Raw genomic sequence first — 72,089 nt, forward strand, 5'->3', positions numbered from 1 at the left:
TATACTTCTAAATCTTTAATTTTTACTTTTATTTATTAAAACTTCTTAATGTATATCCTTTATTTTTAGCATTTTCATTTATTCCTTTTACTTTAATTTTTTCTTTACTATCTCTGGTTCTTATTGTTAGAATGAAAGCAAAAATCTTGTTCAAAACTTTTAATAATTTTGTAAATTTGAATTTTTCTAAATGTTATTATTTAGACTTATTTTTGTTTCTAAATGTAACTTTTTTATTAAGTGTCAGTGAGTGTCAGCGTTTGTGTTTCGTTCAAAAGGCAGTAATCGATAAAGTGAAAGAGCGCCATCTAGCGGGCACTTTACGAAACGCCTCTCCGCTGTGTTTGAGAAAAAGCACTTGACGGCACCCGTAGCCGCATCAGATTCAGCGCCGCTGTCACAATAACAGAAGGAGGATAAGAAGTTATTAGTCCGCTGACTGAACAATAATCGACTCCGAGCCGCTAACAGTTTATTTCAAGTAAGAATACTGTTTTTCTTTATTAATCAATAGGGTTTCCAGCGTTAGACTGCATTATTGTGTTTTTAATTGCGATGGTTCACGAGAGGCCGTCGGACGTGTCATTTATATTATTATAACATATGAAATTAATTTAAAATAACACACAAAATGAATTCCTCATGCGTTGTGTTCTTAAACCATCAATTTAAATTGTTTAGAGAAAAAAAGAAACATAAATTAACAGCTGATGCAACTAGACAACTGAAGATTTAAACATTTAAACAGTTTTGAGCGCGCGCAGTTAAAACAGTCTAATTAAATGTCATTAATGAGTCATTATGATTACAAACTGATGGTTTTATGTCAGTTTGCGAGTTTTCACCGGGTTTCTTCACTATGCAGCCATATTGACTGACCATCCGGGACTTTTACAGGAGTGTCCTGTGTGTGTGTGTGTGTGTGTGTGTGTGTGTGTGTGTGTGTGTGTGTGTGTGTGTATGTGTGTGTCATTGAACAAACTCTTCTCAGTCTACATGGGCATGGAGCTGTCTTTTAGTAAGCATCAATAATAAATAAGTTTATATTATGTAAGATTATTATGCATAAAGTTTTCTTGAAAATAACTTTTTTTTTCAAGTGTACTAAAGGGATGTGTCCCATTCAGAATTGAACTTAAAGTGGCACAGATGTGCACAGAACACAGTTATAATTCAAATTTGAGTTTAAGCTAGTAGAATTAAAATGCAATTGGATTAAAGAAATTAATATAACTATTGCAAGTAATAATGTTTCATGTTTCAAAATGAATTACCTATAAACATTTTACAAACGAGCATTTCCAGAAACAGTAGACCCAATCCTAATGTATGTGAGAGGGGATACTCAAAATGATGTGAAAGCTGCAAATCCACGGACAACTGAGAAATTGACATCTGACATTAATTTTTTATTGAATTTGTTTTTGAACCTTTATTAAACCTCTTCAAACAAACAGGCATTATCATTGTTCAACAATATAGATAGAGATGGCTAGACGGCTCGATAGATAGATAATATCAATTCAAATCTTGTGGTTTGTGTCTATGCTCATGAATCAACAGGAGCCAGTCCTCAAATTCTGCCTTTTGTCAAACACTGAAACAATAAAGTATGCAAAAAGAATCCTCTTCATCAGAAAGCAGAGTTTAAGCTGCTATAGCAGTGCTGAATGAGCTCATGGGTGTGGTGTGGACCAGAATGACCTCAGCACCATTCTCTGAATGACCACTAGAGACTGCTCATGTAATATAAAACTGCATATGAAACATGAGGATAATACCTTATAATCAGGGTTATGTGAAACTAAAATTAAAACCATTAAACATTGTTACTTGAAATCCAGTTGTCTAATTAACCTTCCATTGTGTTGTGAATATTGTTGGCTCTCTTACAAATTGCTTTGTTCAAAATAAAATAAAATTTAGTTTATTTTAGAAATATTGGCACGGTAATATTTCAAATTTTTGTTTAGTTGAGCTTGAAGCAATAATATAACAAAAATTAATAAACTAAAATGTATAAAAAAAAATTGTCATAAAAAAAGCGGATAAAAAAAAGAAATCAACAAATTTGTAATACATTTCATACTAAAATATCACTGCTTATAATTATTTATAATTTTAATAATTTGTGTTATAAGATTGAATCATAGCTCATAACATTATCAAAACCACAGAAATATAAGCAGCGGCAAGAAAATACAATTTCTTATGATTTGTGTTTTAAAGTGCTTCATTTTTGTCGCTACATTTTAAATTTTTGTGCCTAAGGATTTATTGACAAACATCTAAAAAGCATCCAAAGGCTTTTTCTGCAAATACACCCTCGAGACTTGATTTGATTTAAATCTGTCTGCAGAATGTCTGACAAAAGTGAGCTAAAAGCAGAGTTAGAGAGAAAGAAACAGCGACTGGCTCAGATCAGAGAGGAGAAGAAGAGGAAAGAGGAAGAGCGCAAGAAGAAAGAGGTGAGCTGGGGTCTAAACTGCAGTGATTTGATCTCTTTGTGTTTGTTATACAGAAATAACCCCTCTCTCTCTCTCTCTCTCTCTCTCTCTCTCTCTCTCGCTCTCTCTCTCTCTCTCTCTCTCTCTCCTGCTGCTGTAGCTGGATGGACAGAAGGAGGGAGCGTCTCCTCCGCTGGATGACTCTGATCTGGAGAGGAAGAGGAGGGAGGCAGAGGCTCTGCTGCAGAGCATGGGGATAGTGGACGCCTCCATGGGTACGAAACAACAAAGCAGCATGGGAAATTAGGCTTTTGTCACTAGTGTTAGCAACAAGCATGCTTTTTTTCTTACTGACAAAAAGGGGTCATATCGGAAGAATGATTTTTTTTTCTTTAGTAAAAGCTTTAAACACTTTGAAAACATTGTCACTTTCAGATCTAAAACCCTCCTTTCCAGTGAGAAAAGACTATTTATCGAAACTAAACTGCAAAAATGGCCCCTTTTCACACACTGATGCATTTCCACCGTTCTTAACCTCGTAAATCTAGTAGTAACGTTTATGTTTCATTTAAAAAAAAAAAATCAATGTACATTTATGACACTATACTTTGTGTTATTTATTACATTGGCATTACATTACAGGAAACTAGTTAACGCTGCTGCGTGATTTTTGAGTGTTCATATTTTTTCCTCTTTTGGAAAGTCATAGAAATGCAGTTTGGGGAAATTGGAAATAAATTGGAAATGCTATTGGAAATGTGAAAATGGTCCATGACCTGTTCTGAACTTCTTCAACATTTTTCTGTCCATCAGACAGATTAACGTATGTTACATGTTTACATGTTAAAAGGACATTTCACCCCAAAAATGAAAATTCAGACATCATTTACTCACTATCCACTTGTTTCATACCTGTATGAGTGTCTTTTTTCTGCTGAACACTAAAGAAGATTTTTTTTTAAAGAATGTTGGTTAATAAACAGCTGACGGTAGCCATTGACTTCCATTGTATTTTTTCCCATAATATGGAAGTCAATGGCTACCGTCAACAGTTTGGTTACCAACATTCAGTAAATGATGATGGAATTTTTATTTTTGGGTGAACTATCCCTTTAATCATGTTTGAACAACAACAACAAAAAAACTAAATTAGTCGCTATGAGATAATAAGAAGAACACTGGATACCGGTTATAATTTCTTTAGAGGTGCCTTAGAATGCATTTATACAATATTTTTATTGTTCTCTGATATCTACATAGAAGGTATGTGGCTTAAGTTATATCGTCGGGTATTATACTGTATATAAAATGTGGGCATCAGGGAGCCACTATTAATATGCGGGGCACTGAAACTGCTTTCAAATGCACGATCGCTTTTTACGTTCACTTTCGCTTTCGAGATAAGCCATCGCATGTACTCTGTTTACACTATGGAGCGGCAGCACTTACCACACATTTCACAAGATCAGATGCTTGTCAGTGGTGCTCAGGATCTGTAAATCATTCCCCATCATCCTCATCTCTCCTTACTCTGTTTATGTGGAAAGTGAAATCTTATGTACTGTAATGTAACAGGCTACAGCTGGCAAGGAGCTAACCATGTCCCTTTAGTGGCTCGAGTTATTTTATTAGAACGCGTTATTTGTTTTCCGTGCCTCTCTGAATACAGACACCAACCCATCCCTGCACTTCACACCCCCTGCAAAGCCTGGAATATAACATTTATTTCCATGATCTGCCATTTTCGCTGTTGTCCTCGCTTGTTTCTTCACAATACCTGCAGAACTTCTGATGGTTTATATGTTGGGGGGGCGTAACTATTAGTGATCCCGACTGTTACGTAACAGTCCGTGTTTTGTTCTGATTCGCCTATTTTTCAGTCTTTTTTATTCACGAGATTTACATGAGGAGGAGGAAACAATGGTGTTCGAGGCTCACTGTATGTCATTTCTTATTATTCAACTATGCCAAAGTAAAGACAGTTTTCCATTCTATGGCACCTTTAAAAATATATGATAGGATCTGTTTAAACCTGCCTAAGCTGGTTTAGCTGCTCACCTAGCTTGACCAGCTGATAAAAAATAAAGCTAATTTGTTTAGTAATGTTATCCATTTCCTCATTATTTCTTCTTTCTTCATGAAATAATTTGGCTTGGTTTGGAATGAGCACTGATGTCTTTTTAATGCATGTGGATCCTGCATGAATATTAACCACTGTCCTTTTTGTCTTCTGTTTTTTTTGGCTCAATCCTGTGGTTTTACTGCTTCATCGTGATTATTACACCACCCTGCTCACGCTTCATGTTGCTTACCTACTTTTTATATGTAAATATATGTTTTTTTATTTTCAAACGCCCCCTTCGCTTCGCATGCGCTTGTGGATGTGTGTGTATGTAGTGCAACCTCTGCGTGTGGTAACAGAGGATACGTGTCTGTTTCACCATTTAGTCCCCCCTCCCATGTCCCCCTCTGCCAAATCAGTGGGCACACCCAGCGAAACGGGCAGCCAGGACTCAGGAGACGGCGGCACGGGGCCGAGGTGAGACGCACGTGTGCACTGACATCAGAGATCTCATATCACAGTATAAGTACTTTTATATCAGCCTAGCAGTACCATTCAATAATTTGGGGTCAGTAAGAAACTTTTATTCAACAAAGATGCATTAAATGCACCATACCACAGACGCAGCACACATGTTTTCAGCTAATAATAATCAGAAATGTTTCTTGAGCAGAAAATCAACATATTATAATGATTTCTGAAGATCATGTGACACTGAAGACTGGAGGAATGATGCTGAAAATACAGCTTTGCTCACAGGAATAAATTCACATACAAAACAGTTCTTTTAAATTGTAATAATTTTTCACGATATTACAGTTTCTACTGTATTCTTGATCAAATAAATGCAGGTTTGGTGATTATAAGAGACTTCTTTCAAAAACATTAGAAAATCTTAATGACCCCAAATGCATGAACGGTGATGTAGTTCATTTTTCTTGAAATTTAATTAAAATATTGATTATACTTTAAAATACCATGTGATAATGCCTGTTTTTGGATAATTAAGTGACTTACTAATTAATAATTACAAATGAAAGATTCTGCATCCTAGTGATAAATGCTAAAAACAGCTTCACAATGTAAAACATAGCTCATTATTTTAACATGTTGCCTGGCAAGCAAGCATAAGCAACTAAAATTTGCTTCACGGTCTGTATTTCACATTCCTTCATGTTTTCATCATTGTGCTTTAACATCTTTTCATCTTTTTTCTCCATTCTTATAATTTGTCACAACATTTTCTGTCATTTTTATGAAATGTTTCGAGTTTTTCTTCATCGGTAATTTCTTTCGAAGTGTTGGAAAAAGTGCAATAAACTTGTCACTGCAGGTTGGCACTGTTCTCACCATTTTGATTTTACTAAAAAATGTGAGACAACAATTAAACGGATGTTTCAGTTTTAGTGAGTTTAATAAAAATTATTCACATTTTCCAAATTTTGAATGACTAAATTATAAATTATAATTATATTGCAATGGTGAGTTTCTCTGTTTCGCATTGTGTAGTATGTGAAGCTCATCTGAAGTGTGTGTGTGCATGCACATGTATATTAGTGTATAACAGCGACTCTTATAACTGCTCTCCTGTGTAACTGTCTGCATGCGTGTCTGCCTGTGCCTCTGTGTGTGTGTGTGTGTGTGTGTGTGTGTGCGCGCGTGCGTGCGTGTGTGTGTGTGTGTGTGTGTGTGCCTAACAGGACTCTTCATTGGGACTCTGACCCCTCTACTCTACTGCTCCATTCAGACTCTCAGCTCGGGTACTGCTGTCTCTCTCTCTCTCTCTCATTAACCATCACTCCTGCTGCACTTCACCTGCATTCTCTCCTTCATTTATCCTTCTGTCTCACATTTGTCCCCTCATGCTTGTTGTCTTTTTTTCTTGGATAGTCATGATGAACCAAACAGTGCATCGTGTGAATACGATGTGAATTATATTTCCTTCAACACCCCTAGCATACTAGCTAAATGCTCTCTCTAACTATATTAAAGATAAGCTCCTCCGAATTTAAAAATAGTTTTCAAACATGTTCAAATAGTAGAGCATGGCGCTAGCAACGCCAAGGTCATGGGTTCGATTCCCAGGGAAAGCAAGAGCTGACAAAATGTAAAAACTGTAACATGAATGCAACGTAAGTCGCTTTGGATAAAAGCATCTGCTAAATGCATAAATGTAAATGTAATGTTTCTACCACTTGTCATTAAGCAGAGAGTCCAGGTAGAGTGACCCATGATTTGTAAATGTACTGTACAATCATATTTCCCGTTGGAAAGGATTTAGACATCCTGCTGTTGCTATATTTACCTTTTCTGACCAACATCAATTGTTCCTTATGTAGACCTGGTTTCACAGACAGGGCTTAGATTAAGCCAGGATTAGGCCACATAGTTCAATTAGGACATTTAAATAATTTTTTATAAATGTGCTTTAGGAAAAAAACCATTGCTGGTGTGGATCTTGTGGTAAAACAATGGCACGGATATATTTTAAGATCAGTAAGTGCCAGTTTCCTTTAGTTGAAACGGCTCAGATTTACATTTTAGTCTGGGATTAGTCTTAACCCTTGTCTGTGAGACTGGGGAATAGAATTAAACTGTATTTAGTTTATCGTTTCCTTCATAAGACTCCCTAAACCTTTTGTTTGGACATCCTTGCACAGGCTCAAGCCGCCCATAAACCTGTTATTCACAGAATGACTTTGTGGACATAATATCACCCTTCAGCAGATGAAATTTTATGAATTTCTGGTTTTCCTGTGTGCTGTTTGTTTATTTATTTATTTGTTTTAAATGTAGTTATTTATTATATTAAAGGTAATTATTTATTTTTTATTTTAACTCATTTTTATTAAATAACGAATGAATGTTAATTGATGTACATTTTATTTATTTATTCATTTATTTGTAATTTATGTATCTTTTAATCATTTTAAATGATTTATTTAGTTATTGTCTTACTATTTTTCATTTTTGTAATTTATTGTTTATCATTTATTTAAATTAATGAATTATCTTTTTTTTTTTTTGATTTATTTAACTATTTATCATCTATCATTTAATTATGCTATTTTTATTTAATTTTATTATTCATTGCTCATCTGTATTTTCTGCAGACGTGGCCCGTTGAAACTGGGCATGTCAAAGGTCACGCAGGTGGACTTCCCGCCCAAAGAGCTGGTGTCGTACTCAAAAGAGACACAGACGCCCACACAGACTCATCACAAAGACGGTAAATCACACACATTGCATTTCTTTAGTGCATCAGTGTGTGTATGTAACTAAACTCCTTCAGTGCTGTGTGTAGATGAGGAGGAGGAGGAGGAGGAAGACGCAGTGATGCAGCCTGCTCTGGAGAATCAAGAGGAGAAAGACTCTCAGAAAGAGGAAGAGGAAGGTAGTGCTCGCAAACATAGTTAAACATGAAATATAGCTGAGCTTTTCAACCGATGAAGGGACGTGTTTCTGTGTGTAGCACCCCCTCATGAGCTGACGGAGGAAGAGAAACAGCAGATTCTTCACTCGGAGGAGTTTGTGACTTTCTTTGACCACAGCTCTCGTATCGTGGAGCGCGCTCTCTCCGAGCAGGTGGACGTGTTTTTCGACTACAGCGGACGGGACCTTCAGGATAAAGAGGGGTGAGTGTGTTTATCTGTTAGCAGATGTGGTTAGTCTCTGGTGTGTGATGTGTCGTTTGTGATTGTTGTGCTGCGTTTGTTTCAGAGAGTCTCAGGCTGGAGCCAAACTCTCCCTGAACAGACAGTTTGCGGACGAGCGCTGGTCCAAACACAGAGTCGTCACCTGTCTCGACTGGTCACCGCAGGTACGCGATCACGCTGGAAGTGTGTAACACTGCTTTTAAGACTCTTTCAGTGAAGTTGTCCTGTTTTCTGTCGTTCCCATCAGTACCCTGAGCTGCTGGTGGCGTCATACAGCAGTAATGAAGAGGCTCCACATGAGCCCGACGGTGTGGCTCTCGTCTGGAACATGAAATATAAGAAAACCACACCGGAATATGTCTTCCACTGCCAGGTGATGAGCTATATGCATATCTCTGTGGAAGATATGTATTAAATAATATATATTTTTGTCTTGTATTATTCTGATCTTGTCCTCAAGATCACAACTTATTTATATTATATTTATGTCATGAAAATTACTTATTTTTTTAATAGAAGTAGAAACATGATGATAATAATAATAATAATAATAAAATAGAGGACAAGTGTTTTAGAGCGTGGGTGGATGGATGATGAATGAATTAAAATAAAATAAATAAATAAATCCATTAAAATTAATAAACAATTAAATACAATATAAATCCATTAAAATGGAGAAGAAGTGGTTTGGTGCATGGATGGATTAATTAATACAAATAAATGAGTAAATAAAGAAAGATCACAAGTGGTTTGGAGAATGGATGGATGACTCATTAAAATTAGTTAAAATAAATGCATGAATAAACAAACAAATTATTAAAGATATTAAAATAAATAAATAAAGGTCAAGTGGTTAGAAGAATGGATGGATGACTCATTAAAATTAGTTAAAATAAATGCATGAATAAACAAACTAACAAACATATTAAAGTTATTAAAATCGATCAATAAATCAGTTAAATAAGATGAGTGGTTTGAAGAATAGATGGAGGACTAATGAAATCTAATGAATCAAAATAAATACATACCAAACTAAATGTCTTAATAGTTTTAATATTAGTGATTTAGTCAGTTTATTTGACAAAATATATATTTATATATTTTTATTTGATGTAATAATATGTAGAGGGTTTTATGGAATATGTGTGCTTGTTCAGTCTGCAGTGATGTCAGCAGCGTTTGCACAGTTTCATCCTAATCTGGTGGTTGGAGGCACGTACTCGGGGCAGATCGTCCTGTGGGACGACCGCAGTAACAAACGCACCCCTGTGCAGAGGACGCCTCTCTCCGCCTCGGCTCACACGGTACACACGGGCAAACACCGACTCGTCTGCTTCATCTGCATCCACACTGTTCTCAGTCATCTGTCTGTGTGTGTCTGCAGCACCCGGTGTATTGTGTGAATATGGTGGGGACGCAGAACGCTCACAATCTCATCAGCATCTCCACTGATGGCAAGATGTGCTCCTGGAGTCTGGACATGCTGTCCACACCGCAGGTACAAACACACAACCACGGGAAGTACATTTCCCTTCGACACCCATAGCACAGCTAGCTATATTAAAGGTCATTTAAGCATTTGAACATGTTTCCATCTCATTCCCCCTGCTTCTTTAAACAAAGTGTTTAATGTATGTCCTGTCAGAAAGCATTCAGAAACTCTACTGTTGCTATTCTCTCCACTCAGCAGATGGATTTTTATGAATTTTTATGTTTACGGTATGTTATTTGTATATTTAAACATTTGTTGTTTTAATTTAATGTATTTTTTACATTTTACTTTATTACTTAATTATTTCAATTTATTTATTTGTTTTTAATTCATTCATTTATTTATAATTAATTGGCTTATTTTTAATTCATTTATTTATAATTTAATAATTTTTACCTATTTATTTTTAATTAATTTCATTAGGTAACACACACACACACACACAAGGCCAATAATACACTACTGTTCAAACGTTTGGGTTTAGTAAGTTCTTCAGTAAGTAAATTTTTTTTAAGAAATTACTTCTACAATGGCGCATTAAACGGATCAAAAGAGACACAAAAAATTAAAATAAATGCTGTTATTTTGCATTTTCTATAACATATGTTCATGGTTTCCACAAAATTTTTTCTTGAGCAGCAAATCAGTATATTAGATATATATATTATATATTAGAATGATTTCTGAAGAATAAATTGACACTGAATTCAGCTTTGATCACAGGAATAAATGGCATTTTACAATATATGCACTCCAATACAATATATAAAAATTCCTAAAAAATGTCAACAAAAAAGTCACTTTGAAACAGAGTGATTGCCTCTCATTCATCAGGTCAAACTCACACATCTGTGTGTGTGTGTGTGTGTAGGACAGTCTGGAGCTCATGTTCAAACAGTCCAAGTCAGTGGCCGTCACCTCCATGTCATTTCCTCTGGGTGACGTCAATAACTTTGTGGTTGGCAGCGAGGATGGGTCCGTCTACACCGCCTGCAGACACGGCAGGTGAGTGTGTGAGCGTCGAGCTGTTTGTGTCTGTTTCACATCTGCTCAACGGTTTCATTGCTGCATGTGTGTGTGTGTGTGTGTGTGTTGTAGTAAAGCGGGCATCAGTGAGATGTTTGAGGGTCATCATGGACCAATCACAGGCCTCGACTGCCACACAGCGGCAGGACCGGTCGACTTCTCTCACCTGTTTGTCACTTCCTCCTTTGACTGGACCGTCAAACTCTGGAGTACCAAGGTGCCAAACACACCACAAATATTATTTATATAATATTATATTAATTATTCATATTTTGAATTTACTTTTATATTTTTAATTTAGTGGTTAGTTAAATTTTTTCTATTTATAATATTATAAAATAATACAAATATATTTTTACATTTTTAATTTAGTTGTTTATTATTAGGTTTATTATTTTTATTTTAGTACTTAAACCTATTTTATTTCAGTTTTTTTTTTTTATCTGTTTGTATTTTGTCAAATTTTGTAACAAAAATAATTTTAAATGGTTTAGTTTTAGTTTAACAATAACAACACTGGTCTGTTTGTTTCTCAGATTTAGTTATTGTTTTGTACTTAGATTTTATTTTACTTTATTGTTATGTTATTGAATGTTTACATTATTTAATTTCAATGAAATTAAATATTTAATAAGTTTTAGTTTGAGTCATTTTAGTCCTTGAACTTGTTTTATTTCAGTTTCTAATTTGTTTTTTTTTTTTATTTCTTTGTCAATTAATGAAAGCTTTTTCTTAGTTTTATTTAACAATAACAACAATGGTCTGTTTTGTATCGCTCCTGAAAGTTTTATTTTTATTTCATTATTTTTGAACTTTAAACTTAAAAACTTAACTTTTTTATGTAATATCTGCTTTATTTCAATGAACGAAAGCAATATTTAATAGGTTTGTTTGGTCAACAATAACAACGCTGGTCTGTCTGTGTCTCTGACAGAACAATAAGCCCTTGTACTCTTTCGAGGATAATTCAGATTACGTGTATGACGTCATGTGGTCTCCCACACACCCCGCTCTGTTCGCCTGTGTGGACGGGGTCGGACACTTGGACCTGTGGAACCTCAACAACGAAACTGAGGTACAAAAATCTCCTAGAATACAATCTGAACAAATCCACAAGTCTTGAATGACTGTTTATCTTCAGGTTCCCACGGCGAGCGTGACGGTGGAGGGAAGCCCTGCGCTGAACCGCGTGCGCTGGGCGCAGTCGGGACGAGAGGTGGCCGTCGGAGACTCTGAGGGCCAGGTGCACATTTACGACGTCGGAGAGGTGAGGATGATGTAACAAATTATGTCATTAATTACTCACCCTCATGTCGTTCCCATAAGACCTTCGTTCATCTTCGGAAAAACAAATTAAGATATTTTTGATGAAATCCGAGAGCTCTCTGACCCTCCATAGACAGCAAGGGTCCTAACACGATCAACACACAGAAACGTAGCAAGGACATCAGTAAAATAGTCCATGTGACATCAGGGGTTCAAGCGTAATTTTACGAAGCTACGAGAATACTTTTTGTGCGCAAAGAAAACGTAATTTCTATAATAAACGTAATTTCTAATAAAACGTCTTATGCCATTTTGGAGAGTACCCCAGAACGTAATCAATGCAATCAGAGCTGTTTGCGTTTGTCTGTTCGCTCGGCGGCCATATTTGCAACACCTCCGGGCAACTCAAACAAAACCAAGTCGGTAACTTGGGGAGAAAATTTTTGAATACATTGTGTTGTTGTTTTCTTTGTGCACAAACGGTATTCTCAATGCTTTGTAAAATTACGTTTGAACCACTGATGTCACATGGACTATTTTACCGATGTCCTTGCTATGTTTCTGTGCGTTGATCGTGGTAATATCCTTGCTGTCTATGGGAGGGTCATAGAGCTCTCGGATTTCATCCTTACGGGTTTGGACCGACACGAGGGTGGGTGAGTAATTAATGACAGAATTTTAATTCTTGGGTGAACTATCCCTTTAAATGAACTTCTGCAGCTGTGGTCTGTCATTAAAACACATTTTGTGTTTTCTCTACAGCAAATCTCAGTGCCGCGGCAGGACGAATGGACGCGCTTTGTGCTCACCCTCGCCGAGATCAACGAGAACCGCGAGGATGTGGAGGAACTGGCCGCTCAGCGATTGGCTGCATGATCACCATAGCAACCCCTGCTGACCAATGACGTTTCCCCTGCATTTGCACATCTCCACCCTCTCTGAAGTTATTTTAGTGACAATCTCGGGCTTTTTGTAATTCTAGAGACAAATGGATTATAGGTTTATTGAAGCACTTAGTGTTGCTAAAATATTTTGGAGTAAAAATCGTAGTGGGATTGGATGGTGAAAGTAGATTATATCAGGTGGGAATTTTAATGTTTTTATCTATTTGTAGGATTAGAGGCTGATTTGGAGGAAAGGGATGATTGATTGCTGTGCATCAACACTAACACTTCCAGTATGCAAACTATTGTACAGCAACTTCAGACACTGACATAACCTACAGTAACAGGAGAAATGTGCTTTTAAAGAGGTGGGATATTTTTAACATTCCCGTCCAGATAAACTTTAACATTATTGGATTATTTATAGCTTTTTAACAAATGCAGTTTTTTTTAGCTCATAAAGACTGAACGTGCGTTTATAATAACCAAATCAGCACACTTTTCAACATGTAACTCAGTTCTTACTTCTGATTGCCTTAAAGCTCATTTTATAACACACACACACACACACACACACACGTATCCACAATCTTCCATCACACAAAGCATTACCCTCTTGGTGCTTGTTTATTCCAGCGCTTGTGACTGAAAAATCTTGTTTTTTTTGCCTTTGCCAAACGTTGGTAGAAATCTCTAGATCATGGTTTGAAAAAATGTCCCATGATTTGTCATTTCAAAAGGGCTTGGAGAAAAACCATGGTCCTTTATAATAACTTCCCTTTGCAACTTTAGACTAGTAGACAGTGTTATTATTTTGCCATTTATTTGACTAATACATTTTTTTTCTTTAACGGTTAACCAAGTAGTTAATAGCCAGCTTGTCCACATCTGCATGCTGTTATATTTATGTATTTTTTACCATTTTAATCTGCAACTTGAATTTAGTGACCTCCCAGACTGTAATTTTTTTTATATTTCAGTTTACTCATTGTCTGTGTATTTTAGTAGTATTTATGTAATTTATGTTTTCTTGACATTGTATACGCAGCATTAATGACAAAATCTCAAGACCTAAAACAGCTTCCCTTTCACATTCATATACAGGTCCTTTTCAAAAAATTAGCATATTGTGATAAAGTTCATTATTTTCTGTAATGTACTGATAAACATTAGACTTTCATATATTTTAGATTCATTACAACACAACTGAAGTAGTTCAAGCCTTTTATTGTTTTAATATTGATGATTTTGGCATACAGCTCATGAAAACCCAAAATTCCTATCTCCCAGCCTGGTTTTATCAGTACATTACAGAAAATAATGAACTTTATCACAATATGCTAATTTTTGGAAAAGGACCTGTACATTTTAGTGTAAAATTCTAACAAATATTGGCATTTAGTAATGTTTTTAATGGAAATTATGTGAATTTAGCCTGAACTTTAAAATATTGCAGCTTCAAATGGTTCAGAACAACTAAAATGAAAATGAAAATGTACTTGATAAAAAAAAACTTAATCAGTCCAGAAAGTCAAACCTGCCTTAATCTAGACAAACATTCTGAACCAAAGCTTGTCTGTTTCTTTTAAATGTTGTTTTTGTGAAATGAAGGTCTGGATACTCACCTCAGTATCTGACGAACACATTCATCAGGGTCCCACAATCATGAAAACACAGATCAGATCAGGGAATTTTGAAATCTTTATACTTCCAGCTCCAGAAAAGTTGCATGAATAAAAGTTTAAATCTTTTAAATTTCTATAGCTTGGGCTGTCATGGTGGTGAGCATTTGGCTGATGATTAATTGTTAAATAATTATGAACAATTTAATAGTAACCGATTAATACCCATACACAGTTAATGTGTTAATTTATTCATAATGAATATGAAACAACATTCATAACTACATGACAATATTAAGAATTTTAAATTCTCATTATTTTAAAATATTTTAAGCCTTTTATATGCACATTGTTTTCATATTTGGTTATAATTCCCTAATTTGGATGGGAATATGATTGGACTTTCAAAAGCACAATGAGCAAAGTAAAAAAAAATCAACAAGCCTGACCATATGCAAAATATCTCCTCCGCTAGAAGCTGTGCTTAGAGCATGCATTTTTTAAAATCCAGTAATTATGACCAATAATCCCATTGGTCAAATGTGTGGGATCCCTGATTTACATGACCAGGACAAGCGTGTTGATCTTACATGTGTGTTTGGTCCTCCAACGACTTCACTAGTTCACTTTATCACTGACTTTTGTAACCTGCAGTAAAAAAACTCAATAAAACCTTCACAAACTAGAAATAAAATGTAACCGTATTGATTTATTTCCATAAAATACAAGAATGAAATGCATTTAAATTATTTTCTACATTTCGAATCAACCATGATTGCTCTGATCAATCGATCAAGTTTTGAAACCTCTGTCCATCAGCCAGTGTGACGCAGAGAGAGAGAGAGAAACACGTCTCTGTGCATGAGATGTACATGTATATACAGTACATGTGCAAGCTACGCAAAGCCTATTGAGCAAATGAAGAGCACTACAGCATGCTTCGGTCACATCAGTACATCATAATCGTGAGAAGAAAACTCAAAAGCAGCGAATGTGCGTCTTGGGGAGCAGAGGAACACAAAACCGACGGTACATATCATGGTTTCTCTTTCAGGAGTGTTTCATGAAAAGCTCTATAGCTTTCTCTTCAGTGGCTCATGAACTTCTCTAAAGCCCTTGTTAGATATTTCACCGTGCGTGTCGCTTTAGGTCTCGATCAGTGTGGCAAACACCTACCCTGTGCTTCAGAAAACACTAACTATGAGCGTTAACCAGTGTTCTTCATCAAAACTGAGGCACTGATATGGGTTAAAGCAACAAGACTCTGAAAACGAGTATAATTTCCCATGTCCCCCACCTAAAAACTCAAACGAAATTAAAGAAAATAAAAAGTGTGAAAAATGTATGCAAATGTACTGCGGGATGGAGGCATGCAGCCATTGGAGGACAAGGCTGTGGTGGGTGGGGCATGACTTTACGAAGTGCCGGCTTGTTCCTTGGGCGTTTCGGAGTGAATGGCCGTGACCCCGGAGGATTTGAACTTGGGCAGGTGCAGTCCGAACTTGTTCTCCACGCCGGCGAAGGTGGCAGCTGCCAGATGGTAACCGCCAACGTGCTCAGAACTGACAGGAGGAAGCTCAGAGATACGGGATTTGGGCGTTGGTTCAGAACCAGCAGGGCGACTGCAAGGGGAAGAGAAGAGGTTTTTCTTACAGCAAACGCTTATCCAAAGTGACTCAACATGCCATATTCTCAGTCGCTTGCTAATTTCCACTGAATTAACTGCTTTACCATGTGCAACACCACCCTTTCTCTAAAACCCCGCCCTCTGAAGTCATGCCAGTCCACCTGAGCGCAAAGTGATTCACCAGCAGATCGGCTAGTTTTTTGCTCCCTGACACATTTACACTGATTCCACAGCGATGCTCGCTCAAAGAGACAGTGATGATTTCTCAGGACCTACTTCATGTGCAAGAAAAACAAAACCATTAACAGAAAACCTCTCTTTTTTTTTTGTTTGGCCAAGTAATAGAGTCCATTAAAAAAAAGATCATTTTATGCATAACATTTCATAAACTCTAAAAATCTGTACAATTGTAAAATGTTTTTGAAAGAAGTCTCTCATGCTCACATTAGACAAGGCTGCATTTATTTGATCAAAAATAGCCCAACAGTAAAAATAGTAATAAAGTGAAATATTATTACAATTTAAAACAACTGTTTTATATGGTAAGATATGTTAAAATATTATTCAGTGTCACATGATCCTTCAGAAATCATTCTAATATGCTGATTTGCTGCTCAAGAAACATTTCTGATTATTATCAATGTTGAAAACGAATATTTTTTACTGGGAATCTTTGATGAACAAACTAAGTTTAAAAGAACTGCATTTATTTGATATTATATTATTTCATATTGGTTTTACTATTTTGCAAGTTGTCCGAGCAGTACAGCCCCTATTTAAAAAAAAGCCTTACAAGGTAACAAAATATAAAATAAAAAAGAATGGTAGATATTTAGGCCAAAGAGGGTGAGATAAAAATCATTGTCATTATTTTTTACATAAGATTCACATTACCCATACACATAATATACAAACAGTGCTTTATTTTTCAGGTACAGTAGGTGTATTTAGCAGTAGCAATCGAGAAATGAATCAACAAATATAAAAAATAAAACATTATATACACTACATACATCAGTTATACATAATTATTATTAAATAATTGATTCTTATTAAAGCAACTTAAGTTCTTCAGTCAAGAGCAGTGAGTGATTTTTCTCTGTTTTGTTAACATTAAAGGGATAGTTCACCCAAAAATTACAATTCTGTCATCATTTACTCACTCTCAAGTTGTTTTAAACCTGAATGAGCTTCTTTCTTCTGTTGAACATACATGCTATTTTGAAGAATGTGGGTAACCAAACAGTTGCTGGTCCCCAGTGACTTCCATAGTATTTTTTTTTCCTGCTATCAAAGTCAATGTAGACCAACTACTGTAGTTTCTTCAAAATATCTTCTTTTGTATTCAGCACAAGAAAGAAATTAATACAGGTTTGGAACAACATGGGAGTAAATAATGACAGAAATTGTATTTTTGGGTGACAAGCGTGCTGCTATGGCAAGTAGCAGCACGTTTAGTACTGTTGCTTTAAGACCTGCATGCATCTAATATACAGGCACACATCCGTCTCAACTGTTTACTTTCACTTTAGACATAACCAACTGTGTTTATAAGTAAACCTTGTGTGTTTTTGACAGTATTAGCGCAATCAGACGCCAAAGATAACTTAGTCTAGTAATCAGGTGCTGTTTGATAGTCTTTTAGTGTGCGCGCGCTTCAGAAAAAGCGCATGTTGGAACAGCAGGAGAATGAAATGTTTAACCGGCAAGGCTTTAAAACACATACAAATCATGTACTTTTGTGATTGTGAATAAGTGCAGTGTCCAAGTCTACTGCTATTTGATATGAATGCATGTGGCGTTGGACACAATATTGACAGGGCTCGCAAAATTTCTAAATCCCTGGTAGCCCTTTGTGCAGGTACTCTTCGTTTTTTTTTTAAATATAGAAAATCTGATAGGAGTAGGGCTGCACGATATATCTCATGCGATATTTAATGCGCATCTTGTCAGTCGGTTCTGTAATCAGCGCTAAATTTCACAAGGAATCACATTTTTATCAAAAGGGATAAATCAAGCATATAAATGATTAAATTAAATTAAAATGAATAAATATTACTGTCTAATTGTTTAGATTTTTAGAAGGCACATTAACTTCTTTCTCATTTACAACTCTGTGTGTTTGCTGTTTAAAAACATGGGTCGATATTTGCATTGATCTGACCATAAACAGCAAGAAAGGCTTATTGGAAATGCAAAATCATTCTCTGCCACAAGGTGGCGCTTTAGGAGCGGCTTAATATAGCGGTTTCCAGTACACAATGCAGCACCGCCCGCTCTCATAAACACTGCTTTATCAGGCATTATAGGTAAGATGAAATGAAAATGCCACCAACACGTTTCTTAAGACAGTCGCTTCCCTTCAGATACGTTCACATAAAGACATCCGTGTCGTGTTTTGATTTGAAACGTGCAGCGCTCATATTTATTCAATGACATCATTGCCTTTTGAAGTTTAATACAGCCGTATCGTCATTCTTGTCTTCCCGTCCCCAACTGTAAGACCTCTTGAAATTATAATTAAGATATTTCTTATAACATTTAAAACTTTTTATGGCCTCATGTTTGATACAACTAAATTAAAGTGTTTTTAACAAAGACTATAGAATAGACAAGACATGTCACTCGTATAGTTTTGAAAGGGGAAAAATGCCACGCTCAATATGGCCGCTCAATCGCAGGAAGCCCCGCCTTCTGAATGAAAGAGCCAATCACTAATCAGTAAAGTCGGCGCGTCACTGCAGCTGCTGTTAGAAGTCCCGGTTGCTATAGAAACAGTCAGCGTTCTGAGACGAGCGCTTAGGACTGCGCATGCGCACTGGCTGATCTAGCCTGAAAAATAAGCTTTTTATAACGCTATTTGAGCAAAAGAAACAATATTTATGATATAGTTATTAGATTTCTTTGGTGATTTCAAATAGGAAATTTAATCGTAAGCTTAGTGAACAGTATTGGAGAATTTGATGTTTCCCCATTCAAAGAGATAGGAGCTGCACTTGGATGCCTGAGAGGCGTTTCAAAGCTGGCCGCCGAGTGACAGGACTTGTCTTAAAGAGACTTTGCTTTTAAGGACCTGCAGGAGCCCTGTATTTTAAGGCAGTGATACATTTTGGGTAGCCCGACTGGAAAACACAATAGCCCCAGGATGTCGGGCTAGCGATTTTGTAGCCCTGATTGAGATGGAGGTGCCAGAACTTCAACTCATAGAATGTGCGCTGTAGCACGATACTACGAGATTTCTTCAGAAAGCAGATCTTGGACACATTTTAATTGTCCACGATCAAAAATCGTCATATCGCACACCCCAACATGTCGCTTAACATTTCCCGCCTTCATATATTAAAAAGTGTGCTTAAAACGAACAATACTTACTGTCCTCCGAAGTCAACGTAGAACCATCGCTGCAGGAGCTCGTAGGTCACCAGGGTCACACCGAACTGAGGAGACGAACGGAACACACGAGCTACGGAGAACACAGACAGAGAGGACTGTGAGTGAGTATGGATGTGACTGAAATGATATCTGTGTGTGTGTGCGTGTGTGTACCTCCAGCTCCCTTCCACAGAGCTCGGAAACCTTCCTCATGCAAGATCTTCTTAAAGCAGTCGATCACTCCAGTGTAAGATGTCTGACCAGCGCGAGCAGCCACCTGCAGTCGTGTTTTGATGACATCAGCAGGGGTGACAAGCGAAGCAGCCGGGACACCTGTAAGATAAAATCATCCAGACATCTATTAATACATGATAGAAAACCTCTGATCTTAAATAGAGAATCTAGTCTTATCACGCATGACACGTTCATATACAGTATGTTATTTTAAGGGAAAATATGATTTTCAGAATTGTCAAATTCTGAAATCATGAACAGTGACATTAGAAATATGACATCATTTAAGTTACACGCACCGTGGATGTGGTTTCATTTTGTTTGGAAAAAAGTAGTGGAAGATCTTTTCTTCCATATTGTAGTGTAAAAAAAAAAAATAAGGTATGAACTTGGTTCTGTGCATCAGTTGTTGATTTGATTGTGAGATGCAGCTGTTGGACTCAACAGTGAAGGCAGATGAATGCAAGTTTGAAGACGGGGTTTAAGAAGACAAAATAACTGAAGTCGTCCTGTATACGTTGTCTTTTTTCAGACCGAGTTCAGACATTTTGATTAAAATTTACAAGGGGAAAAAAGTGAAACATTAGATGTATAGAGATGTAATCATTATAAGATCAGTAATATGCATTTAAAAATATGTAGGGTGCATTTTCATTTCATGAAAGTAAAATAATAAAATGGTTATTTTACCATTCTGGTACTCTTCATTCATTTTACACCTAAAAATCGTTTTGAATTCTTAATTTTTATCTTTGCATTACATTTGTATTTTTGTGTTTAATTTTAAGAGCAGGATGTGACTTTTCTGGCACTTGCTATGTGACCACTAAAAAAATAACTGACATGATTAAAAAAATGCTTAAAAACTAGAAGAAAAAAAAAAAAAGTAACTTGTAACGGTCAAAAATTATTGCCATAGGAAATTAATGGTAAATACAAAAATGCAAAGCATTTTTTGTGGGTACAATCTTCAAATCAGCCATGATGCAGAAAAAAAGCACAGAAAAAAAGACATCCATTCACACACACACAAACACATGTCCTTAACTGAAACCGGATTGGGTCAGCTTCACAAAGTTCAAGCGACAGTCATGTTCTGACCTGCGATGGCACCAGCGGTCAGCAGCTGCAGAGGCCCCAGCCTTCCGTCCTCATCTGCCATACTTGACTTCGTATGGGCATAAACAGGGAAATAGATGGCAGAGAACGGTATATCACGCAGGAAACAAGCCTTCGCACCCTGTGGAGAAAAAAGTAACATTTATGTGTTATAGTTTACACAAAGTCATCAATTGTACTTTAAATGCAATTCAAGAATAGTAAATAGTTTCAATGGAAATTGTGGTTGGATACAACGTTTTAAAAATAGATGCTTCCCCCACCTTGTAGAGGCCAAAAAAGCCAAGATCTCGGACTACGTTGAGAGCGCTCACTCTGGGGCCCGTAGTAATCTCACCGGCGACCTGCAGACGAATCTTAACGATTTCCAGAGGGTTGGTGAAGATAACTTGTGACCCACCAGCCTGGAAAGACCGAAACAGACAATTTTGCCATTTAAGTACAACATAACCCAGTTGAAGAGTTCGGAGCGGTTTACAATTTTAAAGTTTAGGGCCGGAACATTTTTTTGAATGTTTGTGATGGTCTCTCATACTCACACATCCACCAGCGAGAATCTCAGCAGCCAGGGGTATCGTATTATCTTTTGTGGTAAATTTGTCTCTCACAAAGTCATTCATCTGGAAGATGAGGCACAGAGGGACTCGTGTAATTGGCTTTACTGTCATCTGCTCAGAAACAACTTTCTACAGGATGTCAGGATGTTTAATGACACTTACAGTGAGCTTGATGGCTTTTTCTGGAGCCACTCCAATGAGCTGGGGTAGAAGACCTGTAGGGAAAACACACAGAAAGGAGTAGGAAAAAAAAAAAGTGAGATCAAAGTTAAGAAACATGAAAACAAACTTTATTTTATTTCGTTCTTCTGAAGCAGGGATGAAAGCATAAGACAAATCCAACCTCTATAAAAACCGAAGACGCCCTCGTAGCGCAGGACTTTCTTGGCGCAGTCAAAGCTGTTCTTGTACATAAGCTCTCCTACGAAGGAGCCGGTGGAGCGCTGGTTCTGCATACGGGTCTTGACCAGGTCTATGGGGTACACAGCTGTGGCACCAGTGGCTATAAACATACACACACACAGGGTAATTATTTACATTTCACTGAAGTTCAAATACATATACAGTCATCCATTTAAACAAGCATATCTTGTGCATTTGTAAGAGGCCATGGAATACAAGGTTATCCTTTTGAAATAAAAGCAGATATGCACTACTATTCAAAAGTTTGGGGTTGGAAAGTTTTAATGTTTTTGAAAGTCCCTTATGCTCACCCAAGCTGCATTTATATGATATTTAAAAAATGCAACAAAAACAGTCACATTTTGAAATATCACTACAATTTAAAATAACTGCTATTTTAATGTATATTTAAAATGCAATATATTCCTGCGATGCAAAACTGAATTTTCAGCATCATTACTACAGTCTTCAATCATTCTAATATGCTGATTATCATCAATGTTGAAAACAATTGTGCTGCTTCATATTTTTTGTGCAAACTGTCATACAACAGTATTTATTTTAAATGCTTTTTATTACAATCTGTTGTAACATTATAAAAAAGTTGTTACTGTCACTTTTGACCATTTTAATGCATCCTTGCTGAATAAAAGTATCAAATCTTACTGACGCCAAACTTATGAATGATAGCGTACTGTAAAACACACACAAAAAAAGACTCTTTTAAAGAATGAAATTGGACTTCATTGCTTTTCAGTCAATTTCTCTTAGCATTTAAGTCACTCAAAAAAATGACAATTAATTAACTTGAACTTCACATACAGTTTACCACTTCTAGGAAATTGGGAGCAAAAATACCAACAACTCATCTTGTACACTGGTATATCAAAATCTTTCCCGGTAAAATGCTTTCAAGAAAGGTAATGACTCTCCTCCTCATACCAGCAGCAAGTAGCATATCATAGTTTATGGCTACGACATGAACTTAAAGAGGGAATGCCCCCATGGCATGTCCTGCTATCAACTTCCTTTTTCATAAGGAAATAGATAACACCGAATGGAAAACTGCACTCAATTCACTTTGTGGCATCTTTAATTTAATATAAGAAATGAGCAGAATTTGTAAACCAAACCTCCAGCAATGGAGCCCAGAGTAAACCTGTACGCCGACTCTGCAGCCTGCAGCCACACGGACCGAGAAACGTCTGCATGTGAATGCTGCAATGAGAGAAAGACAGCAAGACATAAGTATCAAAAGTAATACACAATGCTTTTGGGCCAATCAGTATTTGAGATATATGACAGCAGCCTGAATATCAAGTTTAAACCTCGATTTTATTCCATTTTCTAACGCAAGTGAGAGTGGTTTCAATTCCCTAGTAGTGAAAGTGTGTTTTGTGCCATAATTAGTGATCTTAGATAAGGCATGCTTACTGATAACATACAATTTTCTCACAGTAATATAAACATTTAAACAACCCCTAGTAATCTCTTATCTGACCGTTCATACAGATAAACTCACCTGTCTCTGCACCTCAGCTACATTATATGGCAGGGCTCCTTCCTCCAGTGGCGCTATCCTCTCGATATCAGCCAGGTTTAATCGTCTACACATCATAATATACACAAACACATGATGAGCTAATAATGCCGCTTATAGTTTATGATGATATATATATTTTTTTTTAAAGCAAAGTACCCTGTTTGGGAGTGCAGTCCTGATAGCTGGAACAGGATGTCAATTTCCATAGGGGTAATCTGACCAAATTTATTTGCAGCATGAACAAACTCCTCTACAGATGAAGAAAATGTTAGATAATACTTAAAAACACAATTCTGATGTGCAGATGAGCAGAAACGGAAAGTTTTACAGACGGTAATAGGGATGTGCACGAGTACTCGATTAATCGATTACTCGAACGCATCAGCGACGATCGAGCATGAAAACGATGATCGATTGGCTCTAAAAATGCATTTAAAATTTTTTTTAACTACTTTCATTCTTTCTGATTGGTTATGCTGGTATTTGGGCGGTAGTCTGATATTTGATTGGTTATGGCTGCGAGAAGTTGCGGTCTAGAGACAAGACCGGCACACAGAGCGAATATGGCTTCTAAAGCGCGCAGCGATGTCTGGCAACACTTTGAAAAACTTGACGAAAAAACAGTCAAGTGTAAGATGTGCAGCGCCACACTCGTCTACAACTCCACAACAAGTTCGATGCGTTACCATCTTGCACATAAACGCAAAAAAGCAGATGATGCCGATGCCACTACCAGCAGTCAGACGAGCATAAGAGATTTCACCATCAGACAGAAATGCGACACAGGCAGGGCAGAGAAGATGACGCAGCTAATAGAAATGACAGCAGAAGACTTGCTGCCTATTAGTTTTGTTGAAGGTGAAGATTTTAAACGTTTAATGAATTAAGTTGAGCCCCACTATACTGTCCCATCACGCAAAACGGTCACTGCAGCGCGGGTGGCTATAACCACGGACTCGTGGACCTCGCTAACCACTGAATCGTATATGACACTAACCTGTCATTACATAAATGAATGGAAAATTCACACAAGGTTTTGAGGAAAGACAACTTCTGTTCCTGCTGAGCGCGTTTTTTCCACCGCCGGTCTAATTGTAAATAGACTCCGCACTCGGCTTTCATCTGAGCACGTAGACCGACTGGTCTTTTTGAATAAAAATATGTAGTCCTTATGTTAAGTTTTATTAGCCATGCATGGTAAAATATTCAGGCTGTTTTTGTTTTAAGTTTAAGCAGCATAGTTAAATTATGCCGGCTTTATTTTATTTCCCTTTACCAACTGATAATTTTGAAAGAAATGTTATGTTACCTAATCTTTAAGTTTTATAGCTGTGGTAAAAATATTCAGGCTATTTTTACTTTAAGTTTACGCAGCCAAATTATGCTGGCTTCTAATTTTCGTTAGGCTATGGGCTACTTAACAGTCATTTGGTGAAGTTGTATTAAACTTTATTTTTGCAAACCTTTTACAAAAAAACTTTTTTGATCCACAGCTGTTGTGATGCTGCTGAAGTAAAATATTGTTTTGTTAAAAATAACAGTTGAATAAAATAACTGAAAAGTATCATGTGTGTTTTATTTGTTTTATAAAACATAGAAAAAGGTAGGTTCTCTTTTTAAACACTGATCCAAAATATTTATACAAATAATAAGACACACACAGGGATGGGGATAATACTGTAAAATAACTTTGTGTTTTTTTTTGCGGTTGCAAAGTTGCTGTTGTTTTAAAGCGCCTGTAACGGGAGAAGCGCATCCACTACTTTCTGGTTGGCACGTAGTTCAAGCTCACATGTATTTTGTGCAGATAAATACAATTTGTAATATAACATTTACATATTGTGTATCTAGGCTATGTGATTAATTTTATATACAATGTGTCATGTAGAAAAAGCGCTTCAGCTTCACCTCACGCTGTTATTTCTTTTAAATGTTTACTGTATTAACCACTATTGATGGTGATTTTTAATAATCTGTGTTAATTTAATTATTTTCTGAATCCTGTCATAGTTTTATCAACAACGTTTTTAACAGGGCTTTAATTAAAATATCAATTTCAATTCAATGTCGCTATGACGCACACGCCCCGCCCCTTGCTTAAGCTCCACCCCCGATTAATCGAGTACTCGTTTCTCAAACCTGTGGATTACTCGAAATGAAATATGACCAGAAATGCCCATCCCTAGACGGTAAGCACCTTTAGTGACGAGCATATCCTTGCGAGACCCAGCGAGAGTGCTGTAGATTTTACGGATCAGTTCCATGTTGTTCAGGAGAGAGTTGAAAGCATTGAAGTAGGAGAAGCTCACCATGTGAGAGGTGCCGCCACCTGCTGCCTAAGAGGACACATACAATTAAACCTTTCACAGTAACTTCACAACAAACATCTCACCAGATGGAAAACAGAGCTGCACACTTACAGACACAAGGTTTTCCTCCACAAAAGGTGTGAGCATGTGGTGTCTGATGGTGGACATGATGTCACTGAAGTCCATGGCAGAAACAGCGCCACTCTTGACCTTGTCTTTCTGTGCGAACGCCTGTCTCGCGTGCTCCAGCTGCAGCTCCTATGAAAACAAGCACAGACAGCAGAAATTAGATTTTTGCTAAAGGATGAACTTACATAGAAATTTTGCCAAAGACCAAAAGGTCAAGATTTGGATCCTGCTGGTAAAAAAATGTAAGTACACCATTCTAGGAGCCAATGATACATTACTGTAGTAAAATATAATTCATACTTTATCATATTACAATTATTAGTGTTACATATAAAATATAAATATTAATTAATTGTATTATTAAAAAATGAAATATTTCATATTAAATTAAAATATAATAATTTGATGTATTAAATCATATTTAATAATGTTATAAAATCCCACAATTTAATACATATAGTAAAATATTAATAGTTTATTGTATTAAAATTTCCCTAAATTAAATGTATTATTAATATAAAGATAATAATAGTATTTTATATCGCAATATATAATTACATTATTATTATAAATGTTGTTTAAAACTTATATTAAGGTGTAAAATATTTTATAACACGACAAATGTAACATGATATTTACATTACTCTGAGTGTGTAGAATTGTTTGGGTGTGGTACCTGCAGGAATTGGGTGAACTCCAGGTAGCTGAGACTTTTTTTTCTGTCATTGCCGAAATGCAAGCGGATGAACTCGCAGTCCCAGTTGAAAGGGATGTGGTGGTGCACGGTGGTCTGGCTGAAGATATCACGCACGTTCTCTGTAAACACACGGATAGGCTCAGATTTACACTCCTGCAGAACATAACGGGCATTGCAACATTACTGATGGTGTTTTAAAGGTCCTCTGAACACGTGAACAATGCGTGAATGAATGTCTCTGTGTTCAACGTTAAGCTGTTTGTTTGTTTAGGATAACTACAATACGATCAACTGACTCTGTAATATGGAATAAAACATTACGGGTCAAAAACACTGCGAGTTTCCTTGCCATCTACATACTGTAGGCAGCATTAAATGAAAAGGTGAATGAACTGGAATGACCTACATAGGAATCTCCATATACCACACAAATTCTAAACTCTTGGACTGATTTCAATAACGTTTGATGTCAGCATGTACAAATACAGAAGTCCATTTGAAATAAGGCTGAACATTTATTTACAGTCAATGCTGTTCTCACCGAAGGATACACATCCAGTGCCCGTCTTGTCAAATAGCTGGAAGGCCACGATGAAGAGGGCATCAGGCACACACAGCACCGACTCAAAGGCCAGAAACTCTTGGAACGAGATCAGTCTGAAAGGAAAAAAAAGAAACAAAGAAACACGCCTATGGTCATTCTGCAATATCTTTTACACACATTGCTCTTGAGCAGCAAATCAGCATATTAGAATAATTTCTGAAGTATCGTGTGACTGGAGCGATGATGCTGAAAATTCAGAAATAAATCGCATTTTACAACATTTTTATTGCAATAATATTTATTTGAACTATTTTAAATTGTACAAATACTTCACAATATTACTGTTTTTACTGTATTTCTGATTAAATAAATACAGCCTCGTTCTTGGACAAAATCTTACCGACCCAAACGTTTGAGCAATAGTGTATGTGCAATACAGAACTTACAATTTTGCCATATGTATCTGGTTGCTACTGCAAAAAATCTAATGAAAGGGGGTGAATTTCTAGATCTGAGCTGAGGTTTATGCTTCATATTAAACCATCAATAATTAGAATACAGAAAAACTACAGAGACAAAAAAGAGGATCTCACCCATCTTTTGTAGTATCTGCCACACCAGCGAGCAGCTGCACAGTTTTAGGGTTGAAATGGAGCTGCGTGTGGAGGCCCAAAAACTTCTGCACGAAATCATTGGGTGTCATGTACCGCTCTCCATCCTCCTTATCCACTACACTGGCATACTGAGGAAAAACAACCCAAACACAGTTACAGCATCTGTGTTTAATGCAAAGCATGATTAAAGAAGCATGTATATTTTCCCCATTTGTAGGGCAATTAGTATGATTTATATGCATAAAGAACAAAGAAGAACCTGAAAATCAATGTCACATATTTGAAGGGTTTTATTATGCATGCAGCCATTTAAGAAACTAAAAAGTAGTCGGCTGTGTAACATAACACCGGCTTTTTCCAAACAACTGTGTTGGCAATATGCATTTATTTACCAAGTACCAATCTCTGCCTAGTTGGACAAATGGGTGACAATCAATATTCATGTGCCACGTGAGTTGTGTATTTTCCCAGTTTTGATCGGCAGCAGCTAAACGGGACACAAAAAACTAAAGCGACATGCCCTCTGACCTTATCGAGACATTCTTCACTCATCCATCTATTGCCTTGACATTCAGGTCTTCCTCCAAACATCCATCTCACAAGCTTGAGTCCTATTAATAGAGCCACATCGCACGCAAGTCACTGAGTTACCAGACACCAACGCAGCCAAAGAAACAACTACTCTCAGCTGACAGATGCACAAGATCTCACCGGCGGAAGTGATCACAAATCACCACACCAATATAAAAGCCCTGGCTGACATTTAACAAGGGAGGAAGATTGGTTTTTCCCTACTCATGCTTGAAAATGAAGAATACACACAATAAACACACACAAGTGTCTAGACTTTCCCCAAGCATGTGAGTTTCTCTTTGAGGAAAAAGGAGATGACAACAGCGTGACAATTAAAAATGCAGCGTCACTAAGGAAATAAAGATTTAATGACAGGCCAAAGTCATGAAACTATCTACGTTTGCTTCTAAAGTTACAGAGCCGGTTTCGCATTGGAATTAACCACAGTGTAAAAGATGAAACAAGACACCAAAATTAGGCTTTTCTGCTGTGGAAACTTACCTTTTGAAAGATGACCTTCAGCTCATTAGGATCGGCCCTTTTGGTTAACTGCACCTGCAAAACAACAACAGCACAGATAACAACAGGGTTTCTTCATTTCTATAGAGGTGAATTGTGGATCTTAAGAGCGATAATCTATTATTATAGCCACAAAACCACCACGATATCTAGCAAAATGAAATGCACTGCAAGTTTTAGAGCTCTATTAAAGGTTTTTCTTTTAAAGGCTGCATCTATTAAAGGTTTTTCACCGGGTCCAAAGATGACTGAGAGACTAGACCTAGTCTAATGTTCAAAACTACATCTGTTTCTAAATGCTCACTTAAATATCAAACGATATTTGCTGTTTCAGAGCGCATTCAACATTATTGGGACTTTCAGCCTTGCACATAATGATTTAACAAAACACAAAATAACAAGTAATTACTCCACACAAACACACATGAAGTCATAAGAGTCCCTGTAGAGTCAAATAAGCACAATTTCGCCCACACAGCAACGACTGCGTAAACAAACGCTAATCTCTACCAACACAAAAGCCCGCTAAAGAGCTGATTAATGCTGTTTATCACACAATTCTAATATTATTTATGGTTTTATGATCCTCACAGACACTATATTCAGTCAAAGTCTCAGCGGGAGTGTAGTGATAAGCTCAGTGATGCTCGCGCCGGGCCGTTAAAGCCGTTAATCACTGTCTCTACTCCAACCATTTACGCATCTATTAGCCTTCCTGCAGCTAAAAACCAGCAAGTGTAATTAAAAGCCGACAGCTAAAAGAATGAAAACACAATTTTTCCGTCAAAAGCCGAGTCGCCGGAGTCACCTTGGCCGCCATGCTGCTGTCTGACGTCACGTGGGGTAGTGGGGTCGCGCACGCGCGTGGCCGAGGAGGAGCGCGCGCACCTGTGACGTCACACCAAACAAGGTCTAGCGGGATACGATCAAAGGTATTTATTCTTTATAAGATGAAGAGATTTTAAAAAGGGGATAGGATGGGAAACTATTTGCAAATATTTGTTTGTGAATGAAAAATTTACCATATAAAATAAAAAAATTGTAGTATGTTCCAGGGGGTTTATTTTTAGTATTATCATAATAAACAAGATTCCTGAAATATTATACAGAGGTATTTAAAGAAAATCCATGTATTTAGATGCTTTTATGTACGATATTTTGCATATCTTTGTAATTTCATTCACACCTGTTTTTTTTTGTTTTTTTTTCTTTTGTAAAATGTTTTATTTTATTATGCGTTTGTGTTTGTCATTTCTTTAATTTATAACTATTGGTAATTATTTTATGGATTTGTATGCGATCCCGTGGCTATGTTCTTCTTGTACTGTTTGTTCAAACAAAAACAAAAAAACAAAAAAAGGAATAATCAAAATATTTTATATAAAAATAATCAGTGGTTTAATAATGATTTGCTTTTAGTAAATCAGTTATTTAACAGCAGAGGTTTATTAATGACTTATATATATAATTTATTTCAGAATATTCACCATTGTTTTGGGAGCAATAATATCAGCAATTTGTATGCTCTTCAAAAATAGCAATCACTCCCCACTTAAAAAAGCTTCATAAAAAAGAAATTATAAAGAATCTCTTTTTATTGAAAAAATTACTACTTTATTTTTTACTAGAATAGTTTATTTAGAAATTTGAATTTGCAAAAAAATATGGTCTTTGCAACAGAAATAGGCTACTTCCTCACTAATAAAGTAAAAGAAGAATTAATTTTAGCCTGTTATGTATTTTATGGAGAAGTATACATCAAGTAACATTGATACTAAATGTTCATTTTGTCAATTTCATAACGAAACTGTTTTTCATTTATTCTGGACTTGTCATTATACTGAACAACTCTGGAAAAATATCGACTCATAATGTCATACTGACCCCTCTCATCCTTTGCATTCTTTCTTTCAGCTACTCCCATCAGGGTTTCAGTTCAGAACACCTTTTGCTAGAAGGAAGGCTTGTAGTAATATTTTAAAAAATAATTTTTATGTAGTTACTATCGTATCCTTGAGAACCTACTGAAATGTTTTGTAGAATTCAATTTAAAAAAAAAAAGAAAAGACGAGAATCCCTTAAATAATTTTCAATAAACACCTGAATATGTAACCATATATGCAGTTGCAAATGGGATAATGTATTTTGTGTGCTAGAAGCCATATGCATGCGTAAAACACATTAGACAGCACTGAATGAACTAAAAATCTGTTTCTTTAAAAATATCTTTATTGTACACGTTTTCGCAAGTAAAAAGTGCAGCATCCTACCAGATATTTTATGCACTTTTCCCCATGTTTGCGTTTTCAAAACCACATCACAACATTAAATGAGGGCTGAGTATCAAATTAAGAAGAAAAGGTTCATGACAAACAATTGAAATTCTTTTCCTCTACAACCAAACTGATATTTACAGATTATACAAAAAGTCAGAAAGTTCCAAGAGTGACAACACACTTTCCATCTGTCTTTAAGAGCACATGTGCACTGAAGCAATGTCCTTCATGTGTGCTGCTGTCCTTCACTGGACCCTGTGCTTATAAAACCAGCAGAGACCTTTAGTGAAGTTCCAGCCGAGTGAAACGGAGAGAACATACAGGAGTCCGAGCAAAGCGAAGGGATATAGAAGCACCACAGTGTTCTTTAAGAATGGAAGTGCTAAAGAAACAGGGAGAAGAAATTAGACAACGTTCAGCTTGTGGATGATAAAAATACACGGCCATAGCCAGCAATCACTCACCATTGTAGCCCAGGAATGTGATGTAAATATAGTAACCGATGGCAATAAGCCACAAGGTGTTCCCCACAAAATAGCCCAGGAACCAGTCTGAACTTATAACCACCACATCTGTCAAAAGAGTGCAAAAGATGTGTTCACAAAGTCCAAACAATACATTATTATACTCATGTTTCCACCCGTTTACTTACGGTTGATGAAGAATAGCTGTAAAAAGTGCAGAATGACCAGGAGAGGGTAGAAAGCGTTCAGATGGACGTCAAACGCGTAGCCCCACTCCACGTCGTAATCTCTGCCAGGATGTTTCAGGAGATATTTGTTTGTGACAAACCTGGAGAAGAAAAACAGGGATTCGTGTAGTTTTACAGTCACAACTTCTAATATTCTCGTAAAATTAGGCTGATTAAAGTACTTCATTCTGATTTGTCAGTCACAGCAGGCACTATTGTATAATAATAACCACTAAACTGTACAATCTGGCAACCCCAGGCAACTGATTTCCTGACTGTTAAAATACATAATAAAATAAGTCAGATCAGTACATCATGTCCATTTATTTATTTGGTAAGAAATTATGTATTATACAGGACAACGTAATTTAGTTTATTTTCTTATATAGCACATTTCTACTGCCTTCAGAGCAGCCCATAGTGCTGTACAATGCACTCCAGAAAAACCAAACACATACAATGACAAACACAACATCTTAAAAACAGAAAACATCAATTACGTCTCTCCTAAATCAGATTCAAATGCCATAAAATAAAAAAGCTTCTTCAAAGTAGTTTTAAAAGCGAACACAGAGGGTGCAGCACGAATAGCTAGAGGTAGATTATTAGATTATTGATTATTCATTAGATTATTGATTATTATAAATCGGGACCGCGGTACCTGGAGCAATCGTTTATCAGCAGATCTCAAGTTCTTAACAGGTTTATGCAAATTAACAAGATCTGACAAATACAAAGGTGCGAGACCGCCTCGCCTCGCCCCTAAGGCCTTAAAATCGATCCGATATCTAACAGGTAACCAATGCAAGGATGCTAAAATTGGAGTTATCTATCCCTCTTTCTCCTACTAGTCAATAGTCTGGCAGCTGCATTTTGAACAAGTTGTAATCGAGTTACCAATGACTGAGAAATTCCTAAATACACAACAATAATCCAATCTAGATTATATAAAAGCATGGATGATTGTCTCCAGATTTCGAGCATTGGTTTAATCTTAGATATTAACCATAAGTAGTAGAAACTAGTTTTCACCACGATATTAACGTTAGGGGTGCGCCGATCCGATCCGATATTCAGGATCGGTATCGCTTCAATACTGGCATTTTCTGCTGGATCTGGGTATCGGTCTGACGAGACCGATCCAAAGTCGATATTCTGCATAGCTACTATTGTGGTATTGTTAAGCCCCACAAAAGCCACAAACACGTTATAAAACACCATAAAGTTTTCGTGCACTATATTTCAAGTGTTGAATATGAATATTTAAGTCAAGTTCACGTAAACACTTCTCTCCGCTGCAGCTGTCTTTCATCCTTACTACAGTCAAGACGATAAAACTCTCTCCACTGTTTCTATCATACTTGATCTGGAAATAAAGTTCAATGGTTTTGCATAAAAGGATTTCATCTAGCTAGAGTCTCGTGCTGTTTCTAATCGTGTTATTTTCTACCGGGTGTCTGTTAGATCACAACACTGTTGTAGAGAGCACTATGAATGGTTCTTATTATTATTATTATCTTATTATAATATTTTTGCGCAATGAAAGATTATTAATAGCCTTTCTTGTTCGTCTCATCTGTCATACGGTGCTGCCTCATTACTGTGCAATACGTTTAAAAGAAATGTCTTTTGATTTTACAGTATATATATTTATATATAAATATATTACTTGTTTGCCATGAATGTATTTTACAACAATACAAAGAGCAATATATCATTTTTACCAGATTTATTCCTACACTTATTCACTTTTCTTTGTTCCTCAATAAATGTTTTTTTTTTCACTAATTTTAGATTTTATAAAATTGTGCACTCATGATTTTTCTAGAGTAACTTTTGCTACTGAATTATCCACTAACAGTCTATAAAAGTATTTTTGTCAGATTATAATTACATTTTCATTCATTTTTTTTTTTTTTTACAGTAAAGCAGTCTATATTTAGTAGATTGTGTGTAAAACACAAAAGCGTGATGAGCAGGTCAACACACAGGTATAGAAGTTGTACACTGCTTTAAAAAAAACTGCGCTGGTATCAGATCAATATCGGTATCGGCAGATACTCAGAATTTTTGGTATCGGTTCTGAAAAAGTGGTATCGAGCCAGCGATAATTCACGCACAGTCAGCCAGTCAAGTTTTGTTTTTCTTTTAGTATTTAGATTTTTAGCATTTATATATTATAGTATTTATTAAAACTTTTTTTTTTTTTCGGTTTTCATTTTAATTTTACTTTTACTAATTTTGTCTTTTACTTTTGCTATTTTTATTAATACATTTTTTGTATTTTGTATATTTCTATTTAATTTTTTATTTCACTTTTAGTCATTTACGTACTTTAACTTAAATGAACTTATTTCAGTTTTTGACTTCTTGTTCTTCATGTAATATTTAGATTTTATTTTACCTTTATTTCAATTGCTGAAAATGTCTACTAATTTTTGGTTTAATTTTTTAGTTTTTACATTTTTTTTTTACTTTTAATTTTGATTTTAGTTTTTGTAATTTTAGCACTTATAAACTTATTTCAGCTTATTTTTTAAATTTAAGTTTTACATCCATTATTTATATTATTCCAAAAACAAGTAATAGTAATTTTAGTTAATGATAACAACATTGCTTCATGCTGGGGTCATAATCACCCTGCTCAGGGTTATTTTATAATAATGTAAACTTTAAAAAATGTAAAATGTCAATTTCTCTTTGCAAATAAGACCTTATTCTCATATTAACAATAAAAAATTCAAAAATCCTGGATCAATACCATAGCAGCAAGGTCAAAAATAAGGTCATGCACACATTTTTGGCAGCCTTTGGGAGTGTGTGTGCCTCCTTACCACATGAGTGTGGATATGAGCAATCCGACTCCGATACAATCGATGAAAACCACCCACAGCAACAGCTTCAACGTCTCCACAAAACCCATTTCTAGAACCAGACCAAAGCCCACCGTCGACACTGCAGAGAAAACATGATTAGCGAGCCCATGTAAGATTAATTTCCAAACTCTTCCCATGCTTCATCAAAAGTGCTCACCACACAGCCAGACGCTGAGCAGCACCAGGAACGCAGGGTCGTCCCGAGCCCACTGGTCTTTGGTCTGTTTGCGGTAGTGGAAGTTGCGGTACACTTTCTGCGGCGATGTGAACAGGTAGAGCATCTGCCACACGGCAAACTCAAAATCCATCTGTCTGAAATGCAGGAGTCGCCGCAGGTATTTGTAGCGCTTGGCTCCGGCCGTGTGCCGCGCCACATCCCGCGCATTCAGGCTGCCGTTCTGCGGGGAACTCGTCGGCAACATACTGCAGTGGGATAAGAGAGAAATGTAGATATTACAAACACTTCAGCAAACCAAAGATTTATTCATTTCTGAAATAGTGAAAACATTAGCCCAAATATAATGCACAAACCTTCCTAAATGTCTCATTAAATCCCATTAGGAGTAAACTATGTGACTAAATTTGAGTGGCTGGGCCATTACCAACAATTATAGCTTAGTCTGTTTTGACAAAACGATAAAAGTCCAACTTTCCATTAGTTTCATTACAGTAAGTGCTGTCTCTGTCTGAAAACTTCTAGAAAACTACATCTATTCATGAAAATAGTTTGAAAGAAGCCTGTGCTATAGTCTATGATCAAATGTATTGTCAGTTCTTCTGCTTCCTTCACATATGATCTGCTGTAAACATGTCGAGCTGATCCAAGATCAGTCCTTTTACTCTTGTTTGATTACACAGCACAACTGACAGAAACACTACAGTATCTCCAACACTGCAACAAACTCAAATCAGTTTTAAAAGTAAACCTGCTATTGTTAACGTATGGGTAAAAGGTGATGTTTTATTAAGAACAAACCATGTAAAGCATTAGAGTGGCTGGGCCTCGATCCTACATAATAACCTGCATGTCGCTCCTGCTCGGTGTGTATAAATATGACACTTACCTGCTCTACGGCAGTATCAGCAACTAATAAAGCAAAGCTCTTTTTAATCAGAGTATAAAAAACAATGCAGCAACCGTGACATGTCAACTTCCTGCCTCGTCCGAACACGTAGCAGGGCAACCGATTGAGTGACGTCGCTTCCGGTTTCAAAGCATTCTGGGAAATGTAGTTTTGGGGAGAGAGCAGCGTTTCTAGAGATTACAGGCCCGCTCACTCATAATATATATATATTAATAGATTGGATAAAATATTAAACTCACATTTTTATAAGATGAAAATCATTTGCGTTCTTTTATCACAATGTCAAATTTGGCTCCAATAAAAAAGTCAATTTAGTGTGAAATAGCTATAGCTGCTGGTTTCTTCAGGCTCTAATAAAATGTTAAAAACAAAGAAATCCACCTCACTAGAGAATAACGAGAATGGGAAATGTTTACAATTAAGAAAATCTCATACCTTTGTTTGTGTTCTGTTTATTTCCTTACCAAATAATAATTATAAGACTGAGTTTGACCATATTTCTGAAATATGCACTGGCATGTAATTGTAGTTATAGAAATATCCCTTGAATTACAATACAAGCATATTCATGTTTGACCGTTTGATACACTGTAATATGTTTTAGTAAAAAATGATTTTAATCATTGTATTTATTAATTTTGTCCTTTATTTTATACAAATATTTTTATATTCTGATAGGTGAAGGTTCAGAAGACACTTATGATTAAAATCAATTTAATAAACCATATACAACTGTTTTCTGCATATTTAGAAACAACAGATGACGCTAAAGTACTTTATTCTTTCCTTTGTCACGTTGATGTAACTCTTCATGCACTGTCATAACTTCTTAACAGCAAACATTTATTAAATAATTATAATAATAAATAAAAAAAAGATTCTGAGTAATAATTCTAACAAAAATCTTTATTTTTAATAGGCTTCTATATGCTACTGTGAGAGTTAAAAGCAAATAGTTTATCACCTGTATTTTGATCAATGGAGATTTTTGTTTTTTTTTAGTGAGCAGTGTTTTCACTTTCTAAAAAACTTCACTTTTTCCCTACAAAAGAGTAATTGCCTCTATTTTAAGTAAGCGAGCGGAGAATAGTTTTTATTTTTACCTCCACTTTGCTTGGGGGTCACTCACTGGAGAAGAGCACATCTCAGGTGCTTCTGTGCCATTTGGAGCAGTTCTTCTTTCCGAGGCGTTTAAAAGCACATTTTGAGGCCTCATATTTATTTAATAAGCACCTACCATCTCATCTTTCTTTTACCTCTTCATTCTGTTGTCCCTCATGACTCCCAGGCTATTCATGTGGTGGATTGTAAAACACTGTGAACATCACCTCAGAAACAAGGTTTATTCATGTCATTGTGGAACACTGACACAGTTTTGGTAGCTTGTCATCACAATAAATGAAAAAATAATTCTTAGTCTTTCCATCTTTCAAGTGTATAAACCTTCACATTTTAAAATATTTAACAAAATAGGGAAATAGAATATAATAAATAAAACATATGAAAAATATATTTATATAAATACATTTTCCTGATATTTTTTAACATAATATAGAATTTTAATATAGTTTTATATGCATGGGGGGACATTTATGATGATATTATGCATAGAAAGCATCAAAATGATTATGATTACATTAATAAACTCAGTCAAAATGAGAGTATAGTCTCTGTGCAGCTCTGTGAAATGAGAAGTGATGAATGGCTGATCAAGTGAAGGATTTCCAGAAAGAGCAATGAAAATGAAAGAGGTTCAAATGCTTCTCCTGACACGGTCAAACGTCATTTCATGACACACGGCACTGCCATTATTTACAGGAGCGCTAGAGGGCGCTTCACTTTAAAACGTAAGATAGGGTCGTAATAAGCTGCTTGCACATACGACCTATGGGGTCGTTTTTTGGAGGAGGACAGTCTCTCTCCTGATGCTGTTTGCGTTGCTAATGAAGACCAGCCTCTTGGATTAATTGAGCTTTTTTAACATGTTTCAATTCAGTTTACTGAAACTATGACACTCTTTCGTTGCTAAAATAATGAAAGTAAAACAAAAAATATATATATATATATTTTTTTTTTTTACAAAAGATTTGTTAAATGTTACTCATTTTAATTTAATTCTTGAAAGGGAAGCTTTGGAATTTCCCTTAATCTGACGGGACAGAGCAGAGAATGACTTCATTGTCACAAAGACGCATGTGATCATCAACAAGGCAGTTATTTTAGATTGTGCTAAATTTACAGCGCATTTCAGCTCCAAAAATACAGTCTAGATAAAAAAGCCCTTTTATTCATTCTTGGCTCTTTTAATTTTTGTAATCAAGTGTAGAATGTGATCACAGCTTAAGAGTTAGCAAATCACAAAACAACATGGCATTAAGAATGTATGTACTAAGAAAAAAACTATATATGAAGATGTTGTTTTGGCAAAGCTTTGGGCAATAGTTTAAAATAACTTTAAGCGTGAAGTTTAAAGGTTTCAGTCAGAGAAATGCAGCTAACATGTTTGATAGTTACTTAGATAGATAGATATATGGATAGGTCATAACTTGAAAGCTCCATAGAACAAGATACCGTTTGGTCTCAGAGTAATAATAATCATTTTAAGCAGTAGTATATGTGTAAATGGGGCAGACATAAATCTTCCTGTTGCTGAAATCTGAAGTTGAGAGGGTTCACCGCTTCTGTACCTCTAGTGGCGTTAATGTCGACACATGTTAAGAGCCTGTTTGATCACACAAATCCATTACGAACAGTCGCCTTTCATAGTATTAAAGGAGACTGAAGTACAGAGAGGTGAAGATTAACCTGTTTTGCTCTGTTTAATTCCCATGTTGACAGCAGTGTTGTGTTGGTATGACTCACATTATGATTCACATTGAATAAAACCGCTCTCTTTTGATGAATCTGCTACAGCTTTGTGTCTCAAACGGGTCAGACACAGGCGGTAGAAATCTGGGTACGACATGCTTGAGAAAATCAACAAGAGATGTTTTTAAAGTCAACAACTGGAGCTATCCATTTAAGAAATTGGTCCTCTTTTGTAAGCCAGACCATCAGCTTATATTTTCATAATACTCGGCTCTTAATTTTCCTCAGAATTATTTTCTGCACCTACAGGCTCAGAACATAGTTATGAAAATGAATAGCAGAAGATTTAACTGTAATAGCCAACTAATCATCTGTCCACCCAGAACCAGAGGGGATTTTTGTTGGATAATACACTATTTGACTGAAAAAGAATGATCAATATGTAAGCACTGCTCAACATGGCTAATTTTATTAATCATAGTCTGTGTTGTACTGTCAGTCTGGCTTGAAAATCACCCAGCAAATTGTGTTTGCAGTGGACTGTGAACTTCTCTCCTCCTGAAACACTGTTGAATTGACTATATTTACTAATAGCCCACACAACCTATGAGATGTCAGCATGAAAGGGAAGTTGTTTCAGGGTGGGGCATGTTTTACATTTTGATGAAAGATTATGAAAACTAATATTTTACTATTGAATTGTGCACAGTAAGACCAGAAATGTATTTTAAATACATTACCATTTAAGTTAAAGAAACCTGAAAAAATGCATAATGGTTTCCACAAGAAATACTGTTTTCAACATTGAAAATAATCAGAAATGTTTCTTGAGTAGCAGATCAGAATGATTTCTGAAGGATCACGTGACACTGAAGACTGAAGTAATGATGCTGAAAATACAGCTTTGCATCACAGGAATAAATTGCATTTTAAAATATATAAGTAACTTCTTTCAAAAGCAATTTGAAATCTTACCAACACAAACTTTTTACATTCTGACTTTACGCTCACGTTAACTCGGATGACCTGCTTTCTTATCTACAGTATGTGCATTATGTAAATGCTTGAATAATCCATGAATCAATGCAGACATCTTGAAGATGGCAGTTGATTTGCTGACCACAGCAACTCGAGTAAGAGCAGCTGACAGGGATGATTTTACTGCAACAGAGAAAGAGAAAAATGTTAGTGCAAGATCAAAATTAGCACAGCAAATCCAACTTCTTGTAACATAAACTAAAATAAAGGAACCCTATACCATTCAAAAGTTTGGGATAATTTTTGAAAGAATTCTCATATGCTCTCCACATGCATATATATATATATATATTTCTTCAGTGTTGTCACATGAAAAGATATAATATAATATTTACAAAAATGTGAGGGGTGTACTCACTTCTGTGAGATACTATATCTATATATATATATATATATATATATATTATTGAATTTTCTATTGTTTACTGCAAAATGTAATTTATTCATGTGATGTAAATTTCAGCATTATCGTTACTCCAGTCTTTAGTGTCACATGATCCTTCAGAAATCATTCTAATATACTGATTTGCTCATTTTGCTGCCCAAGAAACATTGCTTATCATTATCAATGTTTTGCTTATATTTTTGTGGAAACCATGATACATTTTTCAAGAATTCATTGATGATATATAATTTTACGTCATTGCTGAATAAAACTCTTAATTTATTTAAATAAAAATAAAACAAAAAACAAAAATCTTACTGCTCTTAAATCTTTGAATGGTAGTGTGAAAGAATCACTAGCAGTTAAAGGGTGTCAGGGAGTCTCTGTCACCAGTCACCAGCTCTGGATTCCTGATTTGACGTTGTTCTCCTCCGCTCCTGGATCATGAACTCTCCATGAACCTGCACAGAAACCAAATATCAGTATTCATCTAAGAATCATTGAACTTGACTTTCTGTTGGATTCTCACCTGCCTTGCTCCAAACGATCACCCCTTGCTCCTCATGTAAATAAACTTGCATGTCTTTCACTTACATGTTGTCTCCAGCTTGATTTGTGACAAAGGGACAGGTTAAATAAAATAAGTAGTATAAAGTATTTAGTGAAAAAGGCCTATCAAAGATAAAAAATGACAAAAAAGCACCATATCAAAGTAATCCGTGGGACTCATGTATTCAGAGTCATCTCGATCAGACGATAGTTATTTGTGAAACTGAAGTCAATTTAAGCTATTATCGGACAATATTTCACTACTTCATAACTCTCAAATCATGCTTGGGTATATTCAAAACTTCTCAAGTTCACTTTGAAAAAGCTTTGTCCATTGAATGACTACTTACATGAGCGTTAATGAATTGGCTGAAGCATGTGACAACGAATCTTCATAAATCTCCATGCACTTCAAAAGGTTAGAGAACAGCGGTGAATAGTGCCAATTCATTTTCTGAACTATTAACATACCTTAAACTAAATCAAAGAAAGACAGAAAAAAATGAATAAATACATTCATACTCATACTTTCATACTCATGTAATATTAATGCCTGTAAGTGCAGAGGAGGAGAGAATAAGAGAAAGAGTGCTGACCTCCTAATGACGCCTACTGTGCCCTACTTCTGAATGCTGTCAGATCTAAACACCAACACATCTCAACTTAACACAATGATTTAATCAAATGCATCCCAGGAGAGGAATCAGAAAACTATCACAGTCATATTTAGGAGATGCAGTCCAAGAAATAACGAGGAAGACAGAGGAATTACATCATTTCTCTTTAGCTACAGATGTGTGTGTGCGAGATGGTGAGATCATGATATTCACCCTGAAAATTATACTTTTTTTTCTTCTCTACTGGCAGTGAACGAGTGACTGGAAATGACACACCCACATAATCAAACACACACACACACTCACACACTCCTACACGCCTCTATCACTCATAAACACACTCCGGCTCCAATTCATCCATGCAGTATTCCAATACGACATCTCTCTTTGACTCTCGCTGTCAGCTCTGATTAAAGAGGCTAATCACTGTGACTCTGAAAATAGAAGGGCATCAGTGCTGTGTGTGGGTATAGAGACGAACGTCCTATAATAATCATCCATCAGAATTTCTCAGCCAACGCAATTATTGCAGAATATCTGTGTCTGAATGTGTGAAAGCTCTTAGATCTCCATTGACTACATCAGTGATTCTCAACTGGTGGGTTACAATCAAAAAATGGGTCACAGGTCTTGCAAAATGCAAGTAATATAACTAACCATGAATATAATCATGCATGGTTAGGATAGAAAACACTCCCCAATCAAACTTGGTGCAAATTCATGTCATTTGGTAGAAACTGTAGACCAAACAGGGAGAAGCTAAATAGACAGGTTGTATGATGCCCAAAATCTGAAAACAAAACTTTGCAAGGTAATAGAAAATGCAACCTAGAACACATTAAATATGAGTTGAGGGTTTGGTATTGTGTTGGTTTACCACATGACGTCTAAACATTCAACATAAAGCATACAGTATAAATGCATGGCATTAAATTGAGGCTGTCCACATGTGCTTAATACTATGAGGTTATTAGATGAAAACATAATCATAAATTTTACATAATCTGTTAAATTGATGAAAAAACAATAGAGAAGATAACTATGAAAGTGCATAGTTTCAACTCAAAAACAAAATAACTAAAACATTGCATCAAGACATAGGGAAGTTGTGGCCTAATGGTTAGAGAGTCGGACTCGTAATCCAAAGGTTGCGTGTTCGAGTCTCAGGTCCGGCAGGGATTGTAGGTGGGGGGAGTGAATGTCCAGCGCTCTCTCCACCCTCAATACCACGACTGAGGTACCCTTGAGCAAGGCACCGAACCCCCAACTGCTCCCCGGGCGCCGCAGCATAAATGGCTGCCAACTGCTCCGGGTGTGTGTTCACGGTGTGTGTGTGTTCACTGCTGTGTGTGTGTGTTCACTGCTGTGTGTGTGCATGTTGGATGGGATAAATGCAGAGCACGAATTCTGAGTATGGGTCACCATACTTGGCAGTATGTCACTTCACTTCAAGACAATCAATGAAGATTTCCTGACAGCAACCACCAATTTATATGAGTTTGTTTTGAACAGATTTGGAGAAATTTAACATTATATTACTCACCAATGGATCCTCTGTAGTGAATGGGTGCCGCCAGAATGAGTCCAAACAGCTGATAAAAACATCACAATAATCCAGAAGTAATCCACATGACTAATCCATTGTAATTCTGTGATGGAATGCTAAATTTCTCAAAATCTGATGAAGAATCAAACTCATCTATATCTTGGATGGCCTGAGAGTGAGTACATTTTCAGCAAATTGTTAATTTTAGATTAACTATGACTTTAATATAAATATTATACTCTAAACTTTATATAAATATTTTTATTGAAATATATATCTTTCTTTTGATTTGACCCGGACATGCTTTGATGTTAGATGTTTCTTTAGATGTGTAAATAGCTGAAGTGAATGTCTTTCTCTTTCTTTGTGTTTACACACACACACACACACGTTTCATTATCCTTGTGGGGACTCTCATAGGCGTAATGGTTTTTCTACTGTAAAGACCGTATATTCTACTGCCCTACACCTACCCTACACACTTAGCCTTTACAGGAGACTGTTTGCATTTTTAGATTTTCAAAAAACTTCATTCTGTGTGATTTAAAAGCTTGCTTACCCGTGGGGACCTCAATTTAGGTCCCCATCGTGACACAAGTCCCCATGAGTCTGTGTGTATTCAGGTTTAAGTCCCCACCGGTATATAAAAACAAACACACACACATACTCACACACAGCTGAGTTATATACATGCTCACAAAACCAACAGTTGATCAATCAGATATCAAAGACGAGCTTCAAAGCAGCTTCAGATCTGTGATGAACTGTAGTTAATATAAAGACAAGCTCTGGCTGTCGATCGTCCATTGATTGACTGTTCTTACAGAGATCTGTTTTTAATACTGACGGCTCAGAGGGAGTTTAGGACTCCACTGAGTTCATTTCATGTGATTTCCAGGCGTTTCAGTAAACTTCAACATTCAAAGATTTATAGCAGAAATGAATGGTGAGTTTCTTTACACCTGTGGCAGTATATAATAGGCTATGACTGACAGCTCAATCGGTAAAGTCCACTAGCGTACTAATACTTCTCATTCAAACTGACATAAGTGCCTGTACTTATTGTGATGGACAGTTGCTCATTTCTAATTTCCATTTTCTCAGATCTCAGGACGGTGTCTGTCAGTCATATTGCAGTGTTATTGAAATGTATAATTTTTCAGATCAATGACATTTCTCTGTTGATTGGCAGGTTTAGGACATGAGAGTACAATACCTTCCCTCAGCAGTACTTATTGCCTGTGAGAATATCACACAGCATTTTTGTGCAAGTAATCCTTTAAAAACATCTGATTAGATGGTAAAAGGGCCTTGATGGCTTTCCAGTTGGCAAATTCCCCATAATAGCGTTTGAACCCCAATACCTGCCTCAGTTCCTTTGCCAAATACCACGTTATCCAACCTCACATGATCTCGCAGCCTTTGAACCTGCTCATTCCTTGTCAAAGCATTTTTCATTGTTAAATGGTAAAATATGTTTTATTTAGTATCAAATGATTGCTTGTCAAATACAGACATGAACATTTAAGGATAAAATTATGAATATTTCTTCCACTTTGGACACTTTGATTAGTGTTACTTTTCTAATAAGGAGACAAAAGTATTAGTGAAGAGCAGGCATTTGAGACAATTATGAAAAAATATATCAAGAATTCAAATTAAAGTAAAAATAAATAGGCCTATTAGCTAATAAATATAGTATAGTCAGAATTAGAAAAGTGTTTTTTAAGAGAGTTTATTTTCTTTGAGTTCTGCAGAATAATTTATCGGTTTGTAAAGATCCGTGTTGGTTTAGTGCGACCATTTTCCTCTCCCAGGGGCTAATATATTAGTTATATTTGTTTTTTACTATGTTAATGAACCATAGGAAGGCTACGAAGCAACGTCAGCATAAGATCATTAATATTCATAAGCGAAGCTTCATCATAGGCGCGTTACGGCGCAATGGCAAGCACGCCCTAATTAATATTCATGAGCCGAGCGGTAGCAGCAGGACCCGGTGTGAGGCGCTGCTGTCGGCGAGAGCTCAGATGCCTTCACAGACCTCAGCAGAGACTTCTGAACAGCTCTTACACTGACATTACTACTGGATCCATCTGACTGGAGAGGTAAGGTCATTCTTACGGGTTTCCTTACAAAGTATGACCATGTTTACTGCGAGTTAAGGTATTAAAGTGAGTTTTACAGAAAGTTGTTTCTGGAGATTTTTCAGTATGATGTTTAATATTTTTGCGTAGTTTTGAAAAATTGGTTTCCATTGGCCATGTCTGTTTTATTCACTTTACAATTAATGACACTGATTGGAAATGTAGCTGTTGTGGTGTAAACAGTAATGTAAGCGCAGGCCAGTAGAGGGCGATAGCGAGTTTACAGTTATTATAATTCTGGATGATTAATATTACCTGTTAATGATTTACAAACAGTCTGCCTTTGTTTTGTTTATGCATAATGGACATTGTATCATGCATATATATTGTACATCAGAATTCTTAATGATTCAGCTTTTGAAGTATGTAGGTTGTTTTAGGATGGGTTTTTTCATGCAGTGGATGGACACTGTAGTCTTATCAGTATGTCTTGTCAGGAACAGACATTTTCATCCTGCCGGCATGAGCAAGTTTAAGACAGGAGTTTTGGTAATGCAGAGGTTCAGCACTTAGAAAAACTGCTATATGAAACTGCATTTTCTCATGCATCTGGACAGACCACCCTCATATTTTCATTAATAACAGCATAACCTCTGGCCTTGTCATAATTACCTCTGCACGTGATTTCTCTCCTGGCTCTCTTCAGCACTTTGTGAAATTATATGTTAAAGTGCATTCCATCAGAATGCTTGACTTGAGGAGCATATTTTGCTTTCTTTTTGTGTTTACTATTAAATCAGGAATTTATGGCTGGACATATTTGAATCATTTTTTTAAAATAGCAAGCAAGTAGATTTTAGTTAGCATTACAGGCTTTCAAGAGTTTATTACACAGTTTGTATATGCCCATTCAGTATTTATTGTCTGTTTTGCATAATGCATATGTTTATTAAGTCAGTTCTCAATTATAATGGTCTCGTGATCAAATCAGGTCTCATGAAGCAAAAAAAGACACAAATGAGATCATTGTTGATATACGGTAAGAATATACAGCTATAAATTATAATTGGGATTGTCATATTGAGATCGATGACTTTGCAGACTTTGGTGTCTTGGTGAATTTGGGCATAGTTTGAGACATTGTTAAGATCTCTTCTGAAAAGCTAATGGAGACACGTCTGATGTTACCGGGGTGTTTTTCTCAGACACCAGGACATCTCCCTTTTCTCATTTAATCTCTGTGTTGAAGAAACAACTGAAGCCATAAACAGATTTGCGATTTCTCTCTTTCTGATGAACAAAGCACATGATCTCTTAAAGTGTATGTCAAACTTACAGACGATGCTTTTCATATGCTAATCCGCAGTCGTGGTTTAAAATGAATATGTCTCTGTCTCATTGGCACTAATCGGCTGTAATCTGGGTTAGTACAGGGGTTACTGGATAAAGAAATACCCCAGTTACCATATATTCCCCAATGGCCACGAGCACCGTTTCAGCAGTTATCAAACATTTAAAGGTGCATTTTAAAAGTCTGTTACATGAATTATTGCTGCGGCAAGAACAAAATCATTAATATTTAATGTAGGGGTGAATGAACAGAACTGACCCAATAGTCATGCTGTCGAACGATGACAACAAACCTAAATCCACCCGCTTAAAAATATCCTTATAGATGTTTAAAGTTACATTTATTAATTATAAACTAATGCATTTAAAGGTATGTTTACATTAAATATTATATTTTACATGCATATTAACCCTCACATTTACATGGTCTTTTTGTGCAAATATTCAAATCCATAAAATTTTTAATTAAACATTCTGTTTCACTGGAAAATATGTTACATAATGGAAATAAAATAGGTAGTAAAATTAGTATTGTAATCGTAATACGGTTGCTAGTGCACTTCTTTTGAAATTTTAGGTGGTTGCTATATTACTAAGCAATAATTCACCCAAAAAATTAACTCAACTCATATTTACTTCATCAGATTTAGAGAAATTTAGCATCACATCATTTACTCACCAATAGATCCTCTGCAGTGTATGGGTGATAAAACATCATAATAATCCAAAAGTAATCCACACGACTCCATCAATTTACATCTTGTGAAGAGAAAAGATGCAAGTTTATGAGAAACAAATCCATCATTAAGACTTTTTAACTTTAAACTGTCACATTTGGCCAAAATATGAGTCCATAGGCTAATCTATAATACTGCGTTCTCCAGTGAAAAAGTCCATCCCCTCTTGTCCTTTCACATCTAAATCCACCCGCATTTTTGTTATATTAATATAGTTTTTGCTTGTAAATGCTGCTTTATCTGCATATTTCGCTCCTGATTCAGATAAATACTTTTTCACTGGAGAAAGCAATATTATTGATCGAGGACTTGTAACTGTTTGAAGTGATGATTAAAATGTTATTTTAAACTTGCGTGGATTATTGTGATGTTTTTATCAGCTCTCATTCTGACGGCACCCATTCACTGCAGAGGAGCCATTGCTGAGCAAGTGATGTAATGCTACATTTCTCCAAATCTGTTCCGATGAAGAAACAAACTTCGAGTGTGAGGACATTTTCAGCAAGTTTTCCTTTTTGGTTAAACTATTCCTTTAACAGAACAACTCATGAAACTAAGTTTTGGTCTATAAGAACCATTAAATTTAAAAGTTTACTCAAAACGATGTGGTGCTGTCAGAAAGTGACTCTATGGCCCTAGTAGAGTCTCAGCGATTCTGACAGGTCACCATTGAAATGTGATACCAAAGTAGAGACTTCCCTCTGTCAGCTCAATTAGTCGCCTCGACATGACCCTTCAACCCCATTCTGTCAGCCCTCGCTCTCTGTTTCTCTCATATCTAGCATCGGTAAGTCACTAGAGTGGAGACAGAGTGCAATTTGAGAAACGCAAACCTTGCAGAGTTAGACAAGGACACGGTGGAAAACTTGCTCTCTGACAGTGTTTGTAACCTCAAGGTTCTTTCAGAGAGCCGTTCGAACTCAGTGTCTTGATTTAAATCATCATTCAATAGCTGCTGGTCCGTTAGCTGGCCTAGACATCCTTATTTCACGAGAAACCTGTCAGAAATGCCCTGAGCTGGGTGCTCAAGACACAAGACTTGAGGAAAAACGTGGAGTCTTTCCTTGAAGTTGATGTTTGCTCTTATATATTTATGTTAACATTATACACTACAGTTCAAAGGGTTGGGTTCGGGATATTTGTAATGTTTCTCTTGTAGCATGAAGTTTCAGCATCATTCATGTGTCCTACAGTCATACATCTGATAAATGTAAAGTTCTTTAGGCATGAATGAAAAATGTCTGGGGAAGCTGCTTCATCAGAAACATAGTTGGTGATATTTTCCTGGTAATATGTTTGGTAAAATTGGACTTTTGGGGCTGTCAAGCTTTAAATATGACAAAAGCACAATGTAGAATCAGCTTAAATTTCTGTCTTTTTTTCACACGGAGCTATAGAAAGGCTACTGAAGAAGTCAGAATATAGGAATAAGTCTTTTATGTTATTTTGTTATTATGTTATTTTTGCCTTTGTTGGCACAAGACAATATAATTTTTGTTGTGGACATGATCATTTTTCAAAATTGTTTTACTATGCATTAAAACATACCAAGGTAATTAATATGCTACATATGCATATGGAGAATTATGGATGAATGCTCTGGTAAATATTCATTTAGAACAATGTAGGGATTATGCATGGACTCAAAATAGAATAAAAGATGTGCTCAGGGGAATCAGAACGTATTATTTATTAAATTGTTCAGGTGTGCAATTATCAAGAAATTTGAGTATACGAAAAGAAACAGCTGGAGTGCACTTATTTGGACAAACCTGACTGAAATTGTTTTTCACATGATATTATGACATGACATTTTTACTTAAAAGCTTATGCTTGAAATCAGTTTTGTAGACATATAAATTGTGCCACATATCAAATTGTTTACAAAAATAAAATTGGATGAATTGGACCATATTTGTGAGTTTGAATAGAATTATGTCTGCATTGAACATTTATTTGTGTCTGTGCGTGTGTGTAACATTCTAGCAGGTATTTTTTATAATTAATGTTAAGTGCATGATTGGGTCTAAGTGAAGCTGCCACAGTAAAGGTCAAGTTCGCTGCTGCTTTGAGGTCATGTTAATTCAGTCAGTGAAAATAGAACCAAATTAGACCCTGCTCCTCATAGAAATGGTCATTTTTGTTGATTACAATGGAAATAATTGCAGTAATTCCAACATTTAGTGAGATTTATGCTTAAAACAACTGAAAATGTCTGCCTAGAACAAGGCGAAATGTGAAGATTTGATTTAAAAAGCAAGACTTAGTGGCTGTCGAGCTCTAAAATGAGGAAAGGATAAATGAGTGCATTAGTGTGGGATGTAAACCTTCATAAAATAAACATAACTTTTGTACTGTTAGTAATATTTCAAGATGAACACTTACTGGACTGAAGCAACTGAAGTTTACTTGATTATCCATGCATCTATCTATCTATCTATCTATCTATCTATCTATCTATCTATCTATCTATCTATCTATCTATCTATCTATCTATCTATCTATCTATCTATCTATCTATCTATCTATCTATCTATCTATTTAAATTTTTAATTTTACTTTATCAGTGCCTAGTCACACGTTTTTAATGACTTTATCATTATTAAATATGGAAAATAGTAATGTTGAATGAATAGATGGTGTATAATCTGCCTTTTCTTGCTTGTGTTTCCTCCTCACCTGCCTGTCTTCCTTCCAACCAGAAACCTCATCTTAAACCTCAGCACTCTTTTACAGTAATCTAAACCACTAGTGGAGCGCTAAACCTCAGGTTAGACCGAAAACACATCAGCCTATACTAGCGCCACTGTTCTCCACTTCAGCCTGTGTCGCTTGTGGTCAGGAAGCGGAGAAAAGATAGATGAGGGAAAAACTGGGTGGAGACCCACACTTGTGATGAGGAACTGCGGGTTTTCCAGATCGGCTGCATCATGTTGGGATGGTGAATGGATGAATTGGGCTGGAGGAGCCGCGTCAGGGGCCGCTTGTGGAAGCTGATTGTAGTACAGCACAGAAGCTGTGCAGCGAGACCCGAGGGGCTGGAGGACAACACTGCCAAGCTTGTGTGAAATGGGTCAAGCTCAATGTTTTAAATATTAAAGCAAATATTGCTGTTCCCAAGGCCCGGCCGCACAGTGACGTGCTCTGTCAGGCACAAGAGAGTCATTGATGCTTCTGGCTGCAGTGGGGTGTGTTGTGTTTTAAGTGGGGTCTCTCACCCCTGGAGGGTCTGTGCACCTCCAGACTGGGTTAATCAAACAAGCAAGTCTTTTTAAGAGAAATGTGTTTTTATAAGACACGATAGCTATCTTTTTTCCTATCTGTTCATCCGTCTGGTTAGCGCAGAGGATTTAACACTACTGCTTGACAAACCTCTACTAATGGAAACTTAATAAGCATACTATACCTGGGGGTACCAGCTTGCTGCTTGCACTTTTCATATGAATGTATGTGACTCTTTAATATAAATTATATATGTTTTCCATAAAGTATTTTGTAAACATTTGTTTTTAAAGCTGTAAAGAGTTGTTATTGTTAACTTTAAAGTTACATTTTGGTTACTTAAAATAAGTGTTAAATGAAATAAAATCTAAAGAACTAAAAAAAAAAAAAAAAAAAAAAAATATATATATATATATATATAGTGTGTGTGTGTACATACACTACCGGTCAAAAATTTGGGATCAGTAAGATTTTCAATATTTTTTAAAGAACTTTTAAAAAGAAAACAAATTAATATTATTACGATGTAAAATAACATTTTTCTATTTTAATATACATTAAAATCTAATTTATTTCTGTCATGCAAAGCTGAATTTTCAGCATCATTACTCACATGATCCTTCAGAAATCATAATAATATACTGATATATTATCAGTGTTGAAACTGTTGTCCTGCTTAATATTTTTTTGGAACCTGTGATACTTTTTTTCAGGATTCTTTGATGAATTAAAAAGTTAAAAAGAAGAACATTTATTTAAAATAGAAATATTTTTTAACAATATATACTATCGTTCACTTTTATTCAGTGTGTTAAGTTGATAAGAAGTGATAGTAAAAATGTATATTGTTAGAAAAGATTTATATTTTGAATAAATGCTGTTCTTTTAACTTTTTATTCATCAAAAAATCCTGAAAAAGTACAGCAGTTTCCAAAAAAATAAAAAATCTGGCAGCACAACTGTTGCCAACATTAATAATTCTAATAATAAATCAGCACAATTAGAATGATTTCTGAAGGATCGTGTGACACTTTACACTTGAATGATGCTGAAAATTCAGCTTTGCATCAGAGGAATAAATTATGTTTCAAAGTATATTAAAATAGAAACCATTATTTTATATTATAATAACATTTTGCAATATTACTGGTTTTTTTGCTGAAATAATTGCAGCCTTGATGAGCATAAGAAACGTCTTTAAAAAATATAAAAAATCTTACTGATCCCAAACTTTTGATCGGTAGTGTGTGTGTATATATATATATATATATATATATATATATATATATGTATGTATATAACTTTTTTTTTTTTACTAAAACTAATAAAAATGACAAACTTTAGCTAAAATGAAAAAAGGAAATATAAAAATAAAATTCAAGATATTAATAAAATCAGTAATAGTATCTTGATAGATATAAATGAGAAGATATAATTCTTTTCTGTTTATAATATTTTTATTTTAGAGTATTATGGCTAATTATTTATGGGCGAGTTTGAACAAACCCCTAAATTTAAAACTTAACTCATCCTGAATGGATGGACACTTCAAATCATCCAACTTATGACCCATTCACACCAAGAACGGTAACTATAAAAGATGACTATAAACATTTTGAAAGTATGGTTGTATTAGGAATAGTGCGGTGTGGCCATTATTAACCTGAATGTTATGTGTTGCTTCCGGTGTCATTCCCTTCCAGTTATTTAAGCCACACAAAAACCAGTCCATTATGCTGCTTGATCATGCAAACTCGTTTGTTATCATATTTTAATTCATTATCATAATCATAAACACATGAGCAGCCACCTAGAAATATGCTAATAAGCATTCAAAACACCTTCTGGCAACCTGCGCAAACACCCTGGCATTATATTTGCGTGTGTTGTAGAGCTATAGGTTTAACTTACGGAAATCATCGACTGCTGTCAGAGTGTGAATTGCAGTGAAACGTACAACTCTGCGGTCGAGATTCACACTTTTGACGTCAGTGTTCCCAAGTTAATTCACAAGTTGTTTGACGTTGTGGTGTGATGAGTGAAGAAGCCACACAGATGAGTTATGGCATGTTTTCTAGCAATGCAAAATAAGTCTAAATGATTCTAGCAAAGGATTTCTTAAGCAATTAACATACTGTATATATGGCCTCATAATATTTACTTTTATGTGGAACAGAAAAGGGAATATTATTTTAGCTTCAGAAATACTAATGTAGTTTTTAGTAATATTCTGAAGTTGTTTTAGTTTTAAAAACATTTTCATAATATGTATATTTTAAAATTTAAGTTAGGTTAGTTTTAATAATTTTATTGTCATTATTTTTACAATTTTTTATTTTATTTACATATATAATATATATTATACATTTTATATATATATATAATTTTATATTAATATAATATTATATTATAACTAATATTTATTATTTATATTATATATTTTAATTAATTTTTATTTCAGTTTTAGTTTCAGTTATTTTAGTATATCAATGAGAAATTTCAGTTAACGTTTATTTTATTTTAAATAACACATTTTTAATGGGTTTAATTTTAGTTATGAGAAATTTCAGTTAATGTCAAATTTATTTTAAATAACACGTTTTTTAATGGGTTTAGTTTTAGTCTAATAACCCTGACAGAAGTTTGCAGTTTGACGTCATTGATGTCAAATCTTGCGTATCTTGTCCATGTAATATGTACAGTTCAGTCTGTTTTATATATAAATCTATTTCAGAAGGCACGAAATATAGGGCTCAAGTCATACAGACCGCTTCTGTGATACTTCTGGTGTTCTTTGTGGAGCTTGACAGATCACGGTGTGCTTTTGTTGCATGGATGTTATTCAGAGCATCTCCTTTAGGATTCAATGAAAGTCATATGGACTTTGAATGACATGAGATTTTCACTTTGGGTGAACTGTTTTTTTTTAAATAAGACGTGAATCATACTTCCAGGCAGTGACCTGTCAATAGTTGTGGACGAGGCCATTTTTTCCCCTTCCAGATGTGACGTAAAGTTTCCTATGTGCACAGTAAGTTTAGTGTGTGATTTCACAGGAAAACTCTGCATCTGTTTTCACAGGGGAGGAAAAACAGCGCTGCATTCATGACATCCAGATAGCCGGTCCCAAAAGTCGTAAGTTCGATCCCAGGTCGTGTGACCCATGAACTGTAGAGTTTCTGAGATCTCCAGTCATCACAGTGCTCTTGATTGAGGCACTTAACCCTGCTTTGTCCAGGAGGGGGACGGTCCCTATTAGCCTTTGAATGAATAGTCTCTGCACACCCGACGCTCTTGAGCTTTCTCTTCACCGCACGTTCACCTTCCCAGTCCACATTTGTCTCAATCCTACTGAAATTGGTTTAACATAACTCTTTCTGCTGGGGCGTCCCACTGTTTTGTCTGTTTTTGGAGCGTTGCAAAGGAAGATGAATGGCGCTCTCGCTGATGGCTTTAAAGGTTAAGAAAATGTCAGAACAGCAGAGCTATTAGTCTCCTGTGCTCAGACGGACCCTTGAAGGGGCCGTTGACTTCCTCCTGAGATGTGGGATATGATCTATGCGTGCGGGTAATTGCTGTCGTGGTTGTTGTGTCCGACAGGTCAGGCTGGGCCATGTGCTCTTGTCTCCCATCAGCCATCTGGATTCAGGACTGACATTTCATTCTGTCACTTAGTTGCTCTAAGTCATGCAGGAACATTGGTGCAGAGCTACAGCTAATGATTAAAGCTGGGTGCTGGCACAAATTTCATGATTCGATGTGATGAATTTCTAATGTAATGTAATGTAATGTTACATGACATATTGTTTACAAGCTGTTTTTTATTGATGTCAATAAAAAATTTAATTTCATAATAAAATTGCCAGAATTTCATATCAGAAGTATCAAGTTTAATATCAAAATTAACAAAACATAAAGCTTATTGTGATTTATTAAGCATTCTACTATAGAAGAGAATAGATTAAAATTGAGAAATTTGTATAACAATTTTAAATGATTCATCTGTTGGTTGAATGTCAATTTGGATTGGATTAAAATTTTGATTTTATTTTGAAAGTATTAAAAATGTCAATGTCTGGAAGTGCAAATGGGATGGAAGAGCTACAGCCGAGTGGAGAATATACATAATTAAATTATGCTTTTTAAGTTAATTATGTTATTTTTCCTAGTCCTCTCTCTGCCTTTTTCTCTTTCTTTCTGTTGAATTTAATTTGCTTTATCAATACTTTTGTGATGAGATCACTTGCTACTTTTTCTCCAGTGGGGGAATTCTTGTTCATTTCTCTTATCTTTTTCCTCTCTCCTCTGTCTCTTTCTCTCCGTCTCTGAGGAACCGTAGGCTGTGTAGTTACTGTATGAACATCTCTGAGTCTCAGGAGAGTTTTTCCTCTCTGGCAGAGCGCTCAAACCTGACTGAATCCCACCTGAGGCTTGAGGAAATCTCTAAATCATTCACTCTCACCTTCTGTTTTTGTTCTGCTCGTTCTCCAGAGGACGATTTTATTGCTCAGCAGTTTCACAGCTCAGGAGACTTAAGGGAATTCACAGTTATGTTTTCTTTACGTATCATCTTAATTTGTGATGTTTTTCTTTAGGGGAAATAAAAAGAGACATACAGTGTGATTATGGAGCTATAAAATGAATGCACTACAAAATCTGTATTTTGGTCTTGTCAAGATCATTTTTTGTTGGATTTATCAAATTTAGTGAGAAACGTATCTATATTTCTATAGTTTATGCCAGTGATTTCCACACTTTTTTTTTTGTTCCTCAAAAAGAAGATGGACTAAATTAACTGCTATGCTGTCTTGTGGACATCTTGTGATCGCAGCCATCAGACTGACCACAGAAGCTCAGAAATGAACCGACAGCACTGTGAGGTGCGCATAAAATGAGTTCAAATAACCCAAAATACATACCAAAAGACCTCTGTACTCTTGTCCCTGAAATACTGCGTGCTCAAACACTGAGCCTTTATATTTGACAGAAATAATCTTTTTATTTTTAATTTAGTTTGAGTTAGCTTTTCAAAAGTTTTACCTCGTTTCCCCATCTATTTCAATCCGGCTTTCTTTCACAAACACCCACATTCAGTGCCTGCAGAGAAGAATATGGCACATATCCAGCATACTGCTTGTGTTTATAAAGAATGATTGTGAAGAATTAAGTCAAATCAGTGAGAGAAATGGCGAGTGGGAACGAATAAAGTGTCTAAAAATGTGTGCTGAATTGAGATGATTACAGCATAAGTCATGTATTTCACAGTGAGATCATGTTGGCTAAATCTGTTTTGTGTTTCTTCATCCAGTGCTCCAGCATGACTTATGGTACTGGCATCTGTTCAGACATGACATGTTCATAGTGAACCCCTCGAGAGGGAACACACCCGTGAGAGGCGGAGCCAAGACTAATTAACACCAGACTACCTCGACGCTGAACGCTAACATACTGTACAAATCTTTTGTTTTACAACTTTCTTTTGTTTTTGTAGTATTCCTCTCCTTTCTGATTAAATAGTTGTTTCCAATGCAAACTCAGGCTGTCTATTCTATTCTATTCTATTCATGTGTTTTTGTTTGTTTCATATTTTCTTTCATATGAAACGTGAATTTCCATGCAGGTCCGGGCTGATTCATGCTGCTTAGTTTTGGTTTGGAAATGGTTGATGCTGGTTAGTATTGTTTTGGCACTAGTTCAGGCTGGTTTAGTGCTGGTTAGAACTGGCCTGATGCTTGTCTAACTGGTCCTAACCAGCCTAGCCATGTTGTTCACCGGCAAAACATGAAACTGTTAAACCATCATGGTTGGCTAAGATGCTTCGCTGATAGCAAAAAAGCTACAGGTTCTTGTTGGTAAACTATTGTTAGTGGTACTACTGGTTAGTGCTGGTCAAGCTGGAGGATGAGCAAAGCCATGCTGTTCAAAGTAAAACAGTATCACTGTAAAAAAAAAAGAAAGTTGAGCCAACTTAAAATTTTAAGGCAACCAGCTTCAGCAGATTTTTGAGTTTCTCAACTTGTTGTTTTAAGTTTATACAACAAAAAGTTGAGAATCTCCTACTAAAATAAGTTGAGAGAACTCAAAAATCTGCTGAAGCTGGTTGCCTTAAAATTTTAAGTTGGCTCAACTTTTTTTTTTTTTTTTTTTACAGTGTGGTCTTCTTCATCAATCTGGTTGACTTCCTGGTTAAATCAGTAAAGCAAATGGTTCTCGCTGGTTTAGCTGGCCAGTTAATGTGATTTTTTCTGGTTTGGAAGTTTGGTGACTGGTTTATGCTGGTTAGAGCTAATCTGGAGCTGGTTCATCCTATGCCAGAGTAGAACTAGTTTGGTGCTTGTTATGGCTAGTTAGTGCTGGTCAGGGGTTTTTTACTAGTTGGCCAGATATTGTGATTTTGGTGCTTGGTGGCTGATTCATTCTGGTTAAGGGTTAAGTAATACTAGTTTGGTGTTAGACTGTTAGTTATGGCTAGTTAGTGCTGGTCAAGCTTGTTGATTTTCGGGTTAAATCAGTAAAAGAGAGGGTTCTTGCTGGGTAAGCTGGTCAGCTAATGAGATTTTGGGGCTTGGTGGCTGGTTTATGCTGGTTAGTGCTAATCTCTAACTGGTTCATTCTGGATCAGAGTTAAGTAGTAGTGGTTTGGTGCTAGTTGCGGCTGGTTAGTGCTAGTCAAGCTGGTTGAATTTCTGGTTAAATACATAAAGCAAAAGGTTCTTGCTGGTTAAACTGGTCAGTTAATATGATTTTGCTGGTTTAGAAGTTTGGTGGTTGGTTTATGCTGGTTAGTTAGTGCCAATCTCGAGCTGGGTAATTGTGATTTAGCGTTAAGTAGTACTGGTTTGTTGCTCGTTTTCGATGGTTAGTGCTGGTCAAGCCGGAGGACAAGCAAAACCGTGCTGTCCCACAGCAAAAGAGCATAGTCAGAATATTACAGTTAAATCAGTAAAGGCTTTTACTGGTTTAGTTGGTCGGCCAATGTGATTTTGCAAGTTTGGTGGATTGTTTATGCTGGTTAGTGCTAATCTTGACTTGGTTTATTGTGGTTTAGAGTTAAGTTAGTACTGGTTTAGTGCTGATGATGGCTGTGGACAAGCAATGCCATGCTGTCCAACAGCAAAAATCATGGTCTTTCTGTTCAAGCTAGTCGACTCACTGGTTAAGTCAGTAAAGCAGAAGGTTCATGCTGGTTAAGCTGGTAAAAAATTGGTCTTGCTGACAAAGAAGTTTGAGCATGCCCATTATCTGTGTTTACAAAGCAAGATTGGACAATAATTATAGTGTTACACGATTAATGTATCACTATCAAGCCGTCTTTGTTTTGGTTGTATAGTACCATGTATTTTTAAGCTTTTATCTCAACTAAACTGACCACATTTTCCCTGGTGTAGTCGAGAGATCTTTTGACTCTTAGCAAACCTTGTTAAGTTGTGAATCTAGCACAACTCTTGCATTTATTCCCTCAGTCACCTCAGAGAATAAATGAATGAATAACTAATTTCAGACTGCTGAATTAAGCGACTCAGTTGAAGCCACAAATGAATGGATGAATGAGTGAGGGAATTGATTGATATCAAGAGAAAGTCGTACAAAAGTTGAACTTGAAATCAACCGCCCCGTTGCGTATTGTGTTTTTGTGTGCGACGGGGGCCTGGAGATGGAGGGAACCGGAATAATGACAGAGGGGACTAAACATGTTTCTTAATCTCTTTTCACCTATTCTCACTGTGAAATGTCAAATTTGAATTGATTGAAAGGAAAATTACAGCTGTATTATGGGATGTCGTGGGGGGAGGGGTGCTGTTGCCACAGAAACTAGATCCCTGCTTCTCAAAGTGCTGTTCTCAGCTAATGAGTAAGCAAAGGTCTCATGTTGAATATACAGTGGCCCCAAGAAGTATTTGGACACTTAAAAATGCCTGAAAAATAACAAAATATCAACCCAAATGGCATTTATTTTAAAGAAAAAAGTATACTTATTAAGAAGAACGTTTCATAGACATATTGTCAAGTTTTAAGTGATAAATCAGTGGAGCTTAGTCAGGGTAGATGCATCTGTAATTTGACATTAACGGAAATGTGAAGGATGTCCAATTGGTTATATTGTTTTGAGGTTTCAGGTCATGTTAAGGAATATTTTTAGTGTTTTATTGACTCAATCAACACTAAATTTCCCAACAGTACAACTCATTGAACAGGCTTGACAGCCATGTTTTATAGTCACGGTACCTATTTAAGATTGACATATTAAGGCTGGCCAATTATATATATTCACAAAATATTCAAAGTGATTTTGCTGGCCATAATGCGGGATTGTGAATATTGTAATGACTGACGGGTTATTTGACTGTGTTGTTAAACCTGTTTCACTCGTTTAAACTTTTGCCAGTAGCAAAAATGGCATTGCCGTAATTTTTTTTAACCATTTCAAACTGTCAATTTCAGTAAAGTGATATAATGCAGATTAACTATTAAATCAGTTTATGTCATAAATGTTCACTGGAGTGCATTGCATTCTTCTTTTCAAAGGAAATACAAATTCAGGTTTGCGTCACAGGAATAAATTACATTTTAACATATAATCGAACAGAAAACAGCTATTTTAAATTGTAATAATATTTCCGAATTTTACTGTTTTTACTGTATTCTTAATCAAATAAAAGCAGCCTTGGTGAGCAGAAGCGACTTTTTCAAAGTCGTAAAAAAAATCTGACCCCAAACTTTTGAACGGTATATATTGCAATATTAATTAGAATTCATGTTAATTAAGACAAAAATGACACATGTGAAATGTGAGTGAATCTTTTTGATCTATGAATGCCATCTGTGGTTACTTCGCTTTTTTGCTTAATGTTTTTGGTGATTTTAGTGGATTTATAAAGAAAAAGCATAGAGAAGAGAAAAGATACAGCAGTGTTACAGCACAGATGATACTTGTGTCCTTATTTTAGGCATAGCATCAGTGTTGAAATACTGGAGCTGCTGTACGCATCTGAGGTGCACCAGCCTCAGTTTGGGAACAATTAGAGGAATTTTAACCCTTTCGTTCCCTGCATGAGCTCGTCACACATGCCACACACACACACACACACATACGTTCTCGTGCACCGTCGTCGTGCCCCCAGCAACCTCCCTTCATTGAGAAAGTTAACAGTTTGTTTTTCACAGGGCTGAATGCTCCACTGCACACATTACTGAAGCCCCTTCATCTCCCCCTTTCCTCAGGACGCAGTCCGTCCGCGAGAGGCTGACTAAAATTATTTCTCTCTCTCCCTCTCTGTCTGTAAGGATTGCATTAAACAGATCTGAAGTCTATCGGATGCGCTCCTCTGGAATGAGCCCTTGCTGACACCTTCCTCCTGGTGAGTACACTCTTTCTGTCCATCCGTGGACAAAACTATCCACTTCCTGTGAGTCTTTTCATCTTGTTGCACTGTGCTTTCCTTCTTTTTGTCCTGAGAGCAATTTTGCCCACATGTCTTCCCTCCCCTCGTGTCCATCCCGTATCTTTTCCAATTTCGTCCTCTCTCTTCACGCTCCATCCCATCTTCCCTCTCTCTCTCCGTCCCCTCCCTCTCTCCGTGTTTTTGTTGAGGTATGCTGATAAGCAGTTTGGCCGTCATCTCCAGACCTCCCCCATTGTGTGTCCAATTTTCTTTGTTCTCTCAGCCTGTGGCGCTGGCCTCTCTGTGTGTGTGTGTGTGTGACTGACCACTTCAAGTGTGTCTGTGTTTGTCTGAATAGACGGAGCTACTATGCAAGAATTTAGCCATATTGTCCAAAGTGTTGCAGCATTTTGATTGTTTTTGTGTCTGTCTTTTTCTCAGTTCAGTTCAGTTTCAGTTCACTTAACCTGTTTTTTTTTTTTTTTTGTCATTGGAGTTAATCTTGTCATTTCTGGCTGTTTATTCTTTATATTTCACACAACTTGAGAAATTAGTCTTTGTTGTCATGACAGTTCATTTTGTTGTTCTGTTCTATCTTTATTCCGTTTCTCTCTCAACTCTTAAAGAGTTCTCTTAACTCTTAAAATAGCATTTGAATCTAGTGTGTACTGTAGAATGTGGATCGCGAAGACCTAATATATATAAAGGTTTGGGGTCAGTATTGTTTTTGAAAGAATTAAATTACATAGATCAAAAATGACAGTTATAATGATACAAAAGATTTTTATTTCAAATAAATGCTATTATTTTCAACTTTCCATTTATCAAAGAATCTTGAAAAATAAAATGTATCACAGTTTCCACAAAAATATGAAGCAGCCACAGCATTAATAATCAAAAATGTTTCTTGAGCAGCAAATCAGCATATTAGAATGATTTCTGAAGGATCATGTGACACTGAAGACTGGAGTAATCATGCTGAAAATTCAGCTTTACATCACAGGAATAAATTACATTTTACTATATATTTAAATAGAAAGCTTTTATTTTAAATTGTAATAATATAATTGTAATAATATTTCACAGTATTACTTTTTTCCATATGTTTCTTTACATGAATTTAAACTCATAAAAAAAGTATTAATTTTTCAGCATTTATTAATTTTTTTGGTTAATGATAATTTATAAATGATTTTGTATTGTTTATTAATTATTTTAATGTTAAACTATATGGCATGTATTGTTAAAAATGTAACTGTTAGTATATGTAGAAATTAACCATGCTCATTAAATGCTGTAAAAGTAATGTTCATTGATGGATAAAACCCACTATTGCATTAACTAACATGAATTAATGTACAGAAAAAGAAAGTCTGAAAGAAACTTATTTTTGGTTTTGAAAAGTCTGTATTTCATAACAGAATTAATTGCAAACAGAAAACCTAAACAACCACGATAATGAAAATTCATGGATCTGCAACTTTGAGTCTACGTAAGTGCATGTGGTCCTTTATTCAGTGCCAGCCGTCGATGTGCAACGGTTCATAAACATATATGCAAATTTACAGCTGTGTGTTTCGTATCAAGCTCATAACTTTAATTTAAACACTCTTTTCTCTTTTATATCTGCTTGAATATATTAAATTATTAATACTCTGCTAAGACAGATGCTTCTGTCACAAACCTGATGTTGTCAGTGACACAAAGAGAAAGAGAGATGGACAGAGAAAGGGAGAATGAGAGAATGAGTGAAACGTGAATGGCGTGAGGATGGACACAATAAAAGGCTGGTCTTGTTGCCGTGCTGTTTAAGATTCTGCATGTCGGGTCCGTGGTCAGGGCTGAGTGAAAGTGCTCAGCTTTGGCGGATGACCACGTGCTCGCTCAGAGCGCCCGTAAAGCTCAACAGACTTCATTCACGTGCTAAAGAGCCTCTGCTTTGACAGATAGTTGGCCGGTCGCACAGAGAAGGCTTTCACGCAGAGACAGTGAAGGAGTGGAAGGTTTAGGGGAAAAAATAGCAAACAAGGATGCATCTGAAAAGGCAAAGACTTTCAGAGATACAACAAATATCCGTGGAACTCACTGTACATCTATCTCAGGACGCTCAGGTTGGCGGCAGAGGTTACTGGCCCGTCTTAGTGCCCTAACTAGGGTAGTGCATGGACCTCCAGCTGCGTGAATGGGAATACAGTTAATTCGGGGTTTCTTTTAGGGGATAAAGGTTTCGGTTGTGTGACCCCTTTCAGCATTTAAAGGAATGTTGGGGATTGAGGCTGGCCAGGCTTATATTGGGCAAAAACGTTCACTGTTCTTCTATCTGGTATTTTTGTCAGTGAGTCTAGCTGTGAGAATTAGCTTGAATTACATGCACTCTGCAAATGATCAAGTTGAGTGCATCTACAAGACAGAAGGTCTTCATCCTGTGCACATTTGAAAGCAATTTCTTGTTTTCTGTCATGTTGACGATGCTTTACATGAGTAATCACAGACTACGGACTTCATTCATGAAATGCACACAGAACGAATTTCTCTGTAAATCGCTCGTAAAGCATTCTTTGGAAATTGTTGCGCTGAAAGGAATGTGGCAATTTATGTGAGGATGGTTTTACAGATGATGCATGCAGAAAATTGTGCTTGCATTTCATGAATGAGGCTGTAGATGCATCGATTAGAAAAACAACATGCCAACAAACAACATGGTCTTACAGTCATTTTAAAACAGCCGGTTTTGAGGCTCTTCAGATGATAAATCATACACATATTTACTCCCACAATATTATTGGTTGTATTTGTGCACGCACCTCATGCAATTTGCAAAAACAATCCTAAATAAGTATTTGTTTTTCCTGTATTTTTAAACAAATGAAAGCAGCCTTATAGTGATAAGAGACCTAATTCAAAAACATTAATAAATCTTTTAAATCTTAAAAAAAAAATCCTGATGTTTATGTATAGTATGTGTGTGTGTGTGTGTGTATATATATATATATATATATATATATATAAGTATGTGTGTGTGTGTGTGTGTGTATATATATATATATATATATATATATATATATATATATATATATATACACACACACACACACACACACTTTAGTAGTTTGTAGTAATTTTATTTTTACTGCATGTATTATTCTTGGTTAATGATAATTTATATATGATTCTTTATGGTTTATAAATATAATTTATACATTTATCACTTCATATTTATTAATTGACTAATGTTAACATATACAACATTTATTGGTAGAAAAATGCTGTAAAAGTAATGTTCATTGTTGGCCAATGTTAGGCTAATTCAAATGCATGCATTCTGCAAATGAAATATGTGACCCTGAATAAATAAGCTTTCCATTGATGTATGGTTTGTTAAGATCGGACAATATTTGGCCGAGATACAACTATTTGAAAATCTGAAATCTGAGGGTGCAAAAAAATCAAAATATTGAGAAAATCACATTTAAATTTGTCCAAATGAAGTCCTTAGCAATGCATATTACTAATCAAAATTAATGTTTTGATATGTTTACGGTAAGAAATTATCTTCATGTAAAAAATATCTTATACTTAATATCCTAATGAATTTTAGCATAAAATAAAAATCGATAATTTTGACCCTTATTTTTGGCTATTGCTACAAAAATTCCCCAGCATCTTAAGACTGGTTTTGTGGTCCAGGGTCACATTTGACGATTTACATTACGATTTACAACAGGGTCTTGCAATGCTTTTAAAAAAGCACGTTTTGAGGCTCTTCAGATGATATATAATACAGAGACGTTTTCTCCCCAATATTATTTGCTGTAACTGTGCTCATATCTCGTGATATTTGCTACAACAATTCCTAAACAGCTATTTGTCTCTTGCTTCATGTTGTCTGGTAGCTTAAGATTTTAGTGATTCTTTTTAATGAAAGAGTATGAAACCAAAAAAGATTATTTGATTTATTACTCACAATAAGACTCGAAATGTGCATTAGAAAGTCTCTTGAAGAAAAGTAAAAAAAAATGTGTGTATGCATTGAAAGAATGAAGTATGCATTGCATTGTGTTGTGTTTTAGGGTTCAAGGAGATGCCTGTAAATTTACCAGTTAAACAAAATTGCCAGCAGTATCAGATTTGTTTTTTCTTACAGTTCAAATGAGTTCAATTTTGACTTTAAATTAAAGTTACCTAAAGTAGGGGCAGAAGTTATTATAATTAATGAAGGATTATGAAGATAAATATTTTTTCTTTGAAATAATGTGTACTAATGAATCACTCGCAGTGCAGGAATGCATATTAAACAGGCTCCATTTGATTTCATATGGACTTTAACTTAACAACTAGACTTTCTTGCTCAAGGTTCTTCTATAACATCTGGATGGCTCCAGCTGTCTGGACTTTCCTGAGTTCATCTTGAAATGCTTCCTGCAATCCCAGCTGCTCATTATCACTTCTCTTGTCTTTCTTTATGACTTCCCTCCCTCTCGCTCTTTCCCTGATGGAGGGCAATTGAAGATGTATAGAGTCCATAAAGGCCCTGTCTCAGCGTGCTGATGCTGCAGCGGTTGTAAAGCGGTGAGAGCATCTACAGTGGATTAGCATTAATTCTTCTGTTTATTCCAGACTGCTTACACTGGTCAGTCACGGGTTGGTTGTCTTTCAGTAATGTGCTTGAGGAAAGCTGTGATCAAGATCTGACTTCTGGCAGAATTTTCCTTCAACGCCCTTCATATTTGCTCTCTCTCACTCATTGACCTTGTTACACGTGAAACTTAATATCCAAGGAATTCAGTTGTTTATACATTGCATAATCTAAGAGTGTTGAAGGAATGTTCCGGTTTGAATACAACTTCTATCGACAGCATCTGTGGTCTGCTTTTGATTACCGCAACATTTGCAACTCGTCCCTAAGTTTGTAGAAACGAATGTTGTGTATACTTTACATCACTTACAGAGGAAGTCTGGGGCAAGGCAGGGTTTCAAAACAGAAATGTGAAAACAAGTATTTTCCATTTCCATTTTTGGTTGCACAAACAGTTAGTCTTGTTGCTATACTTTAGAAACAATCTGTATTTTACATTTTTTGTTCAGTTTTCGTTCCTTTACACAAATTGAGAGAAATCAAGATTATTTTCTATGGTAATTAACAACATGCTGTCAGTAGATTTTAAGTTTTATCGACAGTAATTTAGTCTTTTAAACACACACAAACACCTTAGCTGTCATTTTGGGCTCACTTTGTCTTGTGAAACTGCTTTAGAGTAAACCATGGGCGTCCAGGGCAGGAACTCCAGTGCAGTTTGTAACGCCACATAAAGGCCTTCAAATCTCTCTGTCTGGATTAGACTGGACTGATGAGACGACAGCGGAGAGCTGCTGGACACCAAACACCTCCTGCCCTCGGAGTCACAACCTTTACACAGACACAGCGCAGGGCTTCTCTTAGTGCTTTATAGCTTTGGTGTGAGAGAGAAAGTGGTTTAGTCATTTTGGTCTCTCACCAGGTATTAAAGAGATATTTTGGTGCAGAACCTGCATGTAGGAGAACAGAAGTGAGAGGAGAGAAATTGAGGTGGAAAGCCTGCATGGGAGATGATACGTTTTATTATATGAGACAGTATCTGAATCGGATACTGTCTTTTTCAGTAAATGTAAAGAAAGAGATTTTAAATTGTTCAATACATTTTTTTGGACAGCTGAAAATAATGTAATAGAAAGCTATATGTGAAGTTCCTTTTAGCTGTGGTATTTACCATTAGGGTCAGTAAGATTTTTAATGTTTTATCGACTTTTATTGACCACCAAAAATACAGTAAAAATAAATAATATTGTGAAATATTATTACTATTTAAAACAACAGTTTTCTATTTATATATATATTATACTGTTATTTATTTCTGGGACACAAAGCTGAATTTTCAGCATCATTACTCCAGTCTTCAGTGTCACATGATTCAGAAATCATTCTAATATACTGATTTGCTGCTTAAGAAACATTATTATTAAAACAGTTTAAACAGTAAACATAAAAAAATGTGAAACAGTAGTGCTGAAAAAAGATTTTTCTGATGAATAGTGAAAGGTAGATGAAAAGATGAAATAGATGAAAAGTTCACCAGAAAATCTTTTGGAAGAGTTTTAAATGTCTTTACTGTCACTTTTGAGTTTAATACCAATTTTAATACATCCTTGCTGAATAAAAGTATTAATTTCTTTAAAAAAAAATCTTATCAGACAGACAGAACCCTAAGCAGAAGTGAATCCACATTTAGGATTTTTTTTTAATTATTGTTACAGCAAAAGGGCAGACTGTTTAATTCTGATAATCTCATAATCAAGCATTATGTTATGACTGGGATATATTTACACTTTGGAAAGTCTCTATTATATAACTCCACATAAAGGCCTTAGATGATAATCTCATGCTCTCATAAATCACCGATTATTTTGGTGGATTTACTTTGCAAGTGCAAAAAACAAACTGCCTCTAAACCAGGCATCAACACATAAGCATTTGAGAGGAGTCTGAATAACTGAAGTTGCCTTGTGAATTACCCATAAACATCCTTGGAAATCTTGAGTAACTGTAGCACACATTGTTTGAATTGTTCACTCATTGAATTGTTCACTCACTCATTCTAATCTAGTTAGAAGAGCTGTCAGCTCGTTATTAACCTGTACTGACCTCGAGGATATCTGTGTGTGATTGTGTGCATTTGTGCCTGTCAGCCATCTTTGACCTTATTTATTCATCCTGTTCTTTCATATCTCCTCTATTAACCCAAAAGGAATCATCCCAGACGGGCCGTCAGTGGCCCACCTAGTCTGCTCATTGTCTGATCCTGGCCTCCCCTCCGGTGCATTTGACACTGCCATCATTGGCTTTCATGGTTCTCCATCTCTCTCTCCGTCATCCCTCCATCTCTATGGCCTCTGATGAGTCTGAGAAGGTGGGCATGAATAGACTGAATGTGGGAGTGCTGAGGGTATTAAGGGGATTTGGGGGATTGAGGGTCTTTTGCTATTGAGGTGCATTAGACATGGTCGGCGATGAAGTGTCTGCCGCACAGCGTCACGCTCCCGGAGCCAAGAATAAGAGCAACAGTACGCATGCGGAGCCCGCTGCCAGAGAATTCCACTGAAAACGCGATGCTTTTCCAAAGAATTCAAATACGCACCATTCATACAATTCTACACATCTCCCTCCCCTTGCTGTGACTTTTTCCTTATTAACTGGATTTTGAGAGTATAATATAAATATATGAAGCTGAAGAGTGCAATTTCGGCTCCAATGGTAGTGTCATTAAGTACAGTTTTCATTTTTGTAAACACTCCCCCTGTCTGCTATTGGTGAGACACACTGATAGCCCCGCCCCCAAGTCATGACATTGGTTTAGCCAGTGTTGTCATTTAGGATGGGAAGTTTATATTGTTTTGGGGTTAAATCAACTTATAGGTATTTCTGTATATTAAACTGGTACAGTGGGAAAAAAATATTTGATCCCCTGCTGATTTTATTTCACTCATTAAAATGCAAATCAATTTATAACGTTTTTTAAATGCGTTTTTCTGGATTTTTGTGTTGTTATTCTGTCTCTCACTGTTCAAATAAACCTACCATTAAAATTATAGACAGATCATTTCTTTGTCAGAGGGCCAACGTAAAAAATCAGCAGGGGATCAAATAATTGTTTCCTCACTGTATATGAAAAAGTGTTTTAACCCTCACACATCAGCTTATTAAATACCATGAAAAATCAAATGTAAATGTTTTTGATATATTGATATTAGTTTCTGCTAAAATGAAACTTCCAGCTCAAAATGTTCCCAATTTGTTTTTATTTTGAATATGTAGGTATTAATATGTTGTTTGGACAGGGTATCATTTATTTTCTTTTTAATAAAATAATAGTTTTGAATAAAAGCTGTTTGAATTTTTAAATAAAAAAAAAATTAAATTATGCTTTCAGCTCAGTGTTATTTTAATATAATTTATTTGCTATGATAATTTTTAAAAATATTTTGAATAAGCTTTTATTTGTACTTTTTTTGTGCTTTTATCATTTTTATTATTTTCTTTTTAAGTTTGTATTGACTTTTTTTCAGTTTTAGTAATTGTAGTACTTACACTTATTTCAGGTAGTTTCCAAGGCAACTTCATTTAAAATGTATATTTTATTTAAATTCCTGACAATTATTTGCACGTATCACTTGTTGAAAAATTAATATTGTAACATTCAGTATGGCGATTATTGAAATGCCAAAAGGCCAATAGTTATTTTGATAGGGGCATAAGCTGTTATTTATAATCTGAGTGGACTGACTTGTTTTAAAGGGACTTTGTTATTAAAGTATATGAGTATTTCCATTTGATACTATCATATGGTATCAAGTTTAAGTGAATCAGTACAAAAATGTGAAAAGGAGGGCCTAGTTACAGATGCAGGACATCAGACCACCTCTCTACAGAGTGGCCGGTGTTTGGTGTGTTTGTGTTTGCGTAAAACCAAGACAGATGCTGCAGTGGTTTCTCTATGATGACGCGTGTCAGGAAGTATATGTTTAAGTGTGATTGAGCATGTGTTTGTGTTTACTCGAGGACTAACTGGGAGGTTTGTATTGAAGTAAAGCTGTGTGTATGTATATATACTGAGCTTATGTAAGATCTCAGATGTGTGTTTAGACGTTGGGTTTACCTGAGCCTCATGCGCTGTCAAACACCTAATGGAAAATGAACTGGGTGAGCCGTTTGAAGCTTAAGGGAGGTCATTACAGAGACCCATTGATTTCCATGACAGGCTGAAAATATATCAAAATCCCTTCTTCAACTTATAATTAAACTTTTAATGATCTGCTGGGTCATCGTCCACAGGCTGACAATTACAGCAAAATCAATGTTATGTTTTAGAATAACATTATGTTGAACCGCTGTGGGTCTTGGAAGAGGTCCAGTCGTTTACTCTGATGAGAGATGGAGGTTAGAAATAGCAAGACTTACACCATCTAACACAGCAGGAGAAGATGAAGCCATGCTGTCCGCTCGCCTGTCTGTTTATCTATCCCTCTAACTCACTTGTTGTCTGGCTGTCCATCTGTTTTCTTTCTGTTCTTGGTTTATTTTGTTGATTTGTCAGTCTATTATCTGTATTTTCATCATTAACAATTCCAAACCGTTTTACTTTTACAGTTTTACTCTAAATTGTTTTCTCATACGATTACAATGAGGGTCTGAAGCTTTCAGAAAGCCCGTATTCCAAGTCTTTTTTTACTTTTATAACCTTTTCATTCTTTGATTCCAGAAGTATTTTTTCCCATTGGGATTTAAAAAAAATAGTTATAAGCCATGAACTAAAGCAGCCAGCTATGAGGTGAATCACAACATGACAAACTTTTATTAGAAGCAAAAAAGTATTTGAAAATCAAGCAAAAAGACAAGACTGATGGCTTTAAGGGAAAGAACTACAATCCCATGAATGACATAATCAAATGAAAATTAACGGGTAAATGTAAAACTATTAAATTAAAGTTGTTGATCATGTCTAAATAAGCAATATATTTTAAATGCATTGCAAAATATGCACATGCAAAAAAAAAGTATTTTGAGTGTGTAGGGAGACTTATGTCATTGGTGGCATTCCCTGCAAGCTCTTTTGTCACAATTTGGTTGCTGTAACTCTGTTTGTTGAAATTTTCTTCACAGCATCATGGGTATTGTAATTTTTCACTACAACTGCAGCTGTCAAACTTGATTGCTTAAAAAATAAGTTGAAATAATGTGAGCTGTTGACTTCAACAAAAGTATAAACCATCGATTAACAACCTTGTAGCTCACAACAGGTCTGTCTTTAAAGGTTTAAAAGTTATCATTAAAATAATTTTCCCTAAAACGAATCCGAAGAACCCGAATGTTGCTCTTTTCTTCACAGGACTCTGTCATCGTTCCTGAGTACAGGAGTGGTTGTTGCAGTAATCATGACAACATTGCCGTTCTGGGTCGGACCGCTGTCCTTCGCTGGACTTGTCATCTTCCTCCTCCTCTCTCTGCCTCTCGTCACGTCACAGACGCCATCACTCCCAGCGACCTCTGACCCCGAGTCTGTGCCCTCTCTGCCTGAAGAGTGCCGGAGAAAAATGCACCCCGTTACCTCCTACACAGGTGGGTGTAAAATACCGCTCTCTCCTGCCCTTTCCATCCTCGCATTTGAAGCCAAAGGTTAAAACGATAAGTCTTTGAATCATTTTTTTCCTGAGCATCTCAGTAATATTGGTCGAGCTAGTAGAAACTGCGTCTGAGTCTTAGCCAAACGTCCACATTGCAGCTAAATCAGAAGAGACCATTTAACTGAAACCAGAGACTGGATAAAAACGGTCAGATCTATGGGGGAAATCACATTGCTCATTATGATGGCTATAACTTTCAGTTACAAGAGCCTTTTTGAAAAGACATCACTTGCGTTTTATTATTAAATGTGCATTAGCTAGACCATACTTATTCAGCAGGGATGCATTAAATTAGTGACAGTACAGACATTTATAATGTTACAAAATATTTCCATTTTGCTTTCTGTTCATCAGAGAATCCTGGAAAAAAATGTAAAAACGTATCAGCGTTTTCACAAAAATGTGAAGCAGCACGACTGATAACAAAAAGAAATATTAGCAGCAAATCTGCATATTTGAATGATTTCTGAAGGATTATGTGACACTGAAGACTGGAGTAATGATGCTGAATTCAGCTTTGATAACAGGAATAAATTACATTTTACGGTATATTCAAATAGAAAACAGTTATTTGAAATTGTAATAATATTACACAATAGTTTTTATTATATTTTTGATCAAATAATGCAGCCTTGTTGAGCAGAAGACGCTTCTTTTAAAAACATTTTTAAAAATCTTACAGACTTTTAAACAGTAGTGTAGCATGATTAGGGGTAAAGAAGTTAATTACACCATTTTTGTCAGATATTATTGTTTCTGTGATACGTTATTGAAACATAACATTGACAAACCTTGGATAGATGGCCACCAAGTGAACCAACTTGCGTTACAGGGACTTTGCTGACATGTAAAGCAACAAACCAACTCCATTTGTTGCACTTTGACACATGAAATTGCCTAAAGCCAGTCATTCAGATTAGAGCTGTCTGTTTTGAGGAAACTTTTGCCATTTTTATGTGCAGTATGCATCAGCCCGTTCATTAATGGCCTGTTTCTGGTCCAGGGTATGTTTTCATCTGAGACAAGTTAACTGCCAGCAGCCTTTCATTGGTACCTGTCTGTGTTTAACAGTTTTAATCATATGCTGGCCAGATGTTAAAGGTTAACACAGCTGTGTGTACGATCAGGAGTATGTGCTCACGCCCTGCAGTTTCTAATATCACACACTAATCGACACTGTTAGTATGCGAGGCTACACTGTTGTCCTCTATTATAGAAGTGTTCGTGAATTGCAGTAGTAGCAGAAGCTGCTGTACATGAAAGTAATTTAGCTTATAGAGAGAGATTCAGGAGCATTTGTTTTTTTAAGTGTGAGACAGTGAGGGTGTAGTCGTCTGTTTTAGGGCGATAACGACCCTGATTTACAGCAGCGCTTGCTTCAGCACTGTTTGGAGAACTAAATGGGCTCCTTACTCAATGTTTCTTTTCTCTTGAGCCGAACAGCTCCTGAAATATCTGATCATTTCATCATTAGTCACTGTTTTCGTTTTGCCACTAAAACATTTTCAGACATTTAAATCACACATTTTAAAGGTGCTTTAAGCAATTTCATTTGTTCTGCTAAACTTAAGCCTGGTTCACGCAGTATGATTTTCACCACGATTTTGCCATCTTAGATCATTTTGGGGAAAACATAAAAGATTACGATTGAACAACTGACACAAACGTATAAGTCACCAAAAAATAAAAATATCTCATCATTTACTCACCTTCATGTTCTAGAGTTGGTAACCAGTTTTGATTATTCCTTCACCTCCTCTCTGTCTTTCTTTATGAGAGTTGTGTTGTGACTGGCCGTCTGGTTTCGAGAGCATCACACTTCATTAATGGTCCGGCGTGTGTGATTTGGACTCCCAACCCTTACCTTCTCTTTCTCTGTGGCTGTTTCTCTTAAACAGGACAACATATATTAAGTATCTTCACACATACGGCTAGAGTTCACCAGGTTGCCAGCAGCTGTTCCTGCCTCTGAATGCATTAACGTTGTTGGTGGGCTGTGAAACTTGCCATTGTTTTTAAAAATCTAATCATACACTATTGTGACCCCACTACTTGGGGTCAGCAAGATTTCACAAAAAATAAATGAATACTTTTGTTTTGCTTGTATGCATTAAATAGATCAAACGTGACCGTAAAAGCATTCACAATGTTTCATAAAAATGACATTTTATAACTTTCTGTTCATCAGAAAAAGCTGAAAAAATTTATTGTTATTGCAAATCAGCATGATTTCTGTAGGATCATGTGAAACTGAAGACTGGAGTAACGATGCTGAAAATTCAGCTTTGATCCCAGGTATAAATTACATTTTAACATATATTCAAATAGAAAACAGTTATTGTAAACTGTAAAAATATTTCACAATTATGCTGTTTTTACTGTATTTTTGGTCAAATCAGTGCAGCCTTGGTGAGCAGAAGAGACTTTTTAAAAAAGGTTCCTGTTTGTATGTAAATTGCATCAGTGCATAATGCATCTTATAATGAACAAGATAATTAATGCATGAATCAAACTCACTTACTTCCTGACC

General features: G+C 36.0%; 4 protein-coding genes across 7 annotated transcripts in view; 2 read left to right on the top strand and 2 right to left on the bottom strand.

The window, feature by feature from the left end:
• Positions 1-366: 366 nt before the first annotated feature.
• LOC306879323 (dynein, cytoplasmic 1, intermediate chain 2a-like) lies at positions 367-15,141 on the top strand. 2 transcript variants are annotated; one of them, XM_079432156.1, is made up of 17 exons: positions 373-481; positions 2,360-2,468; positions 2,608-2,722; positions 4,896-4,986; positions 6,210-6,269; positions 7,623-7,738; positions 7,814-7,903; positions 7,982-8,144; positions 8,230-8,329; positions 8,413-8,538; positions 9,323-9,469; positions 9,550-9,663; positions 10,529-10,662; positions 10,756-10,900; positions 11,618-11,758; positions 11,825-11,950; positions 12,712-15,141. In XM_079432156.1, the coding sequence occupies exons 2-17, from the start codon at positions 2,361-2,363 to the stop codon at positions 12,823-12,825; spliced, it is 1,890 nt and encodes a 629-aa protein (XP_079288282.1). In that variant the 5' UTR covers positions 373-481; position 2,360; the 3' UTR covers positions 12,826-15,141. The 2 variants fall into 2 exon arrangements, with proteins under 2 accessions (XP_079288283.1, XP_079288282.1); XM_079432157.1 differs by lacking the exon at positions 6,210-6,269 and having other exon boundaries at positions 367-481.
• A 5-nt stretch (positions 15,142-15,146) lies between these two features.
• Positions 15,147-29,555, bottom strand: LOC306879322 (electrogenic aspartate/glutamate antiporter SLC25A12, mitochondrial-like). Of its 2 annotated transcripts, XM_079432155.1 has the most exons (19): positions 29,503-29,539; positions 28,677-28,730; positions 28,131-28,213; positions 27,582-27,730; positions 26,986-27,101; positions 26,424-26,563; positions 25,730-25,876; positions 25,507-25,645; positions 23,466-23,559; positions 23,289-23,373; positions 22,900-22,984; positions 21,708-21,866; positions 21,527-21,579; positions 21,347-21,427; positions 21,071-21,211; positions 20,790-20,928; positions 19,629-19,787; positions 19,455-19,545; positions 15,147-16,077 (listed from the first exon to the last, which is right to left on the bottom strand). In XM_079432155.1, exons 3-19 carry the CDS (start codon positions 28,191-28,193, stop codon positions 15,870-15,872), a joined length of 2,049 nt encoding a protein of 682 aa, XP_079288281.1. In that variant the 5' UTR covers positions 28,194-28,213; positions 28,677-28,730; positions 29,503-29,539; the 3' UTR covers positions 15,147-15,869. The 2 variants fall into 2 exon arrangements, with proteins under 2 accessions (XP_079288281.1, XP_079288280.1); XM_079432154.1 differs by lacking the exon at positions 28,131-28,213 and having other exon boundaries at positions 29,503-29,555.
• Positions 29,556-29,907: 352 nt separating this feature from the next.
• LOC306878978 (protein unc-50 homolog) lies at positions 29,908-35,749 on the bottom strand. Of its 2 annotated transcripts, none has more exons than XM_079431618.1 (6): positions 35,602-35,749; positions 34,695-34,960; positions 34,496-34,616; positions 31,623-31,762; positions 31,435-31,542; positions 29,908-31,352 (listed from the first exon to the last, which is right to left on the bottom strand). In XM_079431618.1, exons 2-6 carry the CDS (start codon positions 34,957-34,959, stop codon positions 31,216-31,218), a joined length of 771 nt encoding a protein of 256 aa, XP_079287744.1. In that variant the 5' UTR covers position 34,960; positions 35,602-35,749; the 3' UTR covers positions 29,908-31,215. The 2 variants fall into 2 exon arrangements, with proteins under 2 accessions (XP_079287744.1, XP_079287745.1); XM_079431619.1 differs by lacking the exon at positions 35,602-35,749 and adding an exon at positions 35,514-35,569 and having other exon boundaries at positions 30,294-31,352.
• An 8,830-nt stretch (positions 35,750-44,579) lies between these two features.
• The window catches only part of LOC306878788 (semaphorin-5B-like), a 52,231-nt gene continuing 24,721 nt past the window's right edge, over positions 44,580-72,089 (top strand). Inside the window, exons 1-3 of the mRNA XM_079431315.1 lie at positions 44,580-44,673; positions 59,247-59,320; positions 69,265-69,494. Coding sequence (XP_079287441.1) covers positions 69,311-69,494 — 184 coding nt within the window. The 5' untranslated portion in view covers positions 44,580-44,673; positions 59,247-59,320; positions 69,265-69,310. The remainder of the gene's footprint in view (positions 44,674-59,246; positions 59,321-69,264; positions 69,495-72,089) is intronic.

Source organism: Barbus barbus, assembly GCF_936440315.1.
Source record: "Barbus barbus genome assembly, chromosome: 13".
NCBI classification, from domain to species: Eukaryota; Metazoa; Chordata; class Actinopteri; order Cypriniformes; family Cyprinidae; genus Barbus; species Barbus barbus.

Bases quoted from the DNA above. Each gene is read 5' to 3' on its own strand.
- LOC306879322 (XM_079432154.1), bottom strand. The intron at 21,867-22,899 runs GTTTGGTTTACA...GTATGTTTATAG, and splicing joins TCTGGGCTCCATTGCTGGAG to CCACTGGTGCCACAGCTGTG. The intron at 21,580-21,707 runs GTTGGATTTGTC...TTTTCCCTACAG, and splicing joins CGTCTTCGGTTTTTATAGAG to GTCTTCTACCCCAGCTCATT.
- LOC306878978 (XM_079431618.1), bottom strand. From the start codon at position 34,959: ATGTTGCCGACGAGTTCCCCGCAGAACGGCAGCCTGAATGCGCGGGAT. The intron at 34,617-34,694 runs GTGAGCACTTTT...TTTTCTCTGCAG, and splicing joins GCTCAGCGTCTGGCTGTGTG to TGTCGACGGTGGGCTTTGGT. The intron at 31,763-34,495 runs GTAAGGAGGCAC...TTTCTTCTCCAG, and splicing joins CTCATATCCACACTCATGTG to GTTTGTCACAAACAAATATC.
- LOC306879323 (XM_079432156.1), top strand. From the start codon at position 2,361: ATGTCTGACAAAAGTGAGCTAAAAGCAGAGTTAGAGAGAAAGAAACAG. The intron at 9,664-10,528 runs GTACAAACACAC...GTGTGTGTGTAG, and splicing joins ACATGCTGTCCACACCGCAG to GACAGTCTGGAGCTCATGTT. The intron at 11,951-12,711 runs GTGAGGATGATG...TTTTCTCTACAG, and splicing joins ACATTTACGACGTCGGAGAG to CAAATCTCAGTGCCGCGGCA.